We start from the raw sequence: 60,948 nt of genomic DNA on the forward strand, positions 1-60,948 counted from the left end.
GAGAAGGAGAATGGAGGGGGAGGCCCTGGAGGTAGTAGGGTTAGGAGGAAGAAGAGGAGACAGGAAGGAAAAGAGAGTTGCAGGAAAGCAGTGCAGGATGCACAGCTGCGCGAGGAAGCGACAAAGAAGAGAGAGAAGGACAGCGCTGGTTTATGCCGCGGGCTTGACAGGAAGCTGCCGGTCCAGGACCACCCTCCTGAGGATCCCTCAGCTGGGCTGTGGGGCCTGGAGATGCCTGGGTCGGGAGGGGGTCTCTGGGTGCCCAGGCCACTCCCAGAAGGACAGGCGACCGGAGGCAGAGGGTGCAGACGCCCACCCCCTCCAGACACCCACCCCCTCGGCAGCAGCGGGGAAGCCCCGGGAGGCGCGCCCCGGACAGCACTGCGTGCGCAGCAGGCGTTCCTGAAATGCTGGTGGACGCCCTGGCTCCTCTCCTGGCCCCCGCCCCTTTGATGAATGACCTCAAGGAACGTGGTTCCCCTCCTGGGCCTCAGCTTCTCCTCTGCCCAGCGAGGGGACACCCGGGCTCTGTGATCCTAGAGGCCACTCAGCTCAATGTCAACTGTACACAGCAGCCTTGGCCTCCCCTGGCCACTCCCCCACGCCAGGCTCTGCATCCAGCCCCACGCGAGACCCAGAGAGGACCTCGGGACCCCTTGCACAGCTGCCTCGCGCGCCAGAGGAGAGGACGCCTTGTGCGTCCGCAGAGCTGTGGGGTCACACACAGCCCCCCCCAGCTCTCAACTGTATTCTTTCCTGCAACTGTACGTGAACCTGTGAATTATCTCAAAACAAAAAGTTGAATTTTAAAAGGAAAAAGAGACTTGCCGTGCGCCCCTGAGGCGAGGTCAGGTGCCCCGTTTGGCGCACAGGATTTCCAAGACCAGATTCCAGAACCCGACTCCTGACCACCGCGCTTTCCGGCCGTGTGCTGGTGCCTGCGGGGCGCCGGGAGGGGGCCGTGGCCTCTTTTATCTCAAGGGCTGGGTGACCCCGGCGGGTGACCTGAACTGTCTGTATTTGCCCCAATGTTTATCAGGCAGATCATCGCTTTGCTTCATAACAGGGACAGTGACAATAAGGGGCCTCCAGCCCCACGGACAAGTGACCGGCCTCTCACCCACAGTTCAGCAGCTGCGCCCGCAGCCCGGGACAGGGCACAGGAGCTGCCAACCTGCCTGTCAGCTCCGAAGGAACCGCGTGGGCAAAGGAGGGGGTGGGGAGTAAAGGGAGAAAGGACACCCTCTTTTGGGTGCATCATTCCCCATGGACCTTGTTACTCTCTCCAGGATTGCTGAGGAATCCTGTGTCACTAGGGGAATATAGAAGCAACTCATGTCTTAGTCATTTCCAAGGACAGGTCATTAAGTAGACATTTCCGGGCAAGGAGGAGATTAAAAAAAAATCATGGGTCATGATGCTGGAGATCTGGGATGAACTGCTGTGTGACCTTGGCTAACTCACTCGACCTCTCTGGACGTCAGCTTCATCTTCTGGATGTGTGTGGTGTGAGGGCAGGGGAGGGGCTGATCAATTGGCATTTGCACCACTGGCCGGGGAAAGCCACCTGTGGGCTGGGATAGTTGTCCTGGGTTTCCAGAGGCCACTTCTTATGGACCCTGGGACAGGGCAGGTGGGAAGGCCAGGCCCACCCTCCCTGAGTGTCCAGCCCAGCCACAGTCCTACAGCCCCAGGCAAAGGCAGAGCCTGGCAGAGCCCTACTCGGTGACGGTGAGAATGGATGGTTGCAGCACACCTACTACATGCCAGGTCCTTGGCTGGCAGGAATGCCCCTATTCCTCAGAATAACCCTGTGAGGAACTGTTGATGTTTCCATTTTATAGATAGGGAAACTGAGACTCAGAGAGATTAAGTCACTTGCCCAGGGACACCCAGCTTGTAAGTAGCTGAGCCAGGACCTGCTTTGCCCTGGATAGGACAGCCAGGTAATAGCAGAGATGGGGGCCTCCCCTGGTGGCGCAGTGGTTGAGCGTTGGGCTGCGAAGCTGCCCACAGCCTCTGCAGTGCCGGTTCAATCCCCGGCCGCCGGCGAGGGTCCCACATGGTACGACAGACCTCTCCTGCCGCCCGCTGCTCCCCTCAGCAGTGTACTTAGTCAGTCTGCCTGTTCTGTTCCCCACTCTAGCTCTGGTGGATTCTCTCACCCTCTCACGCTTCTGACTGTACCCAGTGCTGGTATAAATAAATAAATAAATCTTAAAAAAAAAAAACCCTTCATTTAAAAAAAAATGAAAAAAAATAGCAGAGATGGAACCAGAACTGGGATTCTCCCTACTTAAGGTAACAACAATAATAGTGGCTAACTTAATAACAATAATAACTGCTAATGATAATAAAAAGCTAACAATAATAACCACTAATAATAGTAACAGCTACAGAAGGTACCAGGCAGGGTTCTGATCCTTCATACCTGTTCCTGTCTAGTCCTCACGACCATCTGGTCTTGTCAGGGGCCTCGTTCCCTAGGCCCCGTGGCTCAGCCTCTGAACCCCCAGGCAGGGCCGGGAAGGCAGACTAAGGCAGAAGGAAGCGCCTGGGTGAGGTGTGGGAGGCGGGGAGGGGAGCTCAGCGCAGCCCACGGGAAAGGTCTGGGAGGCCGAGGAGCAGCTCAGCAGGTGGAGGAGAGTTGAAGAGAGCAGAGGGAGGCAAAACAAGAGCTGGAGGCAGAAGGAAGAGCCTGCCCAGAGGGAAGGAAATTGGGCATCAGGCTCTGTCCCTGAGCTCTGACGAGCCACCTGCGGGTGAGAGCGGCGAGCACGCGTCCTCTCCATTAGCCCCTCAGCCCGACGCCCCGCAGGCCCATCTATTCTCCTCGCATCAGAGGCGCCCCAAGCAGGGAGACAGGGCCTGCCAAGCTCCTGGCCAGCTACACGGCCCCTTGAGTGCACCTTCCCCGGCTGAAAAATGGGGTGACAGTGACTACCTGCCGAGGGGCCACAAAATGGGTTCTAGGGTGCGTGGTGAGGGTCTGGCACCCAAGCGGGCCCACTGTCTCCTCACTGCCTCTTTCTCCCCAGACTAAGAACGAGGTGCCCCTGGAGCCCGGGTGCAGCAATGGGGAGGGGTCTTCCAGGACCAGCTGCAGCTGCCCCCAGGAGCTCTGGTTCCGTCAAAGTCTGAGTCGGGTCTTATGCTCAGGTGACAAAGGGGGATGCGGGCGTGCGGGAGACAGGGCGCTTCCAGGAAGACCCATGGCCTTGTGAACGCTGCTCCGTGCGTCCATCCATCTGCCCGGAGTGCACCTTCTAGACCCTTCGTTCTCTACGCAGGCTTGGCTCTCAGGGGATCCTGGCTCGCAGCCCACCCCGAGTCCCAGGCAGCATGCCGGCAGAGCGGGGAATCCGCGGTGCCCAGAACTGGGTGCGCTTCTGCACCTTCCTAGCTGTGGGACCCCAGGCAAGTCACGGACCTCTCTGGGCCTCCCTCCCCTCTTCTGGAGACACAGGAGCCGGGATCTCAGAACCGGCTGATGCACAGCCCAGTGCTCCTCAGAGTCAAAGCCACTGAATCCATTTCCTGCACCCTGGGGCTGACGGTGGGAAGGAGCCCGCCTGTAGGCCCCTGCTGAGACACTACTCAAGCAGCCGGCCCAGGGGGCACAGCCCTCCGGGTGCAGCTTTGAAAAGCCCTTGAATGGGTCTTGGGCGCCAGGAGCCGAGCATTGCCTGAGCCTCTGGACGCGTGTCTGTGGCTGTGGACTCTGGTCACTGCCCCTGCAGACCAGGCCCCAGCAGGGCAGGTGGTCACGGGCAGAGGCTCTGCGGTCAGACGACCTGAGCCGAAACCCTGGCCCTGCCGTCCCGCCAGCGGGGAGGACATGGTGAGTTCACCCCCGGGGGCTGGGACTCCTCAGCGGAGCAACGGGGACATCCCAGCCCCACCAGGCCGGGGTGGCTGTGACAGACTCGGGCGGACTTCAGTGCTGCTGCTGCTCAGGGCAATAGGCCGGGCGCGCGTGGCTGCAGGGCCTGCTGGGGCACCAGCCGTGCCGGGCCTCCTTGGGCTGCCGCAACGGACACACAGATATTTGCTGAGCGAGAATGAATTCTGCAAGCGGCAGGACTATTTTTAAAAAAGTTCTCCTTGCACAAGAGCTGGCCAGGCTGGCACAGCCTAAGGGGGTGAAGATTATTCTGTAGGAGCAACGCGTGCAGGGCTCCCCCAGATGGAAAGTCCCTCCCGAGCCAGGCGTCTTGCTGCTTCCTTCGCACTTGCTACGGAAACCCGAAAGTTAGGAGAGGCCAGTGGCCCCCCACCCTGCCCGCTGCTCCCCAGGCAGCTTGCCCACCTGGGGGCAGTGCACCTTCGGGACCAGGCGTGAGCTCTGGAACGTGACAGGTGAGAGGACAGGGCACCCTGGCATGGCGCCTGTGACCCACTGCGGGGACAAGCAGTGTTCAGAGGGACACAGGCTAGAGAGGCCGAGCAGTGCGGTGTGATCCGGGCCAGTGCCTGAGGGCCCGGGCTGGGGCCTGAGGGCTGTGCCGAGGGCACTTGTGAATCAGGGAGAAGGGCAGAGTCGAGGGAGGCCTGTGGCTCAGAGGACCCCAGTGGGCTGGGGCGGAAAATGTGCAGCCCAAGGCCTCTGGTGGGTAAGGACAGGCCCCAGCTCAAGCCAGGTCTGAGTCCAGGCTCTGCCCGTTTCCGCACCAGGGATCGAGGCCGGCACTGGAGCAGGAAGGCAGGCAGAAGGGTAGAAGCCAGGACTGAGCCTGCCCGGTGGCAGGGCCCAGCCTCCCTCGCAGCCAACCCAACTCCATTGCCCTGCAGGGCCAGGCGCCAACTGGGGGTCCCCTGGGCTCAGTTCCCCCCACCCAGAGGAAGCCTAGGGCCTGAGTCCCTGGAAGCGGTGACTGTCCAGTCAGCGTGGCCTCTGTCCTCAGGGCACGCCTCGCTTTCTCTCTCCTGCTACGGAGAGGAGAGGCTCATTCTCCGAACCCTCTGGGCAGCGCCGCTGACAAAGCCTGGCTCAGAGCCTCTTTCATCTGTGCTTCTGTAGGGGACAAAAGACAGACTAGCTGACAAGGGGGGAGGGCAGAGCGAGGCAGTGATGAAAGGGCGCCCCAACACGGAGATAAATGAGACACAAAAGCTGCCCTCACGCAGGTGGCTCCTGCACGCAGCTCGGGCCTGCACGAAGCGCCGGCGGCTCATCCCACCCGGGCTCCGAGCCCAGCCCGTCAATCAGCCCTCTGTGGCGGGCTGGGGCGCCCGGTCCCCACAAATGTGCAACATGGTGTCGGCAGAACTGCCTGGCCAGGGGGCAGCCGACCTGACTTGCTGAAGGTGAACTCCCCGCCCTGCGCCCCGAGAAGTTTGACTGACAGATTCTGGTTGCCGTGGCAACTGTCTCCCCGGTTCTCCCCATGTCATTCTCCATCCCGAGCCGCCAACCGTGGAAGGAACTTTTTGCTTCAATTGGAAACTTGTTGTTGCCAAGGCAACTCCCTAAAAGCATCCTGAGGATGCTGCTGGGCCGCAGGTGAGGGTGGAGAGCTGCAGGCTGGAGCCCCAGAGGCCTGGGCACGGGTGCAGGCGGGGGGTCCAGGACGACGGCGGGGCAAGGTGAATACCTTCGGGGTAGAGCCTGTGTCTCGGCAGAGAAGGCCGGGGCGCCGCACCCGCTCATCATCCACCCCCTCGCCTGCCTCTCAGTCATCTGTCCCCTCAGCCCCTGGGCCAGCTGTTCCGTCTTTGGGGTCTTTCGTTTCCCGAGGGCTGGGGGGATGCGGGAATAGGCAAAGGCCTGCACACACACACACACACACACACACACAGAGCCACGCGGAAAAGCGGGAGCAGGAAGAGCTCTGCCTTTGGCGTGACGCAGACCTGGGTTTGCATCTAGACGCCTGACGCTCTGCCGCTGGAACTGGAGTGCGAGAAGAGCAGAACCAGCAGAACCAGCCACAAACAGCCCTTGTCCCCTCTCACCACGGACATGGGGCTCCCCACCGCAGGGGCTCAGCACCAGGCTCTGGGCTGGCGCCTAGGTGGGGTGTGGGGTCCTGGGGGAGGGGAGTATGACTGGTCCTGGGAAGGGGACACAAGCTGGTGGGCTGGTCCAAGACAAGCAAGGCTGGGAGGTGGGGGGCGGGGGGAGAGAGTGGCGCCCTCTTCCCGAGGTTGGAATAAGAAGAAGGGCTTGGGGTGACAAGGCAGGGGGCCTCCCAGAGGGCCTTGCTGAGCACCATCTCATTATATCCCAGCAAGCCCACAGGGCCGTTTGCAGCCTCCCTCTGCAGATGGGGAGACTGAGGCGCAGAGAGGTGGAATAAGGTCGCCACCCGGAACTCAGCCGTGGGCTCCCTTCCTCCCCAAATTCCTCACTCAGTTCCCACAGCAGCCCCAGGGGGTGGATTCCATTATCCTCATTTCACTGAGGTGAAAAACAAACTCAGCTCACCTGAGATTGCACAGATCCGGGCAGAGCCCCAGTGCCTCCCCACCCCTCCACCCCCACCCCATCAGCCCAACACCCAGACGCACCCGAGTCTGTCCTCTGCTGTCCCCAGGCCAGTCCTCCCAATGGGAAGAGGCCAATGCGGACCCGCTGTCTCTGCTCTGCCCCCCACATCAATAGCCTGGGCCTCGTGCATTCACTGACTGGCGCCGGACAGCTCCAGCACTGTAGGGCCTGACCAGCAAGGTCGTAGCGCTGGTGGTATGGGAGACCCTTTGGCCCTCCATCTGGACCTCTGGATTCTCCAGAGGGAATCCAGGAGCTAGAATGTTCCAGCCAGAACTTGTTGCAAAGGGCCTCCCTGGTGGCGCAAGGGGTTAAGACACAACCTATGAAGCTGTCCGCAGCCTCTGCAGCACGAGTTCGATCCCCAGCAGGAGCAACCCACATGGCGCCACAGCCCTCTCCTGAGTCGCCCGCTGCTCCCCTGGTGAATCCTCTCACCCCCACACCTCTGGCCTGTATCCCAGCTCTTGTGTGCATAAATAAATAAATCTTAAAAAAATTAAAAAAGAACTTGTTGCAAAGCCCACCCCCCCCTCCCTGCAACAGCCTCCATTCTGCCCCTGAGGGTTTGCGCCTTTTGCTTCAAAGGCCGCTCCCTGTTAGAAGCAAACCTGCCCCCCAAAGGAGAACACACAGGCTTGTCCACTAGTGTCCCCTGACTTGTTGCAGCACCTCGTGCAGAGCCCGGCACAAAGAAGGCAGGCGGAGGGGCTTGCCGGGTGGCTGCAGACGGCTTGTCCACTCCGTGAGTGTGCAGGGGCCAGGCACCGGGCCAGGCTCTGGGGGCATGAAGGGGAAGCAAACTCAACGGCTCAGGTCTCAAAGACCACGGGGCCCAGGGTTGGCGACAGGTGCTGATGAAACAGTTATAATACAACGTGATTAGGAACCACCGTGTGTGGTCACCCCAACGTTCCCAGCATCGCCTGAGCTGAGTTGGCCCAAAGGCCAAGAACATTTCAAGGCTTAGTGCGATGCGTCCAATACCCTGTTACGCTTCCCTGAGCCACCCTGAGGCCTGCAGGACGCGCAGGGTCCCCCCGGCTCCCTGTCCGGCCCATTTCCCAGGTGAGACTCAGGAAGGTCACACGCGAGGAAATGGACGAGCTGGGAGCAGACTCGGACCAGGGGGACCCCAAGGGCTGTTCTCACAGTGCCATCCAGCTCCCATTTTCCGGGCTTTCTCCTGCCTCCTCTTCATGGGGCGGTTGGAGATGCACCTGCAGCCGGAGGGAGGCCGGCTCAGAGACCAAAGCTGAGAGGTGGGACCTGCAGGGAAACCGGAGGATTCTCGGGGCTCCTGGCTGACTTCCACCGGCTCCTTATCAGCCGGGAGCAGCTCACAGGGAGGCAGGAGTGGACAGTCCACTGGGCCGCCCCACACCCCTTGGCCAGCTTTCCAAAGGAAGGAGGAGGGTGGTAGAGTAGGAGGTGGCTCTGTGTGAGCCCCGAGGAAGACCCGACCATGATCGCTGCAGGTCCTCAGGGCTCCTCCCAGCCCCACCTCAGGAGGGCACTTCCCTGCCCTGCCCCGACATATGCACACGCCACAGGCCTCCCAGGAGGGGTTCCCTGACCCCCACCCAGGCCCCCCGCAGGCCAGGTCACAGGGGCTCCTGGACGCGTCAGGACCACAAGAGCCGGGGCCCAGCCTGCCCGCCCAGCAGGGCAGCTATTTTGAGAGCAGCTGGCTGGCGGGTGTCACCTCGTGATGAGCCACACTCACTAGAGCCAGACTAGAGCCAGGTGGACCCTGGTGATGCCTGGTGGCCTCTCTGCCCCACAGCTGACAGCCTGCACTCCCCACCGCCTCCTCCCAGCTCCACCCCCCTCCCCTCTTAGCCTCCTGCCCGCCCCCCCCCCCACTTCTCTCCCCACTCTGCTCCCTCCTCCTCCTACTTCTCCAGAGGCCCTTAGGACAAGGTGAGCCACTTGCTGGGGTCAGAACACAAGGCAAATGCCTGCGGGGTGCACAGTGGCAGGAGGGGCTGGGTGGGGGGACAGGAGGCCTTGAAATCACAGCAAGCTGAAGAGCCTGGACATGGTGCTCAGGCAGTGGGAGCCAAGGGAGGGTCTTGACATAACACACAGAGCACCCAGCTGCGTGGAGCCTGTGGGGTCCAGGGTGAGTGGCAAACCTGCCCCCCAAAGGGCAGCAGCAGAACAGGAGAGCTCAGGCCTGGGGGGCTGTCCTTCCTGCCTGGAGCTCAGCCTCGGGCTCCCCCCTCCCACGTCCCCCACCCCAACGTCTAATCCATCTTCCACACGGTGTCCTGGAAATATCCGAAGGCAGTGATCACTTTCCCTGCTCTTTGCTGCCTCCAGGCCCAGTCCCTCTCCCGCTCCTCCCCCAGGGAGGACTCCAGGCCCCTCCCCAAGGCCCTATCTCGGCAAGGTCCTGAGCCAGGCTCACCTTGGACACCAGGACCCTTTACCACACACCCGCTGGGCCCCTCCCTGCTCAGTGCTGGGGCCCGGGGGGCCCTGAGGCCAAGGGGGTGCCACCCCTGCTCCAAGCAGCTCCACCTCCCCAGAAGCTCTGGAAGCTTCCACGTGGGGACAGGACTCAGCCCAAGTGCAGCAGTTTGCTGGGGGGACTGGAACTCTGTGCCCGTCTCCCTTTAGTTCTTGAGCCACAGCGCGAGACGTAGGCTCTGAGGCTCCCGCTGCACCGCAGGTGGCTGAGCACAGGGCCCAGCCCCTCCCGCCTCACCCCCGTGGCAGCTGGCCCGCCAGAAATAGTCCAGCAGCGGCGGGTCACAGAACCCCGAGCCTCAGCACCTCCGGGGGCCTCAGGGGTCAGTCCATGTCCTATTTCAAAGATGGGGTTGCTGAAGCCCGGGGAGGTCACGCCGTGGCCGGCTCAGACCAGTTCCAGCACGACTCCCCGGGGGCCTGTGCCGCTCGCTCAGGCTTCTGTCTCCAGCCAACTTCCCGTTCTCAGGCCGGCCTTGCTAACATCCCCTCTCAGAGCCTCAGCCCGGACTCGCCGAACATCTGAATCTTGTGGCCTGGTGGCACCGGAAGCGCGACCACAGCGAGGCCCAGGCTGGGACCACGTCTCGTGAAAGCCACTCGCATGTGACTGGGCTGAGGGGAGCGTGGACAACGGGCGTGGGCGCTGAGGCCGCCGCTGGGGTGCCAGTGCCTCGTCTCCCCTCCTCCTGTGTGTTCATGCAGATCTCCGCGTTGCCCTGAGATCAGCGCAGGGTGGGGGTTGGCCCAAGCCCCGCCAACCCCGTGCCCACTCTGCTGGGGGCTCACGACAGTCCTGCGTCCTATCATGCCCACTTTTCAGAATGAGGAAAATGGGGTTCCAAGGTGTGGAGGAAAACTAAGTGCCCAGTTGCTGTAACGAGTAAGTGGTCAAGGAGGGGCGAGGGCAAGAGACTTCAAGTGCGGTCAGTCTCTGAGAGGGACAGCGGGGATGGAGGGACGGGGAAGGCAGGAAGGAGGGAGGGAGGGGAGAACACAGCCTAAACACCCCCCCTGAGGAGGTCTGCCCCAGGTGCACACAGGCTTGGGGACCGTTAAAAGATGGATGGACGGACAGACTGACCGACAGGTGGGCGGATGAATAAATGAGCAAGTGGGTGAATAGTGGCGGGTGAATGGACAAATGGATGGATGGATGGACAGAGGGAAGGAGGGAGCAAGAGAGGCAGGAGATGGATGGATGGACGGACGGACGGACAGACAGATGTCAGCCAAGCAGCATTCCAGAACAAGAACAGAATCACTTCTACACGTCCCCCAGGTTCTGTCTGAGACGCAGTGAGGAGGTTGCCCAGGACGTGATGGTCTAGACCCGAGTCCTTCTGCCGAAAGGAGCTTAAACTTTTCCCTGCTTCGCCCTTGCTCCCGAGATGGTGACGAGAGAGATGGGAGAGTAGAAAAAGGACAGGCGGGCAAGTAGCACTCATTTGCTGTGTCCTTAGGTAAGCCACTGCCCCCAGGCCTCAGTTTCCCTAGTTGTAATCAGGGGGCAGACTACATGCAGAGTTCACAATTTTGTTGGTATCAGAACCCCTAGGAAACATGGAAATGCATGTTCCCAGGTCCTGGGACTACCAATCCAGCCTCTACTTTTAACAAGGCATCCCAGTGCTTCTCAGAATTGGTCAGATTTGGGGATGAGGGACCAAAAGTTCCCCAAGATGCCAGTCGTGACACCCCCTGACACATCGCGAGGTATGGCCCTTCCGGGAAGCTCCGTCTTTATCGCCCCATTCTTTCTCTTTCTATAAGTCAAAATACTCCCAGTTACAAGGCCAGACACAGCGCAGGCCAGCTGCAGGGGACTGACTGCTGCATAAGCTGTGGGTCGCCTTCAGGTCCAGTGGGATCCAGGGGCTCTAACATTCTCAAGTCTCCATCACTCCATTGCTCGGAGGTTTCCCCAGGGGGTGGTGGTGTCATTGTCCGGCAGGCGCTCTCTACACACGGCATGACAGTGGTCCTGGCCACCCACAAACCCGTAGAAAGCAAAAAAACCTTTCTTTTCTGGTGTCCATGAATCAAATCTCAGGGAAGACTCTGATTGGCCCTGTCTGAGCCATGTGCCCCCACGCCTCCACGAACCAGTCTTAGGCCAGGTTGTGAGGCATTCTGACTGACTCTCTGGGTCACGTGACCCAAGAAAGACCGTCTGGGCAGAAAACCAGTGTGCCACTAGCGTCCCCACTCCCTAGGCCCAAGGCCCCAGTTAACTCCTTAGCCACAGACACTAGTGGGCAGGGGAGGACCTTGCAGTGTCTTGAACCTGCAGTTCCCTCAGTGGTTACCTGCCTGGGGGTCAGCAGGCTGTGGCTGTGCTGGGGAAACTTCTGGAGGACCCAGGGACCCAGCTTCACTCATCCTCTGAAGGAGGCAGCCCTAGTGAAGCATGACTCAGGCAGGGCTGGGTCTGGGGAAACCTCCCAGGCTGGCTGCAGAACCCCCCTTGGCATTGGCAAAATGACGCCCCAGCTGAGAGGCACTCCCAGGTCAGGCTGCCTTGCAAGGATGCCCTGGAGGGTTTGGATGTGGAATTGGGAGGGGGCTGAGGGTGGGCTCAGCGAGACAGCATGACCCACCTGGGGGCTGGTGTAAGGCCAGGACCTTCGGAGCAACAGGCTGGCTGGGCGGGAGGTGGAGAGAAATAGTGAGACAGGCCTCCACGGTAGAAAAGGTGTTGCTGTGCGCTTTACAGGAGCACGGAGATGGAAACCACCTAAGTGCCCATCGAGGGATGACTGGCTCAAGCACACCAGCCTGCCATGGACGGATGCTGCCCAGCTAAGGGAGGGGGCAGCCTCCCAGCACGCAGAGGGAGCAGACGGGTGCTGCACCAGAGCAAGTCAGAAGGACATTTACATACTGGACAATTTGACTGAAAAAAAATTATAAAAAACTGTGGACATTAATAAACACCGTGAGGTGGGGCCTCCCTAGTGGCACTATGAAGCTATCGGCAGTCACTGTGGCACGAGTTCAATCCCCGGCCAGGGAGCTGACCCACACGGCACGGCAGACCTCTCCTGTCTCCCCGCTGCTCCCCCCAGCAGTGTGTTTCAGTCAGTCTGCCTGTTCTGCTCCCCACTGTGTCTCTGGTGAATCTTCTCACTGCCCCCCCACTTCTGGCCCACAACCCAGTTCTTGTATGCATAAATAAATAAAATAAATCTTTTAAAATAAATAAATAAGCACTGGGAGGGCGCTTGGGCTGAAGAGGGAGGTAGGAAGGGACAAGGGCAGAGAAGGGAGGGTGGTGGGAAGAAGAATTAATCACACTGCCTAATCACGGAAAATAATTATGAATTCCTGGGGGGAAACAAAGAAAGAAAATGTGAGCCCGTGGGCTTGGGCTCAGCGCAAGCCCTCCCTCCCTCGGCTCCCTCCCGCAGCTCCCGAGAGCCTGCGGCCCCACGCAGGCGTGAGGGGCCTGTGGACACGGAGGCGGCGGAACTGCTCATCGGGGCTGGCGGCGCACACACCCCCAGGGAGAAGGGTCCAGTCAGAGCAAGTGGGGGCTGAGGGTGAGGACCACGGGGACCCCAGCGTGGGGAGACCATGGAACTGGACTTACAAGGGCGAGGGCCGGGTGACAGCTGGGAGACCGAGGTGACAGGCATTGTCATGTTAGCAAACCTGGCAAAAGCTATCGGCAGTCACTGTGGCACGAGTTCAATCCCCGGCCAGGGAGCTGACCCACACAGCACGGCAGACCTCTCCTGTCTCCCCGCTGCTCCCCCCAGCAGTGTGTTTCATTCTCAAGGAAATGGAGGCTGAGAGGTCACCAGGCAGGTCCGAGGCAAAGGCCAGCCCAGAACCCAGACTCCGGCCTCCAGTGCAGGCAGAGAGGCTGCGAGGGGGCCCGGGGCGGGTGGCAGGGAGGGCTGAAGTGCAGGCCCCTGGAGCTCCCGTGCCCTTGGCCTGCCCCTCCCGGCCCCGCAACAGGGGACTGGCCCACAGGACAAAGGCTGCAGCAGGAGGGCCCAGACAAAGCTGTCGCTGTGTGGACCAAGTTCTAAAATAAGCCCCTCTCCATGAGTCTGGTCACCATGGCAACAGGAAAGTTGCGTGAAGCACCATTGTCACCCTTGTGGCCGGGCCCGGGAGGCACTTTCCCACAGCTGCTGTCCCACAAGGCCATCGTGACTCCGGCAGGGGCACACGAGCCCAGGTCTGGCGGGCTGGGACCTGGGAGGCCTGGATCCAAACTCCCATCTTCCTCCCGTCTCCTGGATTTCCTAGCACCCATTCCTTCCGAGCATTGGTTTCAAAACTCCTTCAAAGCCTTGCGTGGAGTAGAGACAGGGAGCCCTGCGGCCCTCTGGGGTGGGGTGGGGCACAAGGGTGCTCACCTGTGAGCAGGGACTCGCCTCCCCACATAATCTCCCGTCCCGTGGGCTTAATTATCACCACGTCCCCTGGGATCCTGAATGAAACTTCCCCTAGGAGGCTGGTGTCAGCAGACGGGGGAGCTAATGCGTTTTGTGTGTGCCCCCAGCTTTCTCACCCCCCTCTTCTGAGGGCAGCCAGGGGAGGGGGTTTATGTAATGGAGGCCTGCTGCCCCCTGCCCCAGCCAGCCCCCTGGCTCTGCCTCAGAGCCCCAGGCCAGCCCAGGGCCCCCACACCAGGCCTTCACGGGGTTCCCCACCCTGTTGTCTTACCACACTCTTTGCCAGGCCCTCCTCCCCCAGCAGAGAGCTCTGCATTGGCGTCCCCACGCCTAGCAGACAGAGGATGCTCAGCAAATTTAGTTGAATGAACTAAAAAAGTCCAGAGCGGTAACAAACACTTAGATGGCGAGCCCCGAGGGCCGGCCACCTCCTAAGATGGCCGCTGACGCAAGCTTTTCGTCGGGGCTGGAGGTGGTCCTTTCAGGGGTCGGTCAAGCCAGGACAACCTCTGACAACCAGGCACAAAACAGAGAGGAGGTAGAGAGAAAGGGTTCCCGCCACAAATATCTCCTGGGGTTACCACAACTGCCGAGCAGGATCAAAGAGGGGAGTGGTCCTGACCCGTGTCATTCAGATGAGATGAGAGTAACGTGTCCACACAACCCCTACATCTCTGTGGCTGAACAGGGCAGAGGCTTCCTTCCCGCTGGGGTATCCACCCATGGGGGGTGGGCGCTGTGGGCCCCGTGCTGCCACCCCAGAGCTGCTCAGGTCAGAGGGCGTGAGCCCACACACTAACCCTGAGAGGCGTCCACCAGGAGTGACAGTGTCACCTCTGCTCCTGCGTGGGGAGCTGGAGCACGTGGCCTCACTATCTGAAGGGGCGGGGACACCCAGAAGAGGGTTCTGAGGGTCTGGGAGAAAAGTCTTGGCTTGGCAGAAGCTTCTGGAAAAGGAGATCCATGCTGAGGCTGCCTTCAAGCCCAGGTTGTCCGGGTGCCTGGGTGGAAGGGGGAGAGCGGACCCCCGGAGGAGGGGCGGGAAGGCCCACCCAGCCTTCTGACTGGAGGGGACACTCAGTGCCACAGCCCCTAAGGGATGGGTGGCCTTGAAGTCTTGAAGACAGGAACGTTCCTCGGACTCCCCCAGGCTGTGGCAGTGCTACAGCAGGGGTCTGTGGATGGGGCGCAGCTGGGCCGCGGGAGACCCCGCACCCAGAAATCCCACTAACTCTAACAATGGACGAGCTCGCTTGCAGGAAGAGAGCCAAGAAACTGCAGCCAGGGTCACCGCCTGGGAGGGACAGCCTGGGAGAAGCAGGATGGATGCTTAATTTTTGCTTCCTCTAGTAATGCACATAAAATAATATCTTTGACTTGGATAAAAACTTCTGAGCGCGCCTCTCTGGTGCTAAGATCCTGCTGAGGCTGAGATTCTCAGAGGACGCCCTGGGGGATCAGACCCCCTCTGGGCTTGGGGCTGGCTTCATTCTGTGCTATGTGAGTTAACCTCACGGCACCTCCATTCCCCAATGTGTAATCAAAAATCAACATACCTGTTCCCTCTGGAACATTCTAATACTGAGTAAGATAAAGTTTATCAGGCATCTCCCCAATGCCTGGCACCCCTGGCAAAGCCTTTCTCTAAACAAAGCCAGTGGTGACTAACCAGAACCTGCAGAGTTTTCCAGCCTGAGTCTGGGCTGCTGAGTCCAAGCCAGGGAGTTTCCAGATTCCCGGGAGGTCCCTGGGAGCCAGTGGTGAGCGCTGGGGGGGGCCAGGGCAGCCGGGTCCAGAGAGAGGGCAGCCCGACATGGAGGAGCGGCTGCCCTGGCTGGGGCTCTGGCGCCCCCTGGTGGTCACAGCCCTCCTCACACCCCTGGGAGACCAAGATGGACCACTTCATCAAAAACCTGATTATTTGGGGTTAAAAATAAAAGCATGAAGTATCGGGACAAGGTAGGGTCCTTGTGTCTGCTTTGGGGCCCTTGGCCCCATGTCCATCACTCGGTAGGTGTCTTGGAGCTCTTGACGACGCCACATTCCTAACCACACGACCAGCGGCTGAGCAGGCCCCCGTGGCCTGAATGAGGCCTCCACGGCATTGCTTCACGTCGCCCTCCCACGCCTCCTCTGCTGCACTGTTATTATCCCCCTGTAGAATCCGGCGAAATGGAGGCCCAGGGAGATAAAGAAAGAGCAGGATGTGGCAGCATTTGGAGTCGGACTGGGCCCCTCTGGCCTCACTCAACAAGCACCTTCACCAGACTGCCCGTCCCTCCAGCCAGGGCTGGCCCCCAGGGGGCACCGAGCTGAGCGCTTTGCGTGCATGGTCTTCGCTCTGCCCACAACCTTTGGACATTATTTCCCCCATTTTTTAGGGTTGCCCAGGATCAAGGGGTCCCTAAAATTGACCCTAACAGTGGAAAAGCTTGTCCCCTTTACAGACAAGGACGACGACATTCAGGGAGGAGGGCGATGTCACAGCTGTTAAACGTGGAGCCTACGGGTCTGACTTCAGATGAGGCCAGTGAACTAGGCTAGAAACCCAAGGCTGAGCTGGCTCCACCAGCCAGGAGCAGGGAGAGAAATCTAGACCCTCAGGGCTGGAAGGCATGAACAGTAAGACTGCAGGGGCCGGGGGCGGGGGGGGGGCACCACAGCCCTCCCCGCTGTGGGCTGAGTCTTTACCTTGAAATAGCTAGCTGCCCCTCAATGCCTCATCTTTAAGTGGGGAATTATAGTCTCACAGTGGTGCTCACTCCCTCACCCACTAATTAAGTACCTGGCATTTGAGAGAGATTAACATGATAACATGAGTCACTGGGCCCTGAGTCCCTGGCACAAGATAAAGCCCGAATAATAGGCTGGAGAATCCGAACTTCCCTGGACTAGAAGACCAAACCTTCCCATGGGGGCTTGATAGTCTGCAGAGACAGGGAGCTTACTGCCGCCCCACACGGCCCACCTGTTAGCACGAGCCATTGCCGGTTCCTGTCTGTACCTCATCTGTGAACGCTGAATCTGTTGCTTGTTGGGCACTGCTCGGGGGACTTCAAGGAGAAACCAGCAAAGACCCAGGGGTCTCCAGAAAGGAGACTGCTCTCATCTGCTCTTTGTCTGAGCATGTGTACCCCCACTTCAGGCAGCTCGTTTGTTCACGAGACAGCATTCTCCGCTTGACCCATGGCTCCCACTCAGTAGCTAGCGTGTCCTTGGGGGAGTCACTGAGCCCCTCTGTGCTCAGTGTTCTCATCAATAGCATGAGAGTAATAAACCACTAACTCCAGAGTCGCAGGGAGATGAGATCAGAGAATGTACAAGAGTTTAGCACAGAGCCTGGCACATTGCAGTGCTCAGGGTAAGCTATGACCATCCATCATCCATCCATCATCCATCCATCCATCATCCATCTATCATCCATCCATCCATCATCCATCTATCATCCATCCATCCATCCATCCATCATCCATCCATCAACAAGCACTGTGCTGTGTGAGACTCAACCTACAGGGAACAGCCCAGGGCAAAAGAAAAGTACCTGAAGTACCTCCCTGGTGGCGCAGGAGTTAAAGTCTCAGCGCTGTCAAGCTATCCAAACTATCACCAGCCACTGGGACCTGAGTTCGAAGCCCAGCCAGGGATAAACCCACATGGCGCAGCAGACCTCTCCTGTCTCGCCCCCTACTCCCCTCAGCAGTGCATTTCAGATCTGCCTGTTCTGCTCCCCACTCTGTCTCTGGTGAATCCTCTTGGCCCCCCCACCTCTAGCCTACAACCCAGTTCTTGGATGCATAAATAAATCTTTAAAAAAAAAAAAAAACACCCGAAGACCCAAACTACCCCTACACATGCCTGTGCTGCAGTGACAGGACTGGCTCCCCGGACCAGATGCCACACCTGCCTGTCCCTCCATCTCCAGTGAACGGTGAGGGCAGGGGACCACCTCAGTGGCCCTTGGCTGGCGGTGACCCACTTGAGCATCTGCAGGCAAAGAGACCTTTCCTTATCGCCCACACTTCCCCCTTCCCTCTGATCCCCCCTGCCCTACCTCTCCGCCCCTGGGCCCACAGGCCCCAATCCATGTTAACGTCTGAACCCCCAAACCTGAGACTGACTGCATTTGGAGAGGTGACAATAACAGTGTGTCCCTTTCAAAACCAGCAGGCAGAGGGAGAAATCATGAGCAAGCCCGCCTCATCCCGCCTGGATTTGGAACTGGAGATGGGGTACAGGAGGGGAACAGAAGTTCAGAAACCTACAGAAGCCAGGGGTGAAGTGGCAGCACAGGGTGGGTGGTGGGGACAGAGCCAGGAGAGGTCCTGAACCATCTGATGGCAGGAAAGGGTTAGGGTTAGGCTGAGAATGCAGGCGCTGCAGGGTGAACAGAAAGCAGGCCCTGCTGGGGCAGCTCCCTAGGCCAGGCAGGGGCTCACTCAGCACCTCTCTGAATCACCCCCGCTGCCCCGCGTACTGAGGAGGCTGAGCAGTCAGCGCAGGTCAGCAGAGGGACCGTCGGGAGCAGCCAAGTCTGCAGGTTTGGATTTTAGCCACACCTGTGGGGATGGAGCAACATGGCAACTGAACCTCACTGGGGTAGGATTCTTGGGGGGCCTCGAGGAGACTTCCAGCATGAGTACTCCTGTGGGGGAGGAGCGGCCCCCACAGCCTCCCACTGGAGGGCACACCCAGAAGAAATAGGGCCAGCGTGCAGTGCTCTGCTGGCTGCCCTGCTCCCCCAAAGCCCCAGGTCTTTCTGCAGCTGTTTCCTCTGCCAGGAAGGCCCTGGAAGCACCCCGCCCTGGGAGGTGCTCTGTGGGCCCCACCAGCCACAGCCGAGTAGTGGCTCCCAGCACCCTGCCGCCACCCTGTTCCCCTCCTGTACCCCCAGTGGGCGGCTGCCCAGGGTGGTCGTCCTCCTGCACTGGCACCTGCAGGCCGGCATGCAATGTGGCATGTAATGGAGGCTGCAAGGCGTGCGGGCTCAGGGACAGCTGGATTTGAACCTGCCTCTGCCCTCCCTTGCTGTGACACGAGCCTGAGGCTCAGTTCCTCATGTGTGGAAGGGAGATGCCCAATCCCAATACCCGCCACGGGACGGTCAAGTGCATCCAAGCTGACAAACCCGGGTGATGGGGTGGGAATCACTCTGCAGTCTCCACTGCCGAGACCGGGTGAGCCACTCAGGCTCTCGTCCCTGAGTAGCCGCAGGGCCGCGGGCTAACGCTCACTCCCCATCCAAATGCGGAGCAGGCGCAGGCCTGACGGAAGCAGTGGCCGTCATCAGCCTCCGCCTGTGCAAGATGAAAGGTCTGAAGAGGAACCGGAAATGCTCGCGAGGCTCTAAGGTGGCTTCCAAACAAGACAAAGAGCTGTTCAGAAAGTCCTCCTCCAAATTATCAAAGAAAAAAACGGGCTTTGAACACCAGTGAGTCAGAGGAAGGCCCCTGCCGCCCCTCTCACTGCTCCGGAACAGGCAGGCTCTCTCAGCGGCTGGAATGGCTGCTCGGAAACACTCGCGCCTCAGCCGGCCGCCCGCGCGCCCATGTGAGAGCACGACCGACGAGCGCTCCGCTTTCACACGGCGGTCACTTTTACACACTCTCTGCTAAATGGTTAGCGTGAAATGTTCAACAGACTCTTAAATATCCTAAAAACAAAATTTGCTCTGTGAATTCTGGTTTTTTAAGAACAAAAGTCTACTTATTGGTATTTCAGCGAAGCAAAATGACCCAAAAACCGGCCTCGCTGGTTTCCTCCCGTCCTGCAGTTTCTAGTGCTTTCTAGCACGGAGACCGCGCCACTCGCTGGGTCATCCATCCTGATTCCCCGTCGGCTCAGCTCGGGCACGCAGCAGCACTCACCCATTCTGTGGGAGCCCGGCACCCCTGCTTCCGTCCTGTGGGCTGAGGATGCCTGGAGAACAATGTCCCTGAACACTAAACGCCACCTGGTCCTTCCTGGGCACGTCACCGGAGTGTTTATTCTAAACACGGCCCGACAGTCACTCCCGCTCACAGAAGAAACAGCCACAGAAAGGTTCAGTGACCCCAGCCAGTCTGACAGGACAGCAAAACCACATGCCAGGCTGTGGGACACGGAGGGGTCAGGCTGAGACAAACTGGCCCGATGCTCCGCTGCGGACCCCGAGCGCAGGAGCAAAGAGCCCTGCCCACGAGCCCAGTGGCAGATGCAGGAGCAATCAGCCAGTCTGGCCCCACAGCCTGTGCCTCCCACGCCCCGGGCCTGCTGCAAGGGCAGGACGGGGTGGGGGGGGCGGGCCTCCCGGGTCAGAAGCCACAGCCGTCACACACCACGTACATCTTTATTATTGCAGTCAATGCCAAAGCACATTTCCCGGGTCTGCAGCACAGGGAGGCGCATGGGGCGGCAAGGTGAGCAGAGCGCCGCCTCCCCGCAGGGTCCCTCCGGGCAGGGCAGATCAGAGCGGACAGAAGTTCCAAGATTGCCGGCGACGGCGCGGCGGGGCCGGGCACTGGCTCACTTGAGGCGGTAGAGCATCTTGCGCTGCAGGCGGTGCTGGACCTCGCCCCGCCGCAGCATGAGCTGCAGCACCTTGTGGATGGCGTGCTCCGGGTATTTCTGCGGGACAAGGCCAGATCGTCTCCCTGGCTCACAGAGAGCCTCGCCGCCCCGAGATTCCCCCGCCCGTGTCCTTGGAGCCTAAGAAGGGCTCACACTTCCTGAGGGCCAACTACCTACCCAGCACCCTTCTCAGTCCTCACACACGTTACTCATTCCGTCCATCCCCACAACAACCCTGTGCGGCCGGAACGGGATTATACCCGTTTTACAGGAGTGGAAACTGGGACACAGAGGCCAAGTCACTTGCTGAGGTCACACAGCAATTAGGGTAAGAGTTGGGACTTTCTGACTCTAGAACCCAAGCTCCTGACACCCTAAGCCTCTCCAGGCCTTGGTCTGCTCTGTGGGCACTCCACAGAGCCACTCCGTGGAACCACTCTAAGGAGTAAACGAGGTGATGTATGTGAAAGGGAGCTGAGACCTGCCAATGGGCTGTTCCTATGATCTCAAAGCGGTGGAAGGCCCCTCCCCTCACTGCAGGCTGAGAGCCAGCTGCCCTCCCCGATAAAGGGACAGCGAAGACACAGCCACCCAGACCGAGCCCCAAGGGCAAGAATGGCAGGAGCAGGTCTGCAATGGGGAACAGGCCCCACAGGAAGGCCCACCTGCTTGGTGAAGTCCTGGATGATGCTGTGCTCCGACACCTGGGAGCCAATGGCAAAGCGGCGTTTGAGCTGCTTCTCGATGCGGCTGAGCATCTCCTGGTCCTCCTGGCTGGTGAAGCCCTCCACCCCTGTGGGCACGAGGACAAGGCTGAGCTCAGCATGGGGGCCAGGGGTTCACGCGCCCATGGTGGGAGGGTGGGAAGTTGGGAGCGACGGGTCTCTAAGCCAAGGAGCAGCGGCTGGAACCAGGCCAGAAGGAAAAACCAGAGCAAGAAGAAGGGTGTGCCTGTCCCAGCAACGGCCACCTGAGGGGACGACTGAGCAGAGCTGAAACCAGAACCAAGGCCAACATGTGGGGGGAGGCCACCACAGCAGGGGGAAGCGCAGGGGCGAAGGCACGAGGCAGTAATGCTGGAGTCAGTCAAATCCCAGTGCAGGGGACCAGAGGGCCAGAGCGGAGACCAGGGCCCAGGGCTCGGGGGCCCCTGTGGGCCACAGCAAGGGCTTTGCTTTGATTGTGGTGAGAGGAGCAGCCACTGGCGGCTCTGAGGACACAAGCTGACTTGTGAGGAAGTGGTAAGGCAGCAGGGACAATTTCCTGGACACCTCAAATGGAGAGCTGAGGGGGCCATCAGTGAGTGACTAGGAGGAAGAGCAGCTGCTGTAGACACATCCGTGAGGGAGCTGGGACAGCAGGAGACTCGTGACTTGTAGCTACTGCTAAGGGGTGCACCTCCCCTGCCAATCAAGCGCTGCGTAATGAGATTTCAGGCAAGGCGCAGGTGAGATCAAGGACAGGGAAGCCAGGGAGACCTCAAGACTCCAGTTTGAAGCAGAAGTCTGGAGGTGAACTCCGACAGCCTTGCAAGGCCCTCGCAAATGTCACCGCCCCAAATCACACCTGCCTTCCGGGCCTTCTGCATCCCCAAGACCTATCCACGAGCAAATGCCTCGTATGAAGGGAGCCCCCGGGTCCAGGACTGAGTCTTCAGAAGCTGGGGCAGGGGTACAGGGCCAGGCCCCAGCCAGTCCTTTCCCAGAAGAGATACTTTTCCTCACTTCAGTCCCTGCTGAAAGGCACCTCCTCGGGAGGCCTCCCTGACTGCCCACTGGGGGGCAGTATACACCTGGCCCCTCTGGACTCCCCACTCAGTTTGCTTGCTTCTGCATGGGCCTCCTATCTCTCCCCAGCCTGAGTGAGAGCCCCCCTGGGGCAGAGACTAAGATCTGTTCACTTTTACAACCCCAGCACCTCAAGCAGGGCCTGGCACATGCAAGCACAAGCTGTGAGAAGGAATGGGTCGCTCCAGAGGCCTGTGTGTGACCGGACCCAGCACGTCGGCTGGAGCAGCCAGTGCGACCTAGTTGGCCTGGGGGTAGATAGCCTTACTTCCAGCTACGCTACCAGTGAGCCACGCACTTTGTCACCTTCTGACCCCTAAGATAAGAAGGGCTCAGGGCCCAGACCGGCCCACAGGGCAGCCAAAAGACAAATGAGGGAAAGGCCTGGCGGCACTGAGGTGACTGTGAACACGCTCATAGCATTAGTATGGCCACAGATAACGCAGAGTCAAGATGACCAGGGGAAGGTGAGCAGAGAAGGGGCTTCCTTCCCCCTTGAGGAAAATGATGAGCAGCGGAAACAGGGAGTGGGGCTTATCAGGAGGAGCTAAGAGACGATCGGCAAAGGCAGAGAAGGAACAAACACTCCAGCTCTCAGCCCACCGCATGCAGCGTGCTGCTCACCTGAAAGGGTGCCTGACAAGGCGGCGTCCAGCGTGGACACTTGGAAGAGCCTCAGTGCCTCCTCCACGTCTGCCTCAGTAGCAAAAGGTTGCAACTTCATCTTGCTGAGGGACTCAGCGATGCGCACAATGGCCTCCAGCTGCCTGCGTAGGAGCAACAGGGACACCCCGAGAGAGGCTTAGCCCATCCTCCCTCCCCTGCCGACCCCCTCAGGGCAGTGGGACCCCAGGGGAGACTGTGTCTGTGGCATGACCCAGCTCCCCTCCTCCTCAGGCACGGAATCCTGGCTCTTATGCCAGCACGTGGCACCAGTCGCTCTTGTGCCTAGGGGAATGTGGCTAAGGGATGGCCAGTAAGCCAAGCGTCCACGTGAGGAACACTTCACCAAGTGTTCTTAAAAGGTGGGCCCTTCATCCCTTCCTCTCTTGCCGCCTAGAAAGCAGAGGTGATGGCTGGTTCCGGCAGCCCTCCTGGATGCTGAGGATGGGGTGAGGCTGGGGGGAATCCAGGTTGCTCAAGACACACCAACCCTGGATCACCTTACCTAAGAGACAAACTCCCCATTTACTTCAGCTACATGACTGGGTTTCTATCACATGTGGGGAGGTCACTTCTAACAACCAGGGCTGGAGGTGGGATCCCAGCCACGGGACTCGGCCTCACTCTAGTGCATGTACCCACAAGAACGAGGACAGAAGAGCTAGAATCCAAGGCCCAGAGAAGGAAAGTGATTCCCTGCAGCCACACAGTGTGCAGGACCCAGGACTCCCGCCTCCCGGCCCTTCCCCTCACCAACAGGGGAGTATCAGGAAGGACCTGAAAAAAAGGTTCTGGCTTTTCTCAGTCTTAACCCCCAAAACACAGCTCATCAGGGAAGCCACTGTTTACACTTCATAGGGCTCCTCCCTGCCCAGCACACTGGCCACCAACGTGGTCAGCATCAGCGCCTGGCCCCGCGAGCAGGTGTGCCTGCTTTGTGTGCAAGGCCCAGCCCGGCCACCTGCTCACCTCACGGTGATGGGGATGCTGGAGCGCCGGTCGATGTCCCGCTCGTGCTGACGGGCCCCGCTGCGCATGATGATGTACCGGTTCTTCAGCTTCTCCGCAGCCTCTGCCGACAAGCGGGGGCCACACTTCCTGCAGGACAGTGGGGAGCAGCTGCCCTGAGGCCAGAGAGGAATCTTGGGGCACTAGCCCCGCCCCCGGCCTTCTGTCAGCTTGCAGCACACCACAGCCGCCTGCTCACCCAGGCTGGGGGCCACCAGACGTGAGAGAGGTCTGGGCTGTGAGCAGGGGCCAGGGAGTGCAAGATCGGGGGAGACCAATGGGGGACTTCAGTGGAAAACACCAGGCCTGTCGGTGGGGTGAAAACGGCCCCTCCCAATGGCCGGAGATGCATGGTGCCTGCGACAAGGCAGGCACTGGCCCCAGGGAACTAAGCACGGTAGCACCACGGCCCGGCAGACAGAGGGCTCCCAGCACTCCCACCTCCACACTCAAGGACAGGATGCCCGAGATGGAGCATGCGGACAACCCCAGGAGGCTCGGCTGTGACTGCTGTCCAGGGGCAGGGAGCACACTGGATGCTCTCGGGAGGGAGGTGGCAGTGGGGTGTCCAATCAGGACCTATTCCCAGCCTGTCCCCTCCACCTGCGCCCCCCAATGCGAATCATCTCTAGTTTAGGGGAAAGCCTTAGCTCACCTAACCCAACCCACATCCGGATACCGAGACAAAGGGCCAGAATCTAGAGCCTTCAACTCATACGCAGGGACCCACGCCTCTGAGGACGGGCACAGAAGCTTGGCACCATAACAAAGACCCAGCCCGGCAGGACACGGCTCGGCCATCCCCGGGGGAGGGGCTGACTCAGGGCCTGCCTGCTGCAGAGCTCCAGCTCCATCACAGGGGCACTCAGTCCTCCACGCCCGGGTTGTAGCTCCAACAAGAGACACAGAGGTGTATGCCCAGAGTCTTGGCACAGTGGCTAAAAGCACAGCCTCTGGAGCCAAGGTCTCTGGGTTCAAATCCTGGCCCCACCCCATCTGTGACTTTGGACATCCGTAAACTGGAGTGATATCTCAGTCTTGTAGGTTTTGGGGACAGCTAGAGTTTATCTGGAGGTAATACTCAGAGTAACAGCTGGCACAGAAGAAATACTACCTGTCTGGTTACGACCACCGGCATCTATGAGAATAACAATTCAAATGGCAGCTGCCACTTACTGTGTGCTGCCTGGGTACAGGGCTATGCCAGGCACTTACTCATCACCCTGTGTAATCCCAACAAAAGCCCAGGAGACAGTGGCTCAGAGATCAGTGACTGGCCCAACGCCACACTGAGGGAAACACCGCCCAGAGCCCCTATGCACAATGACCACGCTGCTGCCTCCCACACTTCAGGCAACAGGGTTTCCAAACCCCTCTCCCGCTTGAGAGCGGGGGAAAGTAAAGCCACTGCAGCACCGTGCAAGGCCAGAGAGGCTCGGCGCCCATTCAGTAGCCACAGCCCTGGTGGCCAGGATTCTTTCCCACCCAAGGGCACAGGGCAACCCCACCCCTGGGCCTGCATCCGGGACTCACGCTCGGCAGTAGGCGATGAACTTCTTCAGTTTGGCTAGGTCGATCTCGCCCTCCACAGCGGGGGTCTGTGTCAGAGCACTCACATGCAGGGTGATGACGTGCTTAGCCAGCATCTGGAGTAGAGGAGACGCTGGGTCAGCCAGCGGGTCCTCCAGAGCCTGACTCCCTCACAGATTACCCCCGAGCTGCCAGGGCCTTCTCTACCTCCAAAGGGGAGCAGCTGCTGAAGAACAAGCCTCCACCAAAGGAGGTAAGCAGAGCAGCAGGGGTGGGGGAGCCCGGTGCCACTGAGCCCAGAGCCCACCCCAGACCCAGACCTGCCAGGGCTTGATTACATGAGCCATTAAGGTCCTCTCCAAATCTACTAAGCAGAACTGAGACTCCCCTACTTGCACTGACTCCCTGTTTCCTGAACAGAGACAAAGGCCCAGAGAGTGACCCCAAATCACACAGCCTGATACCCATAGCAGAGTCAGGACCCCTAGTCCAGCCCTCGCTGCAGTCCACAGGCCGTCTCCTGGGCTGCTCGGTACCCACGCAGCCCGATGGCAGCTCTTCCGGGCAAGACACTTGCTCGCCACCGCCAGAGCCGCAGGTGTGCACCACCCAGCCCCACCTACCACATCCCGCTCCTCATTGTGCTCGTCCTTCACGATGAAGATCATGTCAAAGCGGGACAAGATGGTGGGCATGAAGTCGATGTTGTCCTCCCCCTTCGTCTCATCCCAGCGGCCAAACACCGAGTTGGCAGCGGCCAGGACGGAGCAGCGGGAGTTGAGGGTGGTGGTGATCCCGGCCTGTGGAGGGGCAGGGAGGTGACATGGACGCCCGCTCTCCCGCACACGGGCACACACACATGCCACCACACAGGCACAAACACAGAAGAGACTGCAGGGGCACCACTGCTGCCACTAGCAAAGACCTGGGCACCCGCACTCAGCCCCACCACTCAGAGCTCCTGAGGAGGCCCCCAGCCCCCTGACACAGCTGGACTATGGCCAAGGGCTGAGCAGAGAGGGCCGCCCACCTTGGCAATGGAGATAGTCTGCTGCTCCATGGCCTCATGGATTGCCACACGGTCATCTTCTCGCATCTGCACCGGGGGAAGAAACGTCCATTGGGCTAGGTGAGGGGCGCAAGAGCCATGGCAGCAGGAAAACAGCAGCCGGGGCCTTTCCCAGGCCAGTGGCAGGAGGTGGGTGACCTCTAGCCACTGTGTGGGCTCCGCTCTCCTCTCCCACTCAGCAGAAGTGGAAACCGAGGATGGGGAGTTAGGCTACCTCCCCAAGTTACCCTTCGGTGACAGATTGGGGGGAATTGGCACCAGTCCCTGATCAGAGAGGGTTCTGCTGTCCAAGCACAGGAGGTCACACCCCAGCCCACGGCCCCAGGTGCTACGTCCTCACCTTATCAAACTCATCAATACAGACAACCCCTCCATCGGCCAGGACCATGGCGCCACCCTCCATGATGAAGTTGCGGGACGAGGGGTCCCTCATCACCGAGGCTGTCAAGCCGGCCGCGCTGCTGCCTTTGCCAGACGTGTACACCTGGGGAGAGGGAGGTGGTGCCGGCCCCTTACTGACCCAGTAAGGGGGTCCCACTTCAGGTCATACCTCAGAACCTGTCTGCAGAGCACCGATCTCCTCCCTCTGGAGCGCCAATCTCCTCCACTCAGCCCCCAATTGGCCCAGAGGCGCACCTGAACCCCCCAGTGCCCTGGGAAGCAAGCCTCAGGGGCCCGGCTCACAGACTAGCAAACCAGTGACCTTTTGAGTTGCGCTCTGAGCTGGGACAGGGAGGACTCCTAACTCTGTTAGCCCCCGTGGTGTCAGTATAGCCCTGCCTGCCACGTGCTTCCGCAGAGCTCTGGAAATGGGGCAAGTCCAGAGTGAGGTGTGCTCAGTGTAAAGTACACCGGAAAGTACCTCACTGATATTATGTAAGCCAAACGTCTAAGGAACATTTTAGAGCTATTGGGTTAAAGAAAATACTATGTTGGCTCTTGTTTCTTTCACCTAACACGGTTACGGGAATATTTAAAATCCCCTGTGACACAGCTGCAGTTTACAGGGCATCCTGGACAGCAAGCCCTTCATCCAGATGCCTGGATGGCCCTGTCCCACTGACCAGGCCCTCCTGCTCCCCGCGCTCTGACCCCACCACCCTCTGTCAGGGCAGAGGACACAGCCCGCCTGCTGCACAGCAAGACACTGGGTCACATCCCTATGCGAGTTCTTACTAGCCGTGGGACCATGGGCAGGACACTTAGCTGTTCTGCCCCAGTTTCCTCCTCCATGAAAGGGGACCACCACCTAGCACACCACCCAAGCACTGACAAGCAAGCATATGAAGGCCATTCAGGCAGCGCCTGGTCCTTGCTTTAGCAATGCCTGTCACCAACACCGTGACTGAGCGGTGGCTAACTTGGCTCAGGGAGATCAGGGCACGTGCTGAAGGTGCACAGGCACCTGCTGGCCAGGCTGAGACCTGAACCCTACCCTGCCCCTCAGGCCAGCACTCTGCCGCCGCCCGAGCCACACACACAGGTCAGTCCCCTTGCTCCTCTCTGCCCTCCTGAACACAGGCACGAAGAATGAATAAGAAGGTTCTGGGTAAGTCGGCCCACCGAGGGAGGGTGCCCAGGGGCCCTGCCTGCCAGCCTTCCTCCGTGAGGGGCAGCCAAGGGGAGCGCATCTGGTGCCGGGCACTCACCCCGATGGGAGAGCACTTCTCCACAAACTTCAGCAGCTGGGACTTGGCCGTCCCCGGGTCCCCCAGCATCAACAGGTTGATGTCTCCTCTGCGGGTGAGTCCATCAGGGAGCCTGGGTGGGACAGGCAGGTTGGCAAGGCAAGAATCCAGAAGAGCCGGGACTCATGCTGGTCACCAGAATGGTGGGCTCCCCAACCTATGGTGGTCCTTAGAGCTAGCAGAATCAGGTCTGGGCAGAGTGCACATTCACACACAGCTGTGACCCCAAACTGCACCGTGGCTGACCTGCCTCCCAGGGAGAGGTGAGTGCCAGGGACACTTAGGGGGCTTGGGCACATACACCAAATAGCCAATACACACCCCTCACAGCTGGAGAAGTTGGGGAGCTGCCAGTGGGCTGTGCCCAGTATGACAGGGGTGGGATGGAGCACGAGGGGGAGCTCCTAGCACCACCCCTCTGCCTGTCAGCAAGGCCCTGTAGCTCTCTATGCCTCAACTGCCATCTATAAAATGCACAGCACATCACAGCAGTCTCGCAGGGCTACTGGGAGAGCTGGCTGGTTTCAAATACACAAACACACCCTATGAATTTCTGGAGGTGCTCATATTGGAATCTTCTATACCTCGAACCTTCGTTTCAAATGAGCACGTGATGTCTTTTGAGACTAGGATCTCTCACTTATGTTTGCACAGCAAAAAAGTAAGAGAAAGAGAGATTGAATCTGGTCTCCAAGCCCAAAGCTCAAACACTGCCTTCGCCAGGCCCCCACAACTGAGATCAGGGATCGCTCTAGGGGCGAGTGCTCGGACTAGCCACCAGGCAGCCGGCAGCAGCCCAGGACTTGGGAAAGGTGCCCACGAGCCAAGTCTGGGCGTCTGACAACTGACCTCCTGTGGGGTGAATCCCCTACTCTTGCCCTGCCCCAGGGGGCATGAACACCCACCTCTTTCGGGAACCCCCAAAGAGCAAGCAGGCGATGGCCTTCTTCATGTCCATGCCCCCAAAGATGGAGGGGGCGATGCTCCTGGAGATGAGCTCATAGAGGTTGGGGAGGGAAGCCAGGCGCCGGAACTCCTCCTCCTCCTGCGGGGTCACGGCCCCAGTGAAGCTGCGGCCTGGGTGGGCAAAGGACGAGGAGCTGAGAGCTGAGGAGAGACCCTGCTCCAGTCTGTGGCCAGCACAGCAGGGGAAGGTCCCCCAGAGGGAGGGCCCTCAGGGACAGACAGGCATAAATGCGCCCCCCCTCAGGAGTGGATGTGAGTGTTGGAGTGGGGCAGAGGGTCTGAGGAGTTAGAGTGCTGATCTCGGGGATCACTGGGGAGTTTCTATCTCAGTTGACTGACATGGTGTCTGGTCACCACAACCCTGGCTGCTGTGCAGGGCAGAGTGAAGGGACAGGGGTAGACGGGCAGAGCAGGGTATAGGCGCACCAGCAGCCCACGGGGAAGCAGGACCAGGCAGGGGCTCGAAGCCAACTCACCAGAGCCTTCTGTGTCCACCTGGATGCCCAGGACACGGATGTAGGAGCTCCGGATGCCGACGCCCACCCGGTCCCGGCCCCGGCTGGAGGTCAGGCCGAACTTCTTGATGGAGTAGATGCCCATGATGGTCACCCTGTTCCCGGGGACCACCTTGTCACACAGGTACCTGACGGCAGGGAGGAAAGAGAAAAGGAGGTGAGAGCCTGTTGGGGACAGCAGGCTACGAACCCCAGTCAGGATCTCCAGCCCAGGCCCTCTCTCCCTTTCCAACTTTCAGCAAATCCCATGGGAGAAACTAACAGGCAGTCTGGGGCAGGGGTATCAGGCTGGGCCGAGGCTCTGCCAGCTGCTGGCTATGCAGCCATGCGCCTTGGGCCCCCCAGTGTTAAGATAGTGAGGAGACTGTCCCAGGAGGAACACAGGCTGGAAGCCAGGCTGCTCCCCTCACTACATCCCTTCCCATAATCTGCAGGGGCCTCCATTCTGCAGGGGAAGCAGCATGTAGGAAGACGAGGCACAGAGCAATCATTCCATAACTAGTTGTCCCTGCTTCCCTCACCCCCCACTCTGCAAGCTCCACACCCACACCCGATCTAGGGATGCAGCCAAGAACGCCCACCCTCAGGGATGCCCGTCCCCCCAACCCCGCCGCCACTCACCGGTCGCAGTAGAGCTGCATGTGTCTGGGCATCTCACCGTGGGGCACCGCATCAGGGAGCTCCTGCAGCTTCAGGGTCTGAAAGTCCACGCACTTGCACTTGTCGGGCATGATGAAGTATGGGTCCAGAGGGCAGCTGGGACGCCCAGCCTGATCCCTGCACAGGGGAAGGAGAGAGGGTCACCAGAGTGACCCTGAGAACCCAAAGGCTGGGGAGTCCATCGCAGGAGGCAGGGCCAGGAGCAGGAAGTGAAGGGTCTCCAGGATTGGCTGGAAGAAGGCCACGCCCTCCGCCCAGCAGGCAGCATATGCAGTGTCCTCACCCAGGCACCCCCAGTCCATGTCCGGCCTCCGCCCCTGGAGGGGCCTCCAGGCCCACTCACGTGTTGCATTTCCTGGGCAGGGCGTAGCCCTCCAGGCCAGGGCGCATGGCGATGTTGGTGAGGGTGTTGCGGCAGCTGCGGCACTGGATGGAGATGCGGGTAGCCTTGGCACGGACCCCGGAGGCCGAGATGATGATGCCGGGGATCTTCACCAGGTGTGACATCATGTCGGACTGTGACAGAGCATCGGGAGGGTGAATGGGGGGCCGGGAGCCCGAGATCATGCACTCAGTGTTTAAGAACAAACACTCTAATTTCCTTTAAAATCATTACAGGTACGATGTTGACAGACACTAAACCTACATGAAAGAATGGGGAGTTCATTAAGCTCTATTCTTTCTACGGGGGTGTCATTTTTTTTATGAGCAGCAGCAAAACAAGAAAATCTCTTTCCATCGTCTTTCCTCCCATTCCCAGTGTGTTTTCTAGAACTGATAGGCAGGCCACACGTTCACATCCCCGTCCTCCTGGAAGTCTAGGGGACAAGAGGAAGAAAGAGGCTGGCCCCTCTGATAAAAGAGGCCAGCGCCTCGTGTCCTGCCACGCCGGGCACTGGACTGCAGCAACAACCCACAGACCCATAGGACATGTGTTTGGAAAACTATCCACAAAGCTGCGGGTCTCCAAGTCCCACCAGATCCAGAGTTGGAAGGATTGGGGTCACCTCAGCTCCACTAAGCCATCCCTAATAAGTGATCCTTCTGGGGGGATCCTCTCCACTGGAAACTCATTGTTCCATGCAGGCCATTCACTATGTTGCCAATGAGTCTGGGAGTGGAAGCTGGTCACTGGGGGGAGCCAAGGTTGGCCTCTCCGCAGGGCGGGTCCAGTGCAAGCTGCTCGTCCCCACATCACACATTTACACACATATCACCCCCTCCAACTAGCTGCCCACACACTATCATCACACCCTGGGCTTCTCTTCTTCACTGCATCCATGACCCTGAGCAAACTACTGTGGTGATGCTTCCGGGTTTACTGAGTCTTCCAGGTCAATACAAACTGGGGCAGGAGGTTGTCATTCAGTTGACCGTTGTTTCCCCAGGACCTGACTCAATGCCTTGCCATAGGAGAAGCTCAGGGAATTTGTACAAGGGAGCTCATTTCAGGGGAGAAAACAGGCTCAGAAAGGTTGCGGGCACTACTCAGTCACAAAGCAGGCACCTAGGTCTGCCCATCTCCCTGGCCCCCAGCACCGTGTAGCAGCCAACACCACCCTCGACGGGGCTTCAGCAGACCCACCTTCAGGCTGCGAATGTTGGACGAGCTGGCATCAGACCTGAGCATGACCTGGATGTCCTGCAGCACCTCCTCGCCAGTGGGCCGGGGCCGGGTCACCTCATCGGCCACCTCCTTAGCAGCTTCCTCCAGCTGGAAAGGAGGAAGAGCACAGGCTTAGTGACCTGAACAGAGAAGGGAGTGTCCTGGGGGCAGGGCAGGTTCAGAAGCAGGGGCCACTCACCAGCTGCAAGTGCTCTGCTGGCTGCTTGTACAAGTAGTCGGCCAGGTCCTCGTCGAAGCTGGCCAGGTCCTCCATCTCCACCTCTACCCAGTACTCCCCCAGGTTGTAATGCCGCTTGAGTTCATCTCTGGAGGGGGCAAAAAGGAAACCAGCACTGGCTGAGGTGCACCTAAACCTGGAATCTGCCCACACGGTCACCACCACTCCTCTGCCGGAACACACTGGCATTCCAGGGTGTGCTGCTAGTTAAGCTTGCAGAGACTCCTTCCTCTAAAGACAGGCCCGGTGGAAGGAGACGATGAAAGAGTCAACAGCATTTCAACATTCAACAGGTCAGTCTCGGAGAGAGTCTGGCTGCAAACCAGTTCTTTCATTCCTTGGATCCTTAACCTTCTCACATCTTAGACAAGCAAACACCTTGAACATTTCAAGACAGCAGAGACCACATTGGTCTTGTCAACCATCAGACAGGCTCTTGTTCCCAGAAGACTTCAAGGGAGGAGACACTGGCCTCCCCACAGCCTGCTCCTCAGCCTCAACCCATATGTCCGGAGCCTTGTCAAGTGGCAGTCTGAGCTAGTGAGCCCCCTGCTGTACCCAGCCACCCCTTTCCTCTGCCCACAAACTGCTTCTGCCGGAAAGACCTCCACTGAGGCTCTTCCCTCAGCTCAAGGACCGCCCCAACCCCAGTCCCTCTGGAGCAATGACCAGGTCATTTACGTCTTGGTCTCCACGCCTCCCTCCCACTGAAGTATAAGCTTCCTGAGGCCCAGCAGGATGAATCTTGTCATCTTTGCATCTCAGTGCTTGGCACAGAGCTGGGCACACAGATGGTTGATGGAGGCAGGAATGCCATGCCATTTTACTGATGAAGAAACTGAGGCCCAGAGAGACAGTTGCCTGGAAGTCGCTCAGCTAGTAACTGGTCAGGCCAAGCCTGACCCTCAAACTTGCGTAATCTCCAGTGTAAGGTCCCAGGGGGAGGCCGGCCTGAGACCATGTGCCATGACGCCGCAGGTGGCACAGGAGCAGGGCTCTGGCCCCTGTCCTTCAGTGCGGCGCCTGGCACTTGGCAGCAGCAGGTGCCCTGTCCACCTAAGTCACAAGTTCCAATGAATGGGGGAAGGGAATCAAACTGCCGTCTTCACTTTTTGCACCCACAGGTGGCACGTTTACTGGGTTATCAGGGACATTACATGAAAGCAGCAGCAGCTGACGGACGGGAGCAAGACTCAATACAGAAGGGTCCAGGTGTCTCTAGCTGGTTGTTGGGGGCTCCCTCCACAGGTGACTGGGGCCAACGTTAACTTCAGGTATAAAATGCAGGCAACAAGGGGGTGAGTGGGGTGGCTTTGAGGGGACAAAGCACCACTGGGTCACGCTCCGGGGGCCCCGGGAGGGCTCCTTCACCGCCGGCCGTTTTCCCACCTGTGCTTGGACTGTCCAGTCACCAAGGGCCCGGGGTGAAGCCGCGCGGCCAGCCCCGCCCCAGCCCGCACCTGTATTTGAAGGTGAAGCCGGTGCGGTCGGTGCCCACCCGGTACTGCCGCAGGAACTCCTTGAAGCGCCTCTGCAGCTGCGATTTGCGGGCCTGGCCCTCTTCGGCCGCGGGGTCGCCCCCGAAGCTGTCGCTGTAGAAGATGCCGGGGTCGTCGAAGCCCGACATGACTGCACCTGGCGGGGGGACAAAGAGCTGGCGCAGGCCGGGCGCCCCGCGCCCCCCCCGCGGCCTGGGTCCGCCTGTCAGGAGCGGACGGGCCGGCGCGCTGCCCGCCCGGCCCCGGCCCGCGCCCCGGGAAAGCCCTGCCGCTCCTGCCCCCGGCGCAGACGCCCGCCCACCCCCGTGGGGCCGACTCCCCGGCCTCGCCGCGCTCACCTCCGCTCCCCCGCGCGCCACCGAGCCAGAGGGGTGAGAGCCCCACGTTCCGCCGCCGATTTTCGCGGGGAAAAAGGAGGCGCCGCGTTCGGAAGTGGCGGCCGCCGCGTTCCCATTGGGTCGCCCAGAACGCTCGGCCTGCGATTGGGCCGCTCTGCTCCCGCCAGCCCCGCCCCCTAGCTAGATACCTGAAGAGGATTGGCTGTGGGCATCATGACGTCATCATCCGGCCCTCCTTCCGGGCTCCATTTTGTGTGGCGGCAATTTGGCGCGAAATTTCTGACCCGGGAGGAAACTCTGTCAAGGGGCGGGGTGGATGCAAAGATGGCGGAGGGGCGGGGCTTCGGGGCGGGGCGGGGCTTCGGTCGGGGGGGGCCCTCAGAAGTGCTCGTTTGGCCGCTGGGCCCGCTGCTTCCTCGCGGCTCCTGGAGGGGGCGCAGCGCTCCGGCCGCCGTGTTGTCTCAGAAATTGGAGATTAGAGCCTCCCTGGTGGCGCAAGGAGTTAAGTACCGCACTATGAAGCAGTCCGCAGCCTCTGCAGCACGAGTTCGAGCCCCAGGCAGGGAGTTACCCACATGGTGCGGCAGACCTCTCCTGTCTCCCCGCTGCTCCCCCCAGCAGTGGATTTCAGTCAGTCTGCATGTTCTGTTCCCCAGTCTGTCTCTGGTGAGTCATCTCACCCCACCATGTCTGGCCTGTACCCCAGTTCTTGTCTGCATAGATGGATATATCTTTAAAAAATTAAAAAACTTCAACTCAAAACTTGGAGATTAATCTGAAATAATTTCCCATCAGATATTGTTTGGAGACACTGCCTTAATGTCGTCACAAACTTCAGACTCAAGGATATTTTCCTAGACCCAACCCTAATTGTAGATTTTTCGCCATACTTCACATTTATGAAATTTGGTCATCCTTAAAATTGATGAAAATTCACGACCAGATTCCCAACCCAGCATGGAAAATGGGCAGTTTGGGGGAAAATCACCACACTCGCCTGCAGCAATAAGGACTGAATCATTTCCCTTCCCTTTTCCATACCCACCCCCAAAACCACTGGAGGGAACTTTGTATTCTTTGCTACATTCACACAAAAATATTTACAATGAGCATATTTTCAAAGATTTATTTTCATTTGTGCATACAAGAACTGCGGTACAGACCAGAGATGCAGGGGTTGAGAGGATTCACCAGAGACAGAGTGGGGAGCAGAACAGACAGATCTACTGAAATACACTGCTGAGGGGAGCAGCGGGCCACACAGGAGAGGTCTGCCACGCCATGCGGGTAGCTCCCTGCCCGGGGATGGAACGCGTGCTGCAGCAGCTGCAGACAGCTTCATAGTACTGAGACTTTAACCTCTGCACCACCAGGGAGGCCCTATAATGAGCATTTTAAACATGTGTTTTTGCAGTGTGTAAAAATGACATCAAATGAGTCTGAAACTGGCTTTTCTCATTAATACTTCCTGGAAGCCCCTTGGAGTGGAGAATAGATGGACGTCATTCTACTGAACAGCCACCTATTTTCCATAGTGTGACTAGAACACAAATGATTCATTTTCTTATTAATAGAATTCAAGATGGTCTGGCTCTCTCCCCTCCCTCCCTTCCTTCCTTTCATTGTCACCACAAACAAACGAGGCCCCTTTCCAAGGAAACTGGGACTGGGGTGTAAGAACTGTAACTGCTACAGCTGCCCAAGGTTTGCACACACAAGCTCACAGATGGTGGCTCCTGGTCCTCGTTGCACTTAGGAGCCTCCCAGGGGCTCTGATGCCACCACGCAGACTGTCTGGCCACCGCAGGACCCTGCCAGCTGCTGAGGAAGCGAGGTGTATGCTGCTTTTCATCTTGCCAACAAGTAAAAAGGAGACTTGAAGTGATTTTTCTTAGGATCCAGACTTAGTGACCAAGCCAGGATTAGGGACAATGGGCCCACGACTCCCAGTCCCATGTACTAATTGTGCCAGGAAGGTTGTCCTCTGCTCCCCCAAATACACCGTCAGTGAGGGGCTTTCATATCCCCAGTGGGGAGGCTGTGCAGTTCATATTTTGGTGGTTTTCACAAGTTAAGGGCAGCAGAAAAGGCTTGGGGCTTAGAGCTCGATAGACCTGCTTTAAAGCCTTCCTGACTCTGAGAGAAGCAACACCTTTCATTGGTGTGCTGTGAGGAGAACAAGATACAGGTGCGGGCCTCCCTGGTAGCCTAGGGGTTAAGGCTCAGCACTATCATCCCTTTCACCTGAGTTCGATCCCCAGCCAGGGAGCTGACCCACATGGCACAACAGACCTCTCCTGTCTCCCCGCTGCTCCCTTCAGCAGTGTATTTCAGTCAATCCACCTGTTCTGCTCCCCACTCTGCCTCCGGTGAATCCTCTCACACCCTGCTCCACTGGCCTACATCAGTTCTGCGCAAATATTAAAAAAAAATTATATTTATAAAAAAAAAAAGGTGAGGCGCCATCTTTGCACAAGACACTTGTGAGAGTCACAAGTCACTCTCACTAGCGAGAGTCACAGACACTGATGTCCCTCCTCTCCTAACAGGAGCTAAGGTTGCATGGTGTAAGGATTTTGCTACTTGACACAGCAGGTGAGGTGGCCCCCCTGAATTCAGGTGACAGGTGACAGAACTGAGCCCCAGAGAGGTTACTAACAATCTCAAAGGCCAAGCTGCGAAGGCGGGTAGCAGGGATTTGAACCCAGAGATCTCACTCCACCCCTAGGGTTCCCTGTACAGATGACATCAATTATACCCCAGAACCTGCTCATTTCAGCCCAACAGAACAATCTCTTTGTCAGTCGAGCTGAGCTTGCAAAAAGCAGGGTTTGCCACAAAGATTCATCCACCAACTGCTTAAAATTATCCCCCACAGTCTCAGAACAGGCCACAACATCGGAAATCTGCTCCCACCACCCCCACCCTCACCCCTATCTCCCCACAGGGAGAAAGAGTGACAAACAGGTCAGTTTCTCAAGAGTAACAGAACCCAAGACAAACACTTCAAGGTACTGTCAGACAATGTCATTTATTATTTCACATGAAAGTTAGAGGCCAAGGCCACAGAGCTGTTAAACCCTCCCTCCGCCCCCACACACCCACCCCAACCCTGCTATAAAAACATAATAGGACACAACAAACTAGCACAGTTTAGGCTGAGCCGGGAACAAAAAGTGGCTCCACAAAAAAAAACAAGACAAAAACACAAGATATAACATCTTTGCACAATTATATAAAAGTTGCCGTGGCCAACAGGAACCTGGGCACGGCGTGTCACTGAGACCACGGAGCCAGGGCATGGGGAGGCCCAGGACAGAGGTCACTTCTGGCCAGGTCTTCTGGGCTCTACTGCAGGAACAGGGTGCCGAGGGGCCCAGCAGGACTCTGGAAGCTCAGGTCCCAGCTAGATGTGCTCTGAGTTGGGGACCATGCCACAGGCCCCTTCTTCTTCTCCTGAGCAGGAGGGGGACAGGGAGATGGTGGGGGCCCCGACAGCCTCCCAGGTCAGAGGTAAGGAAGTCAGCCAAGACAGCCTCCCTCTCCAGAGAGAGCGCCTTCTGCTGGACAGAGTTCATGGCAGGGACCAGGCCCGGCATTCAGATAGCATAGAGTCCCACGGCGACAGTGGCCACCAGAAAGCTGAGCGTGAGGACCCATCGCAGCAGAGGAGTCTGGGGGAGGAGGCTGAGCTGGGCTTTCCCTCTGGAGGTCTCCGTGGGAGTGGAGTCTGAAAGAGAAAGGGGCGCAATGTCGACCACAGGTGGATCCAGGTGGGGGTGCCTAAGGTCACAGGACTCTGCTCGCCAGGGAGAGAACCCCCTCCTCACACTGTGCCTCCTCCATTTTCAGCCAGCCCACAGGTTAAGAGACTGTCCCCTGGGGGTACTCCAGGGTGCCCCCTTCGAGAACTACTGCACCAGGACAAAGCCCCGTCGCTCCCCCACCAGGAGACCCATCCCTTCAGAACTGGACACACTGCAAGGCTCCCAATAGAGGGGGCCACGGGGCATGGCCTGAGAACTCTGGGAGGCACATGAAGAGGAGACAAACACAGGACCCCGAGGTGTCATGGCTGCTGAGGATCCCATGGAGGGGCACAGCCAGAAACCCTGTGTCCCACGTCAGGGGGCCTCTGCTCGGGAACCACTAAAGGGGACCTGAATCACTGGGCGAGGGCTCACTTTTGAGACAAAGAACTTAAAGTAGCTCTGCCACCCTGCATTCTGGAGCTGGGGAAGCTGAGGTTTAGAGAGCCCTGCGGCCTGCCCTGGGGGCCAAGCTGACGGTCACCTGAAGGTTGAGGCCAGGCCCCTCTGCCCCTCCTTGTTTAAAACATTCAGAAGACAGAAGCACCAAGAGACTGGAGGCAGACAGCCGGGCCCCGTCACCTCCAAAGGAGCCCAGAAGAAGCAGCCTCCAGCCGCCCCTTACCTGGCGCGCTGCTGCCGGGCCGCCGGCGAAGCCCTGATGCTTGCAAAGCGCCCTGGTCCTGGCTGTCCCGAGTCAGCAGCTCCTGCAACTCTTCAAACAGCTGAAAAACAGAAGACACGTTGTCTCAGTGACAGGTGGCCCCAGGCCCAACCTTGTTTTAGGAGTGGTGTCCTCGCATATACGGGGGCTTCTGCAGTCTGCTGCCTTCACTTGGCCTTCTGGGGTGAGATTCGCCCATGGCAAGGGGCGGGTCTGGGGATTCATTGGCCAGGGTTTGTGGGTACAGAGCAGTCATGTGCCCAGCCGAGGCTAGCCCAGAGGGCAGGCAGCAGAGGCTAGCCCTCCGGGGGCTTCTGGCTCTGACACCACCCCCCTCCCTTCCATGACAACTGTCTGGAAGACAGATCTGCCTGCAAGATACCCCAGGCTTGGCGTGCAGGGGGTGCTGCTTCTACAGTTGCTCCCACCAGCGTCTCCTGAGCCCGCGCTGGGAATGGGGATTCAGGGGCATGAGCTAGGGCCCCCGTCCCCACAGCAGCTGCTCTGGAGGCTTGGCTGGAATGAACTCGCTTACCCCTCACAGCCACTCTAAGAGCTGGGGGCTTTTAACCCTCATTTTACAGAAGAGGAAATTGAGGGGCAGAGAGAGGCAGGATCTGGCTGAGATTACCCAGCCAGTAAGTGGCAGAGCTGGAAGCCTGGCTTCCAGCACTTACCCACGACCCACAGCCCTCTCCCCTACCACACGAGAACCTCCCGGGGGGAGCAGCTGGGGAACCACAGCCACCCGAGCTGCCTGATGCTCACCTGAATGTTGAGCAGGAACGCGGTCTTGGCCTCTTCGATCACCCTGTGCCTGACCTCGGGGGTCATCTCCAGAGCATTCATGCGGGAGCGGTAGAGCTGCTTGAACTTGGTAGCGCTCTCGATGTTGGGGAAGGTGAAGAAGGCCAGGCCCTCGCCGGAGCTGGGCAGGTCCAGGGCCTTCTGAGCGATCTTCTTGAGGACCTGGCCCCCGGACAGGTCGCCCAGGTAGCGGGTGTAGGCGTGGGCCACCAGCACCTCGGGCTCCTTGCTCCCCACCTCATGGAGTCGCCGCACGTAGCGCCTGGTGGCCTGCGTGTAGGGCACGGCCTTCTCCCAGTCCGGCCCGTACCAGAAGGCCATGTCCTGCTCCAGGGCAGCCCGGCGGTGCAGCTCTTCCGGGAAGTAGAGGGGGGTGTAGACGGGGTTGTCCTTGTTGCGCTCGATCTCCTCCTCCAGGGCCACGTAGATGTGATACAGGGAGGCCATCACCAGCTGAAAGCAGATCGGGACGGGGTGAAGCCTCCCCTTAGAGAGACCCACCTCTCCAACGACCAGAAGCACTTCCTGAGCCTGAAATCTTTCTGTCGCACTGAGTAGTGCACGTCTAACTAAATCCTTAAAAAACAATCCTGCTTTCACAGAAAAGGAAACTAAGGTTCAGAGGGAGCATGAAACACTGAGGTCACACAGCAAGTAAGAAATGAATGTGGAGTCAAGCGGCCCCTGGCCAGAGGGCCCTGGATTAACTGCTCACAGGAGGTGCTGGTCACTGACCGCTGGCATCTGGCCTCTAGACTCTCCTTCCCGGAGGCCCCCCACCACCGCTGGATATGGGGTTGGGGGGACAGATCCAGTGTACTTTGCCTCAGAGAACTCCAGTTACACATTAATATTTTACTGAATTTGAAAAAGAGCAAAGTTTGCAAGTTCCAAGTGAATCTTCGGAGTTACTTCTGAGCCATTAACCTTCAGAGCAGCCCCGTATCTATCTCAGGCAAAAAACCATGGCCTGGTAGAAAGAAAACATCCTGGCTCTAGCCTCAGCTTGGCCAGGCCCCAGCTGTGTGACCCTGTGTAAGTCACTTGCCCTCTCTGGGTCTCAGCTTCCTGTCCCAGGGCAGGAGGTGACCCAAGGTCTGCGTGATGCTGTGCAGCCAAGCCTCCTCCCCTCCTTGCCAAAGGGGACAATACCGCAACCACACGTACTAGTGGGGGTAGGGCTGGGTGTGGGGCAGGCAGGACGGCCAAGGAGAAGCAGTGGGTATTGCCAGTGCTCGGCTCTGAAATCAACACTGACAAACGCCACCTCCATCAGCATCAGTGAAAGGAGCTGTCACGGATCTTTGCCGCCACTTTGAGTTCAGATATTTAGAGGCAGGATCCAAAGTTTACAGTGGCTGAAATGGGGTGCTCCCCTGGTTACCTCCCAGCTCCAGCCACATCACAGCCACTGTCCCATGCCATCTTGTGGAGGGGGGCAGAGGGCAAGGAACAAGGAGTGAGGAGTGGCCCCAGCACGCACACGAGCCAGGGCCCCAGAAGCACATTGCTGGGGGCTCAGCTCCCCTGCCCCACACTCTGTTCAACTTGAACAAGCCCCACCTCACGGGTCACCTGTCCAGTTCTTGGTCAAGGGCTTTCCTCTATTTGCTTGAATTTCCCAACGCTGTTGGGAAACAGCCAGGCAGTGCTGGGAAGTGTGTACCTAGGAAAACCCTTCTGTGAGCATCATTCCACAGACAAGGAGAGGTGTTGTAGGGAGGCTGGGGACGGGCCCTCACTGAATGGTGGTGCTGGGACTTTCAGCCCAGCCTACCCTCTTGCCTGAAGAGGCTCTGAAATGAACCTGCCTTGGTTTGATGTTGGCCTTTTCCATTTACTTACTGGCTGTGTGACCCTGTTAGATACTTAACTTCTCTGACCTCTCCCTTCATCTTCCTTATCAAGGGTGAGGCGCAGATTAGAAACTATCTGCATAAAATGCCCGGCACAGCAGGAAAGCTCAGTGGATAGCATGACCCCCCAACACTACAGAGACCATGAGCGGATGTGCTGTGTGACCTTAGAGTCATCTCCTGTCTCTGGGCCTCAATGTCATCCTCTGTAAAATGACCCCCTTAGGTCTGATGCCTGGGTACACCCACCCCTGCTAACACTCCCACCAGGGCTGGTCCCATCAGGCCACATACCTTAAAGCCCTGTCGGGTCACCTGGCCCTTCTGGAAGTTCTTCATGAACTCAGCATTCTCGGCCTGGGTGTGTACCTCCTTGGTGGCTTCCTTTAGGGCCTCTGACAAATCCTGGGGCCTGCTGCAGAGGCAGGGAGGGAGGGGGACAAGAGGTTGGCTGTGAGCTTCTGAGGGTGCTACCAGTGTCACCTTTATCAGGCTTCTCTGCAGAAATGAAGTCCAACTCCCATCTAATACACAGACCATGGTCCCAGCTGCCTGAAGACACTGCCCCATCAGCTCTTCAGTCATTAAAATACTACGTAACATGGCCCGGCTATCTCAGTGCGGCTGGGGGCAGCACAGCCCAGGAGAGGCAGCAGTGGGCAGGGTCTGGGCACTCATGTTCAACACCAAAATAGCTGTGGTTGGCTTTTAGACCCAGGATTTAATTCATTTATTTTGTTGCTGTTTCACATACAATCTCATGCCCCCTTAATGTTTGCTCATCATAAAAGCGTCTCGATTCAGAAAGCTACAAACTTCTGCTTTACTCCAAGTGCCTTTCTGGAAGTATCTCTGCCAGATGTCCGCCTGTATCCACCCACCCCCCCAACCCCCAATCGCCATTTCTCCTTTTTCTCCTAAGCTCCTTCCAGAAACACCACCTCCTGTTCTAGGTGCTGATCAAACTTTCCGGAGAAGGAAACTGGCCAGACTCAGAGGCGGACAACCCAGGGTCCGATCCCCGCTCCCAGCTCTGATGCTGCAGGCCAGCTACTTGGGCTGCTGCCTCCCTCAACCTTAAACTGGGGGCACCAGAGCCCCCAGACTGCCATGTTCAGGTGCTGGACAGCTGGTGAGAGTGGACTGCCACAAGCGGGCTCGGGTGAGTAAAGCGCTCACTCTCACCCAGCCTGGGGCAGCCCCTGGCTACAGCAGGGTCCTTTCCAAGCACCCCTGAAAGTCCAAGGAGAAAAGTTGCCCCCAGAGTGACAGCCTTACCTACTGACCCGACCCCTTTCGGGGAGCCAGGCATGCACACCACCTCTCACCCCTCTGCCCACCCAGGCACCCGCCGGCTCGGCAGCGGCTCCTCCAGCCTCCAAAGCCCCAGGGCGCGGCTCCCCGGCCCGGCCCGGCCCGGCCCGGCCCGCCCGCCCCGCCGGCCGTGCTCGCCTGTCCGGCTGCTGGCGCTCCATCGCGGGCTGGTGCGGCTCGCTGGGCTCGGCTCCGCTGGGCTCCGCTGGGCTCCGATGTCCCGAGGGCGGTGGTGAGGACCACGAGCTGCTGAGCCCAGCCGGGCCGGGCGGGCCTTTATCCCCGGGCCGGGTCACGTGGCCGCGCAACAGCTGATCAGCGCTTTGGGGCCCGAAGTTGCAACACCCGGCCCCGCCCGCCCGGCCCGCGCGGGCGGAGGGGAGGGTCACATGAGCCTGGAAAACAAAGCCTTTTAGCACAGGACGTTAAAAAAGAACTCTCTGGAAATCCGAGCTGCTGTGTGATGGAGCCCCCCACCCGGCCGTGGGGCTTCCAGCGCCCCAGGATTCTGGAAGTTTCCAGGTGGCTGGAAGGGAGCCTGCACAGAGCAGGAGGCTGGTGGGCAGCACCGGGGACTTACCCGCCCCAAGCTTCCTTGCAGCCTGTGCTGGGGCTCGGTCTTTAAAAGTCCCCTCAGGTGACAGCCTGTCGCTCCTCACTGGCTTTGAATGTACCCGGGTGTTTTTTGGGGTTTGGATTTTTGAGCACCTCCTGAGTGTTAGGGACTGCTGTCTTCAAGATTCATCCCTATAACTATCCGGAGGGATAGATCACTCCCATTTTATAGACGGGGAAACTGAGGCTAGCAGGGTTGAAGGGGGGGCGCAGCAATCTCCTGCACACACCCCAGGGCAAGTGTCGGTCTCTGCCTGCCTGCTCCAGGCTCTCCTGCCCTTGGTACACACCGTGGCAGCGCCAGTGTCCTGTAGACCCCCTCCCTGCCTGCAGCAAGGGTCCTCTTCCGGGACCCCTAGGCCGGGCTTGTCTCTTGTCCCCCGCGCCGGCTCCAGGCCTGGAACCAATGGCCTTGGTCACCGACTGCTGAATTAATTCTGTGTGAGGCTGGTCCTCAGCTCTGGGGGCAAGCAGGTAACCAGGGGGACCCGCAGGACAAAAAGACTGAATGATTCCTAAAGCCCCTTCCCGACACCAGTTCTGGAATGGAAATTTTTGTTAAAAAGTGACTTTGGCTCATGACAAGGACGTCATCTGGAAGTGGAGGTTGTCCGTGTGCCCTCTGCGGGGCTGCTGGTACAGTCTTGAAGATGCCAGCCAAGCACGGATGCCCCACTGGGCTGGGGGGCGGAGACCTGTCTTCCCTTCCACCCTGTTTGTCCAGGGGTCCCTGTGCTTGGAAACAGGCAGGTGGTGGTCGGTCCACCCAATCGTGGCTCAGCCTTCTGGCCCCGAGCAGTCCTCCTCCAAGGTCACTTTCCTGAGCGACAGTCCCCATATCAGTCCGGCCACGGGCACATTCCTGATAGAGTAGCCTGTGCCAAGGTGGCCTGCCCTGGGAACCACCTCTGCTTCTGTGACCGATAACAACGCACTATTAGTCACTGCCCACTCATAGTCACTGCACCAGATACGATTCTGAATAGAAACAAGTACTAATTCATTTAATCCTCATAATGATGCCACAGGTCGGTGCTAAAATTATCCCCACTTGGCAAATGAAGAAAGTGAGGCAGAGAGCTTAAGAGAGGGACTTGAACCCAGGTAGTCTGGCATAAAGACCTCAAAACTGCAAACTGTGGCGTCCTCCCAGAATGTACAGAGAGTAAATCATACCAAAGGAAGGGGGTGATATCCCCACAGCAGACGGCACCTCCAAGATTGTCTTGGAAACACTTGTCCTCTGGACGGCGGCATTTGCTGTTTTCCAAGACTCACAGAGGTCAGAACTGGAGCTCCTCCGTGATTTCAGGAAAAAATGGCCAAGAACTTTCTAGGAAGGAGGACCAGCAGAAACCAATGGCCTCAGAATATCTGTGTTACCTTGTAAATTCCCAGAGCCTGGAGTCAGCGAGCAGGTAGCAATCAAGACTGGCTAAACAGATGAGGGTGTGTCATGCGATCTCGCTCTGGTAAACATGATAATATTGCCAGGCTGCCAGAAAGAACTGAAATCAGCTGAAAGTTGCCATCTGAACCAGCTTTATTGTGCACCTGCTGTGTGCGGAGCTGTTAAGTGGGGCCTCATGTAATCCCAATAACAGCTCTGTGAGGGATGGTCATGCTCATTTCTACTTTGTCCATGTAAACCACTGAGGCACAGAGAGGTTAGGTAGTTTTCCCTGATCCCAAACTTGTCAATTCAGGAACCCCAGAAGGTAAAGCTTATATGATCTGACCCCTGACATGTGAGTACTGAGCCCCCAAGAGGGGGTGACTTGCCCACCCTGTACCCCCAATAGAGGATTCAGTGACAGAGGGTTCCTGGCTCCCAGCCCAGGTTTGCTCTTGGTGGCACTGCTTCCCCAGGAACCCCTGACTTGGCTAAAACAGCCTCCACTCCCAGACAAGCCAGGGCGTGGGTGCAGGGTGGGGGGTGCTGAACTGATGTGGTTCCCTCTGCCTCTGTGCTGGGGTTGCTCTTGCGGCCCTTCCGCATGCTGATTCAGCCTCCTGACTTCCCTTTCCTGTCCGCAAGCTGCTGGAATGGCCCCTGTGGTGTTCTTTCTCCCTCTGTGGCAGGCTGATCAATCAATGGGCCCCCAAATGCAGCTCCCAATGTTAGGGATCTTGCAGATGTGAATTAAGTAGAGGGTCTTGCGATGGGAGCTTATCCAGGACTATCGTTGTGGGTCTAATGGAATCACATCCTTGTAACAGGGCAGAGTGGGAGCAGCTAGGCTGGGCCAGCCGGGCTTGAGCTCCGGAGGCCCAAAGCTGGAGAAGCTGGAAGCCCACCTTGACAGAGCCTGCGTGCCCAGGCCCTCATGGAGAGTCTGGGCTGTAGGGAAATGATCCCAGAAAGGAACAGGGCCACGGAAGACAAATGTGGTGGAAACGCGAAAGAAACACTGACGTTGCTGAGCCAAGCCTGGTCTCCTCTGTCTCACCCCTCCCCAGAGGCAGAAGCTTATCTCGTGAACAGATCCTGCCAGAGATGCCATCCCTATGCGTGGAAACTGGGACTGTGCTTTGTTACACTTTCTGGTGTAATTCAGCTCCTACACCTTGTGTAGAGGAAGCTCCTCCTAGATTCTCTGGGTGGGCCCATTTGAATTACAGGGGCCCTTAAAGCTGGGGAGCTTTGGCGGGCTCACGGCGTGAGAGACACAGAAGTCAGAGACTTCAGAACGCAACAGTTTGCAGTGTGGAATCAGGGTCCAGTCAGGTGGACCATGCAGGTGGGAGACACGGGGAGGAGCCTTGTTAGGGGCGGCAGGGAAAGCCAGGTGGAGGCGCAGACCTGGCCTGGGGCAGACCTGGCCTGGACAAGCAGCATCCAGGGGCCAGTGTAGCTGCAGCATAGAGAGAGGGCGGGGGCGGGGCGGACACTGGAGCAGGCAGAGGGAGGACAGATCCCTGGACCTGAAGGCCCAGGTGTGCAGATTGACAGGCCTTCCTCAGGAAAGGAGGGGACAGATATGGACATGCACACGGCGGAAGCCAAACTTGTTTTTTGGGCACACGTTAATTTCCAGACTGGACACCTGGCATATATGAACTTGTCATCTCTGGTAGGGAATTTATGTGAAAGGCAAGAATTTAGGAGCATAAAGATTTTATCACAAGGAAAAGTGCCTTAGTGTCTGTGGGAGAGGCTGCAGGCTGCGATGGGGCTGAAGGCCGAGGGGAGGCCCATGCACTCTTCCCGCAGGCCCTGACTTGGCTCTGGGTTTCTCCTCCATGCATTTTGTTCGTGTTTCATTTTCTTTCATGCAGGGACCCTTTGTGAGATGGAGAGACAGGAGGGTTTGGAGCAATGAGGGGATGTGGCTTGGGTTTTCCCGGGATGGTCTCTGTGGTCACTGGGGTTAGGCTGCACACAAGAAGGCCAAGAGCAGAGGCCACCTACCTACTGCAGTGACCCAGGCCACAGATGTTGGGGGCCTGGACAGGAAGGCCTAGAAGTGGCAGAGGACGTATCTTAAAGGCAGGGCTATCAAGCATTTCAGAAGAGGAAGTGGATGTGGCAGGGGAGTCAAGAAGAACTGAAAGTTACTAGGTCAAGCACCTGGGGAGATGGGATTGCCAGGTTACTATGCTGGGAAGGGGGCAGCGGACACAGCTCAGTCTTGGACAAGTCAGTTTGGAGATGGAAGGGGACAGGCTTTGCAAACAATGGGCAAGAAAGGAGATAAGGGCCTCCCTGGTGGTGCAAGCTTCAGCACTGTGACACTACCAGCAGCCTCTGGAGCTGAAGCTCCATCCCCAGCCAGGGAGGTGACCCACATGATGCAGCACCTCTTCTGTCTCCCCCGCTGCTCCCCTCATCAGTGAATTTTAGTAGATCTGTCTGTTCTGTTCCCCGCTCTGTCTCTGGTGGGTCCTCTCACCCTCCCCCTCCACCTCTGGCCTGTACCCCAGTTCTTGATGCATAAATAAAATAAATCTTAAAAAAAATGAGATAAATAGGAAGGGCCTGCCCTTTTCTAGAAGTTTCATTTCTTCTTGCCTGCGGTTAAAGTTGCTCTTTCACCCAGCAGCCAGAGGCGGGCTGCGGAAGCAGCGGGTGACTCAGCATAATCTGCCTTCCGTTTGTCCCTCTGAGTCTCCCCTCCCAACCGTGACACAGCAGAAATTCAGCCTCTGGAGGAGAAAGCAGAAATCACAACTCAGCATTCGGCAGGCGCCTGGAAAATCAGTGGTTTGGGCTGCTGGCAGGCGGCCAGGGCTGAGGCTTCCTAGGTTCTAGAGTGGAAAACATAGGTGCAGGCCCCAGCTGAGGGTGAGGGAGCAGGGGAGTGTTTTGCCAGACACAGGTTGCTCCGGGAGACCACACCTGGGTCTCCTCAAGCACAGGGTATCTCAGGTAAACAAAGTTCCACCCACTCCACCCGTAGACCTAAAAGGACACACCTGTGACCCGGCAGGGCTGGCAGAGGGGACCCCAGTGGTGGCGTGAGCCTCAGTGGAGCACAGCCTTCCTCAGCAAGGCAAACAGGCCCAAACATTAAAAACCTCCTCACACTGGACCTCAAAATGTTATAGGACAGGGAGAGGGGCAGCCCAAACCCCGCAAACCTGCCTATTCTAAATGGGTTCTGCCATCCGCCGCATCAACACAAAACATATAAGACTTTAATGGGAAGGAACTTTAATAAAACTAGGAAACAATACAGGTAAGGCAAAGAGGAACCTCCCCCTTTCCTGGGGACCACCCTGTTACAAAAACACCAGAGCTTTCTGGGTGGCAAGATACCCCATAAACCAGGTTGAAATCCCACACAGGCTACGTGTGACAGACGCAGATGTACACTCCAAATGGGGGGCTCTCACACGAAGGGCAGAAGGGGGCACTGATGGGATGTCTTTCCATTCCTATCCCCTTTACTCCTCCTGCTGCCCCCCCATTTTATTTATTTATGCATACAAGAGCTGGGGTACATGCCAGAGGTGGGGGGGCGGTGAGAGGATTCACCAGAGACAGAGTGGGGAATAGAACAGGTGGATCTATTGAAATTTACTGCTGAGGGGAGCATTGGGCGAGACAGGAGAGGTCTGCTGTGCCGTGTGGGTCAGCTCCCTGGCCAGAGATCAAACTCATGCTGCAATGGTTGCCGATAGCTTCATAGTGCGGAGACTCAACCCCTTGCACCACCAGGGAGGCCCTGCTCCCCACCCCTCATTTTGCAGATAAGGCGACAAGGGCAGTACAATCCCATCTCCCCAGGTGCTTGACCCAGTAACTTTGCAGTTACTTGACTCCCCTGCCACATCCACTTCCTCTTCTGAAATGCTTGATAGCCCTGCCTTTAAGATACGTCCTCTGCCACTTCTAGGCCTTCCTGTCCAGGCCCCCAACATCTCTGGCCTGGGTCACTGCAGTGGGTAGGTGGCCTCTGCTCTTGGCCTTCTTGTGTGGGCCTAACCCCAGTGACCACAGAGACCATCCCAGGAAAGCCCAGGTTGCAGGTAAGGTAACTTATCTGCAGTCTGCTCAACATGTGACCCTTGGGGTACACGCCAGCCCTCTGGACCTGGGCCACCTCTCCAGTGCAAGGATCTCACCCACTCGCTCCCCACACCACATGTGTCTGTCTCAGAAATCCCTTGCACCCCCTGAACTAGGGAGGTGTGCATCCTTCTGGGCCTTTGCATCCCTACTGCCCGCCATGTCCTCTGCCCCCTTTCCTGGATATTTGTGTTTCAAGACTCAGCCTTGATACAGAACAGCTGCTTCCACAGAGATCATAAAACATACAGAAGCGATTCCAAAAGAAATTCTTAGTGGCCTCAGGGTAGGCAGAGATTTCTCAACTACAACACATGAAAACACAAACTATAAAAGAAAAAAATCAGTAAAATGGACTTTATTAAAATTAAAAGACATTTTTCTGGTTCATTTGAGAGCAAGATGCAGACATTGTGCCTCTTACCCCCAAATTCTTCACATTTACTCTACCTGGAGTCCAATCCCTTGTACAGCCAGCACAATTATAAACACCAGGACAGCTGACTCGGACACAAACTCACTTCACATGGCTGCCCCCACCCTCCCTCTCAGCCCCCGCAGCCCAGGCCCTGCCTGGCGGCCACCCCTGCTGCTTAACCCTGCAGCCCTTCTGGCCTTGTTTTGGGAAACTTCCCACCAGCTGTCACGCAAAGCCTCCGGGTTGAGCAGACGCCCACCTTCAAGTGGGACCCCCTCCCCCGGTTTTGTGTGTAAAGCGAGGGCCCCCCAGCTCGGGCCCCCCAGCTCGGGCCCCCCAGCTCGGGCCCCCCAGCTCGGCCCCCCAGCTCGGGCCCGGCCTGTCCAGCCTTTGGAAACTATTTGCTCCCTGAGCTGGGAATGCAGAGCGGGTGCGGGGCTGAGGCCAGCGCGGGGAGGCTGGGGGACACGGGAGGACCTGGGGGGGTTGGGGGGGGTCACGGCCAGGAAGGCGAGGGGCGGCTTTCAGGGATGCAGCCTCCGCCCCACGGACGTGCCGGATCGCAGGAGTCGCCGTCTCGCCGCCAGGGCGGGCTGGACTCGGTCCCGAGGGAACGCGGAGCAGCTGCAGCCGTGACTCAGCAAAACAGACCCGGGGGGGGCGTGACTCAGCGAAAACAGACCTCGGCACCGTGACTCAGCAAAAACCGACCTCGGGACCGTGACTCAGCGAAACCGACCTCGCGACCGTGACTCGGCAGAAAGCGCAACGGGGGCGGGGCGGGCCTGCGCTCTGACCGCCCACCCCGGGGCGGGGGCCTCGGAGGCGCGCGGAGCCCGCAGGGCCGGGTACCTGGGCGCAGGGCCTGGCGCGGCTGTCCCGGAGGCCGCTTCCCCCCCGCCCAGTGCGGGGGACATGTGGTGGCTCTCTGGGACCTGCGTTTCCCCATCTTAAAAAACAAGGGATAGAGGGGCCCCCCTCGTGGCGCAAGGGGTTGAGCACCGCTCTGTGAAGCGATCTGCAGCCTCTGCAGCACGAGTTCAATCCCCAGCCTGCCAGGGAGCAACCCACAAGGCGAGGCAGACCTCTCCTGACTCGCCTTGCTCCCCTCAGCGGTGTGTTTCAGTCAGGCTGCCTGTTCTGCTCCCCACTGTCTCTGGTGAATCCTCTCACACACACCCCTGCCCCTCATCTCTGGCATGTACCCCAGCTCTTGTATGCATAAATAAATAAATCTTAAACAACAACAACAACAACAAGGGATAAAAATAATCTCAGTTTTGAGGGGCCTCCTTAGTGGTGCAAGAGGTTAAGACGCAAGCTATGAAGCTGTCCGCAGCCACTGCAGCCCGAGTTCCATTCCCGACCAGAGAGAAACCCACATGGCGCAGCAGACCTCTCCTGTCTGGCCCGCTGCTCCCCTCAGCAGTGTGTTTCAGTCCGCCTGCCTGTTCTGCTCCCCATTCTGTCTCTGGTGAATCCTCTCATCCCCCCCTACCTCTGGCCTGTACCCCAGTTCTTGTATGCATAAGTAAATAAATCTTTAAAAAAAATTAATCGTTGCTTTTTAAAACTTGAAACTTTCCTCACATCTTCGCTAGTAATTCTGACCTTTATCTTGGAAGTGGTTAGTTTGCTTACTTTTGTTTGAGGCAGGAGGAAGGACACGCCCCCCGCCCCCAGCATCCTGCAAGGCTGGAATGAGTTGGGGACCCACCTCCTAAGAAAGGAAGAAAGGACACTGGAGACTCAGGACACCCCACGGAAGGGTTGTAGGTCACAGATCGCTTGATACCATTTGCCCCTGAGCATCTGGCGGGACACCTGGCGTGTGTGTGGCGGGGCTGTGGATGGAACAGGGTTGCGGGACGATGACAAGGAATGGATAAGGGGGGTCGTTGATGCTGGTGTGAAACGTACAGCCCCCCTCCCGGAGCTCAGCCTCAGGACTGAGGAGAGACAGACTGGCTAGAAAGGCCTCTCTGTGGCCCTGTAGGGCTTGGGGTGAAGCTAAAGTAGCCTGAGGGTGTTATGGGCAGCTGTTGAAACCCTCATCCCCAGGGCCTCAGAGTAAGACAGTGTCACAGGGCCTCCCCGGTGGCGCAGCGGTTGAGCGCTGGGTTGCGAAGCTGCCCGCGGCCTCTGCGGCGCCAGTTCGATCCCCGGCTGCTCCATGGCCACTGGAGGAGGGTCCCACATGGCGCGCAGACCTCTCCTGCCGCCCGCTGCTCCCCTCAGCAGTGTGCTTCAGTCCTTCTGCCTGCTCTGCTCCCCGCTCTGGCTCTGGTGAATTCTCTCACCCTCCCGCGCTTCTGACTGTACCCAGTGCATGTATAAACAAACAAATAAATAAATAAATAAAAACATGCTTCTATTAAAAAAAAAAAAAAAAGAACTACTTTAAAAAAAAAAAAAAAAAAAAAAAGACAGTGTCACAGGCCCCAATTCAAAAGAGCGGGTCCTTTGCCCTCTAGGGAAAGAACTCACCAGAAAGCACTAGGTGTAGCTGAACAGGGCAAGGCTTTATTAGACTCACACATGAGGGAACCAGTTCTGGAAAGGAGCATGGCCTGGCTCCTGGAAGGGAGTTAGGGGGGGATATTTATAGGCTGAGTCCAGGAGGGGGTGCGGAGGAGAGCAGCATCACAGCTTGCTTGGGTTTGGACTACGCCCAGGCAAGCAGGGACAGGTCACGTCCGGCTGCTTCTCCCTCCAGGACACTGAGGTAATCACGAGGCGGGACCTATGCTTTCTGTCTCTCGTGGCCCCTCCTGGGCAGTGTGATGTGTTGAATTGTCGGGACGGGCCGCCATCCTGCTGGTTCACAGAGTCTTTTACCCCGGCTGTCTCCTTTGGAGATGGAGCCTTTACAGAGGGGGAGAAGGTAAAACGAGGCCCTGAAGTGGGCCCTGATTCAGTCTGAGGAAGAGGAATGTTGTGCAGACACACAGGGCACCCCACAGAGGAGACTCCAAGGAGATGGGCCTCGGGGAAACCAAACCCTCTCACACTTGGACTCCGGCCTCCAGAACGGTGGCCGCCCCTCCTGTGGTGCCGGGGCCCAGTGCCTGAGCTGACTAACACAGCGTCCTGGCTCCGGCAGTGAGGTCAGGCTCCTCTGAGGACCTTTCCTCCCCTCTCCTCCCTTCCATTTTGAAAGAACTTCAGACCTACCTGGAGAGAAGAGCCCGGTGACGGCCAGCTCACTCTTCCCTGACGCCTCCCGTAGTGAACAGGCCGCGGCTTTGCTGCTCTCTGATTCTCCAGGGCCTGGTCCGTGGGCTCCGTGTGCCATGACCACCCCTCACCCTGAGAGCGAGGCTTCCAGCCGCCTCGCGGCGTCAGCCTGAGGGAAGCGGATGCCATCCCGCAGGTCACGTTCGAGTCCCCGGTGGCCCCCAGAGCAGTTGTTAGGGGCCGACCCCTCCACCCAGCCAAGGCTCATGTCTGTCCAATGTCTTCTTGTCCTTGACGCCAGAAGAATTGCGTTGGGACAGGTCAGTTGTCTGGACAATGCCCACACTCTAGACTTACCTTTACTCACTGTGAGATTCCAGCGAAGTATCTTTGACATGAATGCTCTATGTCAAGGTAAATCTCCTCTTCAGTAAGGGTGGATGGCACCCTAGAACTCAGAGGGGTGGCCCCGTTCTCTCAAGAGAATAAATTGGATTATTTTCAAGTCAATCCTCCTAAGGAAATGGATGCGCAGCTGCAGAAGGTCCTTGGCACATTTCAGTGCCAGATCCTCCACACGCCCTTTTCAGGCCTGCAACCCATGCCACTGGGCAGGGGCAGCGTCCAGCGGCAGATACTTACCAGTAAAGGGGAAGGGGACCCGTGGACATGAACCTTAAAAATCCTAGACACCCCGGGGCCTGCCTGGCTTTCAGTCCTGTCAATAACAAGCCCTGTGACCTGGGCAGGGCCTGTGGGCCTCAGCTTTCGCCTCAGGGCCTGAGGCGAATCATAGCACCTACCTCCTAGGCTTGTGTGAAATGAAACGAGGTCCACTCTTCGGCACCTGCCTGGCTCCTTGTAATTGCTCAATAAAAAGTAATTGTGGGGAGTATGTTTTTATAGGGCTGATTATTGACAAATGAAACACCCTGGCCCTGCTGTCTGCCCTGACACTCCCTGACCTGAGCGAGGCCTGCGTGAAGCAGAGGCGGGAGAAGTGGAGACAGGGGGGCAGCTTGCACTGAGGAGCCCCGCGCACAGGAGGAAAGACCTGCTGGATTCTCAGGGACCCGCAGACACTGGGCTGGACTCCACCAGGTGCTGTCCATGCCGTGCCAGAGCGGGTGGGTCTGAGGAGTTAGTTGGCTGCTTTCCTCTTGAAGCAAGGTCTCCCCGCCCTCCGCCCCTCCAGGCCATCTCAGAATTCCCTGGTGAATGATGTACTCCCAGGAGGCCACGTGCTTGCTGGCCAGCCAGCAACTCCATGGTGGACAGGGTCTTGCTTCAGGCCTGGATGCTCCAGAGCCAGCATGAGGCCCTTCCGGGTGCTCCCCTCAGGCTTGGGAAGGGCAGTATTCCAGGCGAGGGCTTCTCCACCACCTCGTCACTGTGCCTCCCCCATGGCCTGCCATGGACACTGGCATGAGCAAGAAGAGCTCACTAGCGGGGGTGCAGGCTCAGCGAGGAGCCGGAGTTAACCACCCGAACTGCTTACTAGAGAGTTGCTAAGAGAGGAGCTCTCGCTGCTCTCATCATGGGTGGGAGCACAGGGGCAGGGGCTGCCATGAGCTAGGGGGGAGAGTTATGGGTGCTCAGTGTTGGGGGTAGTAACAGGCAGCTGTAGAGGTTTAAAGCTATACCCCTAAATCACAGTGCTTTACATTCACGTTACCTCGACAAAAAGAATTCAAAATCAAAATATAGCTCTCATCCAAGAAAACAACATGTGCCCCTGTGGGAGGTGGCAGATGCACTAAACGCAGGGCAGTGGTCATTTCACCAGCCGGCCGTGGCACCTTCCACGTGTGCACAGGTGTGTGACCACGGTGCAATATGGGAGAAAACAACAAAACGATGCTTCTCTGTTGGGCGGCTGCAGGGCCATCACCTGCTCTCCGTCCTCTCTGCTTCCCTTTCTCCCCTCCCCGCAGGCAGGAGCTCCCCACAAGCCTTTCAACTTGCAAATCTGACCAGCGAAACAGCCCAGCCCCCAGCCACTGGTCCCCAAACACCCCAGGAGGGGGACCTCAATTCCGCCTTCCATAGGGATGCCGGGTTTTACAGATGGAGAAGCAGGTTCGCAGAGCCGGGGAGGAGAGACTGGGGCAGGATGAAACCAGGCGTGACAGGGCTGGTGGGAGGGTGAGGACAGGCTCATCTGTCTGTGCCCCTGGAGAGGGGCACCTCTGTGGTTGAACAGAGACACATGGTATTCGGGGGAGAAGGGGACTCCCTTCCCCGCACAGGGGAGCCCACCTAACACCCACTTGCAGAGCCACACCAGAGGTTCTTTGGAGGATTCGAGGGGGTGCTGGACGTCCCCCTGAGGTTCTAGTCCTCCTGCCCCCAGATGAGTGACTTACTGGGAGAGCTGCTTGTCCTACTACCAACCACTCTGGGCTGCTCTGTGACGCAGGCGTGCTGGGATCCACGAAAAACAGGGCTGGGTCCTCCTGCAGGCTGGTGCGTGAGAGCAGCAGGTGGGGTGGGGATGGTGGCCAGTAGGCCACGTGCCTCGTCTGGCCAGGCAGCTGGGACTCAGATTCAGCCAGCTCTTGCCAAGGGAGACATCCTCTTTTTGTTTGTTTTTACGAGAAAGAGAAACAAGATATTTCTTGCTCTTTTCAAACGGGTAGTAGGCCGGGAGCAGGGAGGAGCACAGAGACTGAGCCCCGCGGCGATCAGAGGCAGGACTGGTGGCTGCAAAGACTGAGCCCAGATATCTGAGCTGGGGAGACAAGATGGAATGAAAGTAAATCTGGATCCAAGAGGGTGCGGAGGACTGAGAGTTTGCTTCACCTGTCAATTTGATTTTTTTAAGTACCTGTAACAGTTATTTAAAAAGTGCTCAAAGCCTAAATCTTTAAAAAAATAAAAAATAAAAAAAGGGCCTCCCTGGTGGCACAAGGGATTAAGCACCACGCTATGAAACAATCTGCAGCCTCTGCAGCACGAGTTCAATCCCCGGCCAGCCAGGGAGCAACCCACATGGCGCAGCAGACCTCTCCTGACTCACCCGCTGCTCCCCTCAGCAGTGTCTTCGATCCATCTGCCTGTTCTGCTCCCCACTCTGTCTCTGGTGAATCCTCTCACCCTCTGCCTCTCTGGCCTGTACCCCAGCTCTTGTATGCATAAATAAATAAATCTTTAAAAAAATTTTTTAAAAGTGCTCAAAACCACATAAGCTTGTGGGTCGTGTAGCCCAGAAACGGTACTTTCTTTTTATTATTTATTTATTTTTTTAAGAATTTTTTCATTCTTTTTTTTTTTAAGATTTATTTATTTATACAAGAACTGGGAACAGGTCAGAGGCACGGGAGGGTGAGAGGATTCACCAGAGACAGAGCGGGGAGCAGAACAGGCAGATGGATCGAAGACACTGCTGAGGGGAGCAGTGGGCGAGACAGGAGAGGTCTGCTGTGCCATGTGGGTATCTCCCTGGCGGGCCAGGGTGGGGGGATCAAATCCGCGTTGCAGAGGCTGTGGACAGCTTCACAGCACAGCACTCAACCTGCTGCGCCACCAGGGAGGCCCATGGTACTTTCTTTTGAAATGTGATAAATTATCTATATAACATAAATGGCCGCTTTAACCATTTTTAAGTATCCTGCTTAGTGTCATTAGCTACATTCAGACTGTTGTACAACCATCACTACCATCCACCTCCAGAACTTTCCATTTCCCAATGGAAACTATTAAACAACATGCCAGTTACATTTTACAGCTTCTTGATGGGTCAGCGTTGGGGTGCTGGCCACTGTCTATGACTGTACTATTCTCTTTTGGGGAGGTGGCAGTTTCGAATGCTGCCTTTATCGGTAAGATTCTATGAAAGAGGGCCTCCCGGTGGCGCAGCAGTTGAGCACTGGGTTGCGAAGCTGCCCGCGGCCTCTGTGGCGCCGGTTCGATCCCCGGCTGCTCCCCGGCCACAGGAGGAGGGTCCCGCATGGCGCGCAGACCTCTCCTGCCGCCCGCTGCTCCCCTCAGCAGTGCACTTCGGTCCTTCTGCCTGCTCTGCTCCCCGCTCTAGCTCTGGTGGATTTTCTCACTCTCCCGCGCTTCTGACTGTGCCCAGTGCTTGTATAAACCAAACAAACAAACAAACAAATAAATAAATAAAACATGCCTCTATTAAAAAAAAAAAAAAGATTCTATGAAAGAATTCCGTTTAAGGTCTAGAGTAAAAATACAAAGTCCCAGGGCACCCAAGCCTCACGCAGGCCTCTGCAGGTTTTGGTGCAGGAATGAGCTGATCAGGACCCCACAGGAGTCGCTGCAGGGGAGCAGGTGGGGGTGATATTACTGCATCACCAGCAACGGGTCTATTGTCCCCCCGCGCACTGACGAGGCAGAGAAGTATATAACGCATTTGAAGATCATTTCAACAGAAGCACTTTTTGCTTTGTTTTTTAATTCCTTAGGCGAGGAAGCATCTACTAAGCAACGCAGCTACTCACAAGTCTACGTACGATCTGACATTCCTAAAATAATTCCAAACAGAGTTGTCTCTGGATTGGGGACTTTCTCTCCTGGCCTTCACCAGGTTTCTGTGGGATGGTGGGACAGAACGCCTCCCCGTGCTAACTGAGACGGGAGGCTTTGCTGTGGCTTCTTGTGTGTCCCAGGGGACATGATTTGACCTGCAGTGTACCTGTATGAAAACAAGTTGTCTGTGACTGAAGCTCCATGATGCATCACTCAGCCCCGAGTCTCGTCAGGCCAGTCTGGGTCCGGCTCCCAGACGACGGCTAGCCCATTCCTATTCCTGCCCATGCCGTCACCTTCCAGAAATGTCTGATAGCCCCCTACCTGTCCATAGATGGGCTGATTTGGAGTGTATGGTAAACAGCCCCCCCACCTTCCCTTGATGAAAGACCCCCAATTTGTCCAGAACACAAATGGTAACATATTCAGGGAAGGTGGGCCCAGCGCCAGGGCATGAATCATGGTTGGTCTAAGGCGTGGACTCCAAGTCATTTTGTGGATATTCATTCTTCTCTGACTATGCAATCTCAGAGGTGAATTCTTCCGTGGGTGAGTTACCTGGTCAGGAGGTTGGGAGTGGCCTGTCTGAGCTGAGGCCTGAGGGTGAGGGAGTAGGGAGTAGGGCAGTTCTACCCACAACAGCATGTACAAAGGTCCTGTGATCAGCATGAGGAACCTTTGTGGTGTGCAAGCCAGCTGATGTGTGTAGAGTACAGAGCATCTGGAGAATGTGGCAGGGTCCAGACCCCAGGAGCCTTGGAGGCCAGATCAAGGGGTGGATTTTTTTTTTTAAAGATGTATTTATACAAGAACTGGGGTACACAGATCAGAGGCTCAGGAGGGTGAGAGAATTCACCAGAGACAGAGTGGGGAACAGAACAGGCAGATGGAGTGAAGACACTGCTGAGGGAAGCAGCGGGCGAGACAGGAGAGGTCTGCCGCGCGCCAAGTGGGAATCTCCCCGGCTGGCCGGGAATTGAACCCGCGCTGCAGAGGCCACGGACAGCTTCACAGCGTGGCGCTCAACCTGCTGCGTCACCAGGGAGGCCCCCAAGGGGTGGCTCTTTAACTGTAGAGCAAGTGAGAGGTTTCAGGGTATGTGTTGAGGTTATGGGGGTATGAATGTTGTAAAACATGGCCAGCTTAACCTTTAGGAATTTATTCTGGCTGTGAGTGAAGGAAATTATAGGGAGGGCAGAGCTGATGCCCTAATCCCCTAACTTCATGTCCAGTAAAGGTCCGGGTCCTCCTGAAGCTACCTGAGGTTCTTGGGCCTTGGCCTCTGCGCCTTGCCTTCCTGAGCGGTTTCTATGCGCCACCGCGCTGGCTCAAGCGTGATCTTCACCCCTTCTCGATCTCCACAAAATCCTACTCTTGACAATACTTGTGAACAGAGCATTTACTGAAGATCTCGGGGTCACACACGGATAGGGACTGTAGGTCTTGGACAAAGGAGGAAGGGAGGCCTCTGCAACAACGCCAGCTGGGAACCCCGGATGGCCTCGTGCCCAGAAGGGAAACTAGATTATCACCTGATTCCATTCACAAAAGTAATTCAAAATGGATGAAAGACATGTAAAGTCTGAAACCCTAGGGCACGTGAAAGCAAGGACTGGTGACACAGCCCTGGACATCAGCTGCAGGGGGCATTTGGGGACGCAGTTCCCTTGGCAAGGGGAAAAAAAGTAAAAGTGACAGGACAATGTCCAACAAAGAGGCTTTTGTTCTAAAGAAACCGCTACAAAAACAAAGAGGCCACCTGCAGACGGAGGAGCTGTTGACACGTCACACTTCCAACATTACCCATTGCACGTGAGTTTCTAGACCACAGAAGGAACTCACACAACGCAACACCACCGCCACACAACTGAAAAAATGGGCAAAAGACCGAAAGGGACACTTCTCCAAAGAAGACATTCAGATGGCTGATGAGAAAAATGCTCAACACCACTTAACAGAAGGGAGATGCAAATGGAAAATCACAACGCGAGACCCCCCACCCCGGTGAGAATGGTGCATGTCGAAGAGACCAGGCATGATAGATGTTGGGGGGGATGTGGAGAAAGGACCTGTCGTTCACTGCTGGGAATGTCATCAGGTGCAGCCTCTGTGGAAGGTGTGGAGAGTCCTTAAAACAATAATTTTAGAATAATACCATGTGAGGGGCCTCCTGGTGGCCTAGGGGTTAAGTCTCAGCACTACCACTGTGACAGCCTGAGTTCGATCCCTGGCCAGGGAGCAGCCCACATGGCGCAGCAGACCTCTCCTGCCTCCCCGCTGCTCCCCTCAGCGGTGTATTTCAGCAGATCCGCCTGTTCTGCTCCCCGCTCTGTCTCTGGTGAATCCTCTCACACCCCCACACCCCCGCACCTCTGGCCTGTACCCCAGTTCTTGTGTGTATAAATAAATAAATGTTTAAAAAGAAAAAAGAAAGGACGGCTGGAGTGGCAGAGTGTTGAGGCAGGAAGGGCAGCTGGTGGGCAGCCCCGTGGGGAGTGCAAGGGCAGCGAGATGGTGGAGGCCCAGCACGCACTGGCAGTTCTCAACCTGGAGGTGTCTGACCATCCCAACTTCATCCCCAAACTCTACTGCAACGTGGGAGGAAGATATTTATCCTCAGCCAGTGGACAGTGGCCGGGATTCCTGGTGGGTGGAACTGGGGAGGGAGGGTGAAGAGAGGGGATGGGCCTCTCGCCAGAAGCTGGGGGTCTAAAAGCCAAGATCCCGTATGCAGGTGCAGTGGGAGCCGGCTTGAGAGTGGGGGTACCCACTGTAATGCTGAGTTCACAGAGCCGAGGTAGGGGGCAGGGATGCAGTATGCGGGTTCAGCACCCAACCCCGGGTGTGTGATAGAGGGCAGCCCCGGAGGAGCCCCGCCGGAGTGCGCTGCAGCCTGGCAGGCAGTGACACAGCTGTCCTCAGCTCCCGCCCTTTAGGGTTGGGGTTCTGCCTCCAGCACTGGGAGGCCCAGCGGGCTGGACAGGCGGGCACTAGTTCCTAGAGGAGGCTGCCTGCAGCCAATAGGGCTGGGATGAGGCACTGGACCCCCATGGGGTGCTGGAGCGAGTCTGATGACGATGCACACAGGGAAAGTGCCAACTCCTTATGGCACAGCAGCAGGTGGTATGGACAGGAAAGGAAAACAAACAAAAAAACTACCAAATCCAGGGCCCTGGGGAAAACCAAGAGCAGGTGGAGGTGCCCAAGGGGTTTCCGCAGAGGAAGGGACTCCCTGCACCTGCGGCCCGTTGGGCAGGTTCCGTGGAAGCCTGGGTGCTCGGCTGGGTTCTGCCAGATTTGCTGTGTGGTTTTGGCCAAGTCTGCACCACTCTGGGCCCCAGGAGGAACCATGACCTGACGCAGCCTGCCTCCCCCGTGGGAGCCGGGAAGCTTCTGCCCACAAGATGAGGCTGTCAAGCCCCCAGCTAAGGGCCACAAACACACCCTGGCCTGTGCCAGAGCATGCACCGTGCACACACACACACACACTCACAGATACAGACACACACACGCACACACACTCACAGACGCAGTGACTTTTCTGGCCCTGAGGCTTAGAGCCTCAACCCCAGGATAAAACACACCTCACCAACCCCCACAAGGGACACTTTTGCCCAGAAAAGAGGGCTCCGCGGGTCTGTGTCCTTCCTGCTGTGTGGCGGTGGATGGGCTGGTGACCTCTCTGGGCCTCACCGCGCTCCTCCATAAAATGGAGATTCCTTTTCTTTCCCTCCGAGAGAGCAGGGCAGGCTCCCCGCAGCCGCCCTGCTCCTCAGGGGCCTCCTGCTTCCTCCTTCCCAGGGAGCCGGGCAGGGCCGGTGGGTCCCGGCGCCAGGACGTCATGTTCCCGTTGGGGTTTCGCTTCCTCCGGGCCCAGCCCTCGGGGTCCCCCGCACCCGGCCCGCGGGTCTGGAGCGGCGGCGCCCGCAGGCCGATCCCCGCCGTTACCGGCTTTTCCTCCCCGGTGCGGGGAGAGGCTGGGGACGCAGGCCCGTCACCCCCGAACCCCCAGACCACGCGTCTCTGCCGCCGCCCGGCCCCCGCCGCGCGACCCGGGGTGCGCGGGGCGGAGCCGCCGGAGCGGGCGCTCTGGACGCCCCACGGGACGGGCTTCGGGGGGCGCTCGGCTGTCGCCCCCACACCGGACCGGCTCCTCGTCCTCCCCTGGGTCCCGGCAGCGGCCGGCACGGGCGGGGCGGGCCCGGGGCCCGCGAGGGGAGGCGAGGGGAGGCCCCGGCCGCGGCCGTCGGAAGGCGGGAACCCGGGCCCGGGCCGGGGGCCGGGGGCGCCCACGGGCGGCGGGAACCCGGGTCGGGGGTCGGGGGCCGGGGGCGCCCACGGGCGGCGGGAGGCGGGAACCCGGGTCGGGGGTCGGGGGCCGGGGGCGCCCACGGGCGGCGGGAGGCGGGAACCCGGGTCGGGGGCCGGGGGCGCCCACGGGCGGCGGGAGGCGGGAACCCGGGTCGGGGGTCGGGGGCCGGGGGCGCCCACGGGCGGCGGGAGGCGGGAACCCGGGTCGGGGGCCGGGGGCGCCCACGGGCGGCGGGAGGCGGGAACCCGGGCCCGGGCCGGGGGCCGGGGGCGCCCACGGGCGGCGGGAGGCGGCCCCGGGGAGGCGCGGGCGTCCCGGCGCTGGGCGTGACCGGTACCCGCCGTCCACACGGGGCCGAGCGAGGCGCGCGCGGGGCGGCGCCGGGAGGTGGGGGCGGGCCCCGGGCGGGGCGCCGGGTTTGGGGGCGCGCCGGGTTTGGGGGCGCGCCGCGGCTGGGGGGAGGGCGCGGAAGGGCCGCGGCGAGACGGG

General features: G+C 58.3%; 2 protein-coding genes across 2 annotated transcripts; both read right to left on the bottom strand.

Annotated features, from left to right (window-relative positions):
* Positions 1-19,682: 19,682 nt before the first annotated feature.
* Positions 19,683-33,277, bottom strand: MCM5 (minichromosome maintenance complex component 5; the record flags this gene model as incomplete). Its single annotated transcript, XM_084255641.1, has 16 exons — positions 19,683-19,977; positions 20,586-20,713; positions 22,332-22,474; positions 23,340-23,468; positions 24,912-25,024; positions 25,532-25,708; positions 25,939-26,004; positions 26,318-26,461; positions 27,627-27,738; positions 28,571-28,742; positions 29,108-29,274; positions 29,768-29,923; positions 30,150-30,322; positions 31,392-31,520; positions 31,612-31,738; positions 33,111-33,277. 16 exons carry the CDS (start codon positions 33,275-33,277, stop codon positions 19,876-19,878), a joined length of 2,205 nt encoding a protein of 734 aa, XP_084111767.1. The 3' UTR covers positions 19,683-19,875.
* Positions 33,278-37,086: 3,809 nt separating this feature from the next.
* Positions 37,087-42,098, bottom strand: HMOX1 (heme oxygenase 1; the record flags this gene model as incomplete). Its single annotated transcript, XM_084254910.1, has 5 exons — positions 37,087-37,217; positions 37,922-38,021; positions 38,729-39,220; positions 40,918-41,038; positions 42,076-42,098. The coding sequence occupies 5 exons, from the start codon at positions 42,096-42,098 to the stop codon at positions 37,087-37,089; spliced, it is 867 nt and encodes a 288-aa protein (XP_084111036.1).
* Positions 42,099-60,948: the final 18,850 nt, after the last annotated feature.

Source organism: Talpa europaea, assembly GCF_964194135.1.
Source record: "Talpa europaea genome assembly, chromosome: 15".
Classification (NCBI taxonomy): domain Eukaryota; kingdom Metazoa; phylum Chordata; class Mammalia; order Eulipotyphla; family Talpidae; genus Talpa; species Talpa europaea.